The sequence below is a fragment of the Rattus norvegicus genome, chromosome 5 (assembly GCF_021556685.1).
Source record: "Rattus norvegicus strain SHRSP/BbbUtx chromosome 5, alternate assembly SHRSP_T2T, whole genome shotgun sequence".
Lineage (NCBI taxonomy): Eukaryota > Metazoa > Chordata > Mammalia > Rodentia > Muridae > Rattus > Rattus norvegicus.
This window is the reverse complement of record NC_141538.1, coordinates 48,905,876-48,977,964: the sequence shown is the minus strand read 5'-3', so window position 1 is coordinate 48,977,964 and position 72,089 is coordinate 48,905,876. Positions and strand designations below refer to the sequence as shown.

The following is a 72,089-nucleotide window of genomic DNA, read 5'->3' as shown; positions in this document are numbered from 1 at the left end:
TGTTCTGTCTAACTCTTTGAAGAATTGGATTGGTATTTTGATGGGGATTGCATTGAATCTGTAGATCGCTTTTGGTAGAATGGCCATTTTTACTATATTAATCCTGCCAATCCATGAGCATGGGAGATCTTTCCATCTTCTGAGGTCTTCTTCAATTTCTTTCTTCAGAGTCTTGAAGTTCTTATTGTACAGATCTTTTACTTGCTGAGTTAAAGTCACACTGAGGTACTTTATATTATTTGGTTCTATTATGAAGGGTGTTGTTTCCCTAATTTCTTTCTCGGCTTGTTTCTCTTTTGTGTAGAGGAAGGCTACTGATTTATTTGAGTTAATTTTATACCCAGCCACTTTGCTGAAGTTGTTTATCAGCTTTAGTAGTTCTCTGCTGGAACTTTTGGGATCACTTAAATATACTATCATATCGTCTGCAAATAGTGATATTTTGACTTCTTCTTTTCTGATCTGGGCTTCTACTTGTTTATTTATGCTTTCCTGGAATTCTTTTAGGGATTTTTGTGATTCCTCTCTGTCGGCTTCTTCTTGTTCTTGTTCTCTAAGGGAGTTCTTCACGTCTTTCTTGAAGTCCTCCAGCATCATGATCAAATATGATTTTGAAACTAGATCTTGCTTTTCTAGTATGTTTGGATATCCGTGTTTGCTTTGGTGGGAGAATTGGCCTCCGATAATGCCATGTTGTCTTGGTTTCTGTTGCTTGGGTTCCTGTGCTTGCCTCTCCCCATCAGATTATCTCTAGTGTTACTTTGTTCTGCTATTTCTGACAGTGTTTAGACTGTCCTATAAGTCTGTGTTTCAGGAGTGCTGTAGACCTGTTTTCCTGTTTTCTTTCAGCCAGTTATGGGGACAGAGTGTTCTACTTTCGGGCGTGTAGTTTTTCCTATCTACAGGTCATCAGCTGTTCCTATGAGCCTGTGTCTTGAGTTCACCAGGCAGGTCGCTTGCAGCAGAAAAGTTGGTCTTACCCGAGGTTCAAGTTTGCTCGTGGGGTGTTGCTTATGAGCTCTCTGCGGTGGCAGCAACCAGGAAGATCTGTGCCGCCCTCTCCGGGAGCTTCTGTGCACCAGCGTTCCAGATGGTGTTTGGTGTTTTCCTCTGGCGTCTGAGATGTGTGCAGAGTGCAGTCTCTTCTGGTTTCCCAGGCGTGTCTGCCTCTCTGAAGGTTTAGCTCTCCCTCCCATGGGATTTGGGCGCAGAGAACTGTTTATCTGGTTGGTCCCTTCAGGTTCTGGTGGTGTTACAGAGGCAGCGGACCTGTTGCTCCTGGGCCCTCCTCTACGGGAACCCAGAGGCCGTATATAGTTTCCTCTTGGGCCAGGAATGTGGGCGGGGTGGGTAGTGTTGGTGGTCTCTTCCGCTCTGCAGCCTCAGGAGTGCCCACCTCACCAGGCGGTGAGGTCTCTCTCCCACGGGGTTTGGGAGCAGAGAGCTGCTTCGGGCAGGGATCCGCAGGTTTGGGACTCTGGCTAACCACCGGAAGTGCCCGGTCCTAGAGGAATTTTACCTCTGTGTGTCCTGAGTTCACCAGGCAGGTCGCTTGCAGCAGAAAAGGTGGTCTTACCTGTGGTCCCGAGGCTCAAGTTTGCTCGTGGGGTGTTGCTTATGAGCTCTCTGCTGAGGCCGCAACCAGGAAGATCTGTGCCGCCCTTTCTGGGAGCTTCCATGCACTAGGGTTCCAGGTGGCGTTTGGTGTTTTCCTCTGGCGTCCGAGATGTGTGCAGAGTGCAGTCTCTTCTGGTTTCCCAGGCGTGTCTGCCTCTCTGAAGGTTTAGCTCTCCCACCCCCAGGATTTGTGTGCAGAGAACTGTTTATCCGGTTGGTCCCTTCAGGTTCCAGCTGTGTCTCAGACGCAGTGGACCTGCTGCTCCTGGGCCCTCCAATGATGAAGACTTTATACCTGAAAATTATTTTACTCAGCTTCTCTCTCTCTCTCTCTCTCTCTCTCTCTCTCTCTCTCTCTCTCTCTCTCTCTCTCCTCTCCCCTCTCCTCTCCTCTCCTCTCCCCTTTCCTCTCCTCTCCTCTCCTCTCCTCTCCTCTCTCTCTCCAACCTGACATTTGATAAAATACAATAAACATGAATTCATTATTACACAGAGCTCCACAGAATCATTCAGAAGCCAGGAAGAGATGGGGTCAAAGAATAATCAGAGTGAAGAAGACTTGAGATGGTCTACATTCATGTTAACTGCTAGCGGGAATATAGGAAGAGTGCACACATGATCAGAGAGGCGAACCACCAAAGGCTGTATGTCTAAAAAGCAGATAATTTAGGGCTAGCACACAGAAGACAGAATTTTTAAAAAAATTTCAGAAAACAACTTCTCTCCATTTATCTTTTAATGATTGGAAAATATGCTGATGACAGTAATATGCATCAATGACACAAATTACAGTTATTTCTTACATAAATTCATCTTCCTTCTCGGTGCTAGTTTTAGTATAATGTAATAAGACACTCAATGTATGTAAACTTGACTGGAGACAAGGTGGTCAGTAATTTCGTTGCATTTCAATTTCCTCTCACATTCTAAATTTTGACTGGAAGGCATCCCTTTATGTATGTTTACTATCTGTAAATTCTGAGGAAAGATGATTCTTAATAATGTAAGTGGGCATCATTTAATCAGTTTTTCTAAAAAAAAACCCAAAACAAACAAACAAACAAAAAAACCAACAAATAAAGCAGAGATACACCAACACTCCTGAGGGAAAAAACTGTCAACACAGCAATACAGAAATTTTACCTAACTTTATGGCCTGTTACCTTGAACAGGATATGAGTACATCCTTCTGTATTAAGATTGCAGAATACCATGTAAGGATAACTCCTCTTAGCTTGGCACAAAGTAGAGGACTCCCTTTACCAGCAGGGTATCCCCTATTCTGACCTTGTCTGGGAAGCCTGAGCCCCCACAGTCTGTAATTGAGGAAAGCCTTGTAGCACCTGGAAAACCTACAATTCAACTTCCTTCCTCCATATAAGAAACTGCCAGCTGTGAGTCCTAGAATGTCTCACCGTACAAATGAGGCATCCCAAGTTCTTCAAACTCTAGCCAATGAAATTTCACACTAAGAAGAACCCCTTCCCACTCTGAAAGTTTCATATATAGCCCTGGTTCCTGAATGGAGTGTATGTGTACAAGCCCACCCACCCCGAATAAAGGTATGCATACAGCTTTTAAGGGAGCTGTTCTATTAAAATTGTCAAAGAAATCACACACCTCCATTCCAGCGAACCCTCACCCACCCCCACACTCACTCCCAGCTAGACCAGAGTCCTGTAGGTCCCACCAGTTCCAGACTCAGCCCATCCTTCCAGCCTGGTGTGCAGTGGTGTCTGGACACCTTGAGAGGGAGGAACTTGAAATGTGAAACTACACAAGTGACATAGGGTTTTCACCTGCCAACCAACCAACCAGATTGCAGAATGGCCGGATACTAGAATCTTGAAAAAAGTTTTTTAAAACTCTATAGATGAATAATAAAAAGGTAGATATGTAGATAGGTAGGTGGATTAGATAGATGGTAGATGATGATGATGATATATATATATATATATATATATATATATATATATATATATATATATATATATGCAAGATAGCCACCCCTCCTTCATTCAGCACTTTCAGCAAGGTTTAAGCCAATCAGAAACCTTCATTATATTCATTCTGATGGTTGACCACATCTGGAGAACTGTAGTACACTACCATGTTTCATTCCCAAATGCTTTCCATTACTAGAATGCCTTGATTTCTGTTCCAGAGGACTACTGATTAAAGGTTACAGAGTCATATTGTTCCTATGTATAATAATATTAGTAATAATAAGAACCATGTTTCCCAATCAATAAAAGCAGTACAGATTAGTTCCCAACAGCAATAAATTATTGTAAAGATAAATGAAAAACATTAGGAACTTGTTCTGAAGTCTCTGGGGAGAAGTAATTCTATATAAATAGAAAGTATTACCACATTATTCAAATGCATATGAATGATTTAACACTTCATATCAAATAAAAATCAAGTACTTCCATAATACTAGTACAATAGAAATTGTAATAACAGGAAAAGAGAGCCCAGAGACTCAACACCTTAGAATTTTCATTTGCAGTATTTGGATGGCTTCAATAAAATAAAATCACTTAGGATCATTCTCTATTCTCTGTGCATTAGCAGGAATATCAAAAGGAAATAAGAAATAGAAAGAAAATGATGGTAGAAATTCTGTGTAAGGTAATTCACTATAGAGAAAAGTTACTTACTTAATAATAGTTAACAGTCATTGTGCACAATATAGTGATGGGGTGTGGAATAAAACTTTTCCCTCCTGATTACCTCACATCATATTAATGCATATTTTTACAAAAATGAGTAAATGACACTAAATAATTAAAAAATTTCATCACATATTGTCGTATCCATTTGTGTAGCTGTATTGTATATATTGAGCACGATCAGTGGAAATGACTTAAACTGAACTTCATAATGGCAGACCACAGCACCACCCATACACATGTTCCTATACAAACTTTAAGAACAGATATGAAGATTTGCTTATGTGATACAATAATTTCATATATATACATGCATATATATGTATGTATGTATGTATGTATGTGTATATGTGTGTGTGTGTGTGTGTGTGTGTGTGTGTGTGTGTGTGTGTGTGTGTGGTATTCTTATGTCTTCTCTCTACTGAGGGCAAAGAGAATGTCATTCCAAGCTCCTACCTTACTGGACTAGAGACAAGAAACACTATAATATATGCTGGATAAACACTTCCATGCCTTGGTCAGAGTAAAAAAAAAGAGTAGAAAATCTAATAAAAATAGTTACATAAATATCGATGTTAATAAGAATGGCTTGAGGGCTTCTTCCCAAAGTGAACGATGTTTGCAAATTCATTCTATTACTTATAAAGTATACAGTAGGGAGTGCAAGTGACAGTACAATGGTGGCCACCATACATCACTTGCTGAGTACATAGTAGAAATATAGATCAGAACAGTAGTGGGTACTACACTCTCACTTGTAGAGTACACAGTGCGGATCATAATAGACAGATCTGTTGTAGGTACCAAATTATCATTTGTAGAGTACACATGATTATAGATTACAGGTCAGTGGTGGATACTATAGGAAATTAGCAATCACTTTAGGCAGAGATTCCTAAAATGTGTTTTCGTTGGAAATAAGATTAATATAAGAATGAACAACATGACTGAAATGAAAATATCATGCAGAACATGTAGTTAATATTCCTTGCTAATATTATACTCGTCTCTAAGTATAACCCAACCCTTGGCTGGAAATGTTTTTTCTATCACTGGAATGAGTTACTTGAGGGCTGGACCAAGGAAAAGCAAAGGAATTTCTAAGGGGAATAACATTTATACCACACTGTCTTTGATGATGTTGATATAGATGCAAATACTGAATAAAAGTAACGGCTATGTTTTTCCAGAGAAAGCTCAGAAAGAAAATCTATAAATTCATTAAAACCTGTGGCTTCTCCAAAAGGTATGCAAATAAAGTTTTTTCGGTCTTTTACAAAAAGCAGGGTGGGTGCATGGAAAGTAACAGAGTAGGTTTGATTTTGGAACAGAGTACACAAAAAACATTTAGTTCCAAGCTCCACAGGGTAAAAACAACTCTTATAACACAAGTTAGTCAAATAGCAAGTTTTATAAAGCACAAGACAATATTTCCATTACATATTAATTCATATATATTCATATGTATATATATTTACAAATTGAATTTTTTTGAGACAAGGTATCTCTGTAAAACCCTCTCTGTCCTGAAACTCCCTGTGAAACCAGGGTAATCTCAAAGTCACAGAAATATACCTATTTCTGCCTTCCAAGCACTGAGTTTAAAGGCTTGTAACACCACTGCCCTTCTTCAATTATTTTTATGCTACTTACACATATTAATTTGATTTATTTTTATAATGTTGAATTCATCATGGACTCTGCAATGTTGCTAGCTATTAATAATACTTTGTCATATACTATCACATCTAGTTCAATCTAAAATAACAATACTTTTAAAATGTCTTAGGGTACATGACCTGATTTATACATTTACAACATACACTATTAATGTGCAAATATAAGTAAGTGTTTCACATAGGATTAGTTCTATATTTCCAAAAATGTTTTAGCCCTTTTTGCTATTGATATACTCAAAAAACTTACATCACTGTATTTTTAATATATTTTACAAAAATTACTGGAATGCCTAACTTTTAAATGTCAAAGAAATAGGCAACTTTTAGGCCCATATTTATAAAGAAACTAATTCTTGCACATATTTACTCAATTTATCATGGATATTATGTATAACAAAAATTAGGTGATAAACTCATGGAGTTTCAGCACCACATAATGAATTTCTCAGACTGTGTTAACTTAAATACCAAGTCATGCTTGTTTCACTTTTTAAAAAAGTGTTTGGGGGAAAATAAAGATTACAAGGGGCTGTCTTAACTACTTCTTTAATTTTTTGAGATTTTTAATATAACTACACAATCTGCTCTATCTATTTACTCCTTCCAAAGCCTACTCAATTGAATCCTTGCTATCTGTCAAATTTATGGCCTTTTTTCTCAGTAATTGATGTTACATACATGTTACATACATATATGAGTGTCCATATATATATGCATATGCAAACTTAGCAAAAATACATATAATATAATAATATATCTAATGTATTATTATATATAACATGTATACATTTGTATATGTATATATTCCTGCTCATTACTTTTATATATGTTTTCTTGTCTGACTACTTAATATTGTATCAATAATTGGTGTAAGCTTTCCATTGGAAGACTTTTTCCTGCTCTCAGCATTCCCCATTACCTACAGTTTTATTGTTGTTATTCTTTTGTGTTTTTTGTTATTTTTATTTCTATTTTTATTGGTTATTGTCTTTGTTTACATTTCAAAAGTTATCCCCCTTCTCAGTGTCCTCTCCACAAACTCCCTATGCCATCCCCCTCCCCCTACTTCTATGAGGGTTTTCTTTCACCCACCCTCCCACTCCTACCTCACCACCCTACCATTTCCCTACCCTGAGACATGGAATCTCCACAGGACCAGAGGCATCTACTCCCACTGATGCCAGACAAGGCCATTCTGCTACATAGGAGTTGGAGCCATGGGTCCCTCCATGTGTACTCTTTGGTTGGTGGTTTAGAACCTGTGAACTCTGGGATGAGTGTGGGGGTCTGGTTAGTTGATATTGTTGTTTTTCTTATGGGGTTGCAAATCCCTTCAGCTTCTTCAATCCCTCTCCTAACTCTTCCATTGTTGTTCCCATGGTTGGTCTGATAGTTGGCTACAAGCATCCACATCTATATTGGTCAGGTTCTAGCAGAGCCTCCTGGTGGACAGCCATACCAGGCTCCTGTCAGCAGGCAATCCTTGGCATCAAAAATAGTGTATGAGTTTGGTGTCTGCAGACGGAGTGGGTCCCCAGGTGGGACAGTCTCTGGATGGCCTTTCTTTTAGTCTCTGCTCCACTCTTTGTCCCAGTATTTCCTTTAAACAGGAACAATCCTGTGTTATTATTTTTGAAATGTGTGGGTGGCCCTATGCCTCAACCAGGGGATGTGCCTAGCCTCTGGACATGGTTTGCACAGGTTCTCTCTTTCTCCCTCTCCCTCTTCCTGTCCCTCTCCCTCTCCCTCTCCTTCTCCTTCTCCTTCTCTCTCCTCCCTCTCTCTTCTCCCTTTCCCTCTCTTTCTTTTTTCTCTCTCTCTTCTCTCTCCCTCCCTCCTTCCCTCCCTCCTTCCCTCCCTCCCTTTCTCCCTCTCCTTTGTTGGGAATTTCAGCTAATGTCTTCCCCATTGGGTCCTGGGAGCCTCTTGCTTTCCTGGCATCTGGGGCTTTCTAGTGGCTATCCCAAGTTCCCCATACCCCACTGCTATATACCTCCCTTCAATTTCCTGACCCTCTATACTTCTGTCTCCTCCCTCACCTGATCCTTCCTCCTCATTTTTCTCCCCCTTCCTTTCCCACCTAAGTCCCTCCCTCCCTCTTCCTCCCCTGATTATTTTGTTTCTCTTTCTAAGTAGGACTAAAACATCTACACTTTGGTCTTCCTTCTTCTTGAGCTTCATATAGTCTGTGAGTTATACTGTGGGTATTCTAAGGACTTACAAGCTACTATTGCCTTGCATCCATGTACAGTGTCTCTCATTGTTGTTCTTCATTGTTGTAACCCATGCTTACACAGTCAAGTTGGAGAACCCTTATGGGTGTATTTTCTGAGATTTATGAGAGATGAGAGACACAATCTCACAGTAAACTCCCTTTTTGTCTTCCTCTTATAATATGGCCCCTACCTATCCCACAATGATCCTGGACTCATAGCTGTAGGAGTGGTGTTATAGATCCTGCAGTTGGGACTAGGCTCTACGCAACTCTGCATTTTGATTGATTGTGGTTTGGGGTAGTGATATCTGTCGATTAATACTTACAAGCCTTTTTGTTATTATTTTTCAAATGAAATATGAAGATTACCTTTATCTCTAAGTATAAGGACACATATTTAAAAGGCAGTTAGGAATTACACTGTTAGTAAAAGGACACTTGTTGACTCTATCCTAAGATCCATAACTTTCCTATCTCTGGGTAGTTCACTGAGTTGCTGTTCCAGGCATTGTTCCTTTATTGTAACCTGTGTTTTAAAATCTAATCAGAGAGCTGTTCGATATCACAGGTATGTATGCTACTACACCACCATTAGGGTTGTTGTGCCATGCTGATTATTGTTAGAGTTCATAGGTGTCATATCTGGGTAGGACATTTGTCTACTACTTCCTTGCTCTGGACCTCGTATGGAGCTTCCACTACTATGAAAGATAATCCTCTGGGGTGGAATGGGGGCATTCTAAAGTCAGGTCCAGTCCAATCTCTTGTGTCTGAAATGTATCTTTTCTTCAGCAATAGGAACTTATCTTCCATCTCTGAGAGGCAAACAAGAGCAACAGCCTGGATTAATTTAGGAGTCTTTTGAGCAATCCTGACCAACAATTCAAGAGAAGAATTCTTTTTAAGTAATGAAATCCGCTTCACTTTCTAAAGGAATATATGTATTGACTAGCTATGGGGCAAGCTCTAAAGACTTTATTATCCATCGATAAGATGTGTTCATTGTAATAATCATGTTTTATCAAGGCCATTGTCAGTACAGCGATTCATACAACAAAGGAAGTATCAACATGCTTATTACATGCTGTGTGTTTACCATCCTTATGCCCAATGCTGCCTGAAAATGATCACATAAACATTTGCTAATTCCTTCAAAAACACATAGAATATTTTATAGTATATATATATTTTTCAGCATTAATGTAGGACCAGTTATATAGCTCCAATGAGTAAAGGTGCTTCTTGAATAGCCTGATTACATGAATTTAATCATGTAGACACCTGTGCATGCATACATACATGCATAATATATATATATATATATATGTGTGTGTGTGTGTGTGTGTGTGTGTGTGTGTAAAATTACTAATGTTGAACTGAATGAAATGAAAAGCAAATTTCTTAACTACTTTGCCCTCATAAATCACAATCAGTGTTTCCAAAATTTTGTTTTAATTTACTTAAACATGTACAACACTCACTACGTATATTCACTTATTTGCCCACTGAATCCTGTTGCCAATATCTCAAATAAGTTAGAAGCTAAGAAGAGTCATACAAATTTACCTAAAGCACACTCCTGGGAAATCTGCAATCCAGAATGTGAAGATCTTTCTTACCTTTGGACACACTGAGCTTTTTTCCTAAGATGGGGAATAAAATTTTTCAATCATTCATATCAACATAAATGCACTTAAAGTATTTTCATATTTCATTTCAAGATAATTATTTTTTATTTTAGTTTCTTATATGAGAAATCAGAATGTAACTTGATTAACTAAGACTTACAGGAATAAGTGAGTACATAGACATTCATTAAATGCATGCACCCTTCAGGTATTGTTGGATTAATTTGCCCATTTTCACTTCTTTCTTTTTTAAAATTGGTTTTTTATGACATTTACTTTCTCTCTGTAGAGCTGATCCAGATTGTATTTAATCATATTTAATGTATAGATCATTATTACCTCTTCTAAAGCATTGACCAAGAGGACTTGAAATTTAATATTTCTATTTCTTCCTAAATTCCTTAAAAGCATATATACACAGAAATGTTCATCACTGGATACTTTTCATGATCATTAATATAGAATGAATTAAAGACAAAATGCTTAAAATCATTTCTTGTAATCATTTTCACACAGGTAAATTACATAGCATTGGGGATGGCAGCTTATGCCTGCAGAAGGCTGAGGCAGAGGGATTGTTATAAATTAATGGACTAAAACTGAGTCCAGTCCCAGTCTAAAATCTTTCTAGAAAGTAATTAAAGGCTGCTGATTTTTAAAAGTTGATTTTGTGTCCTTTCACTTTGCTGAACTAAATCATTTATAAAAGTTCATCATCAAATCTGTGGCATATGTTATATCTAATACCACATAATCTGCAAATGGAGATGATTTGGATTACTTTTTACCAATTCGGTATTCTTTGATTATTTTTCATCAATCTTACTTTTCAATCTAGTGCATCAATTTCTTTATTGAAGAGAAGTAGAAATTGTAGCGTACTCTGTCTCATTCTTGATTTTGGGGGGTTGCTGTTGGGGTAAATATTAAAAAGAGGTAACCTTTTATCCCATGCTAGTGCAGGCACCATAGGACCACATAACACTGTGGGGAATCTTTATCTCATTAGCAGCCAGTTCCAGCACACCATCTCTCTTGGCTGGCCCCCTGGCACACTCTGAATCTGGAGGTGGCTCCCTGGCATTAGTTTCAGCACAATAGGGCCATATAGAAATAATAATGTCATCTCAGGGGCTCTACACTGACCCCAAGTACTCTCTGACCCGGGCAGTTTCCAAGCTGTTCCAGGGTAGCACCTTGCCATGCTGCTCCCTAGAGTTAGTTCCAGCCCTGGAGAACCATACAGAACTAACCCAAAATCAGGGCTCTAAAGTCCAGCAGGGGCTAGCCTATCAACAGCTCCCTGTCACGGTCTCTGCCCACACTCCCAGCAAATGCCCCCTGGTAGTTAAGGTAAAACTCCCAACTACTCAGTGAAATCAAGACTCAATAAGCTGTAATTTAACAATCAGATTTATATGTTAAATTCTCAATCCCCAATACATTAATAAATTCACAACCAATTGATAAAGATATAAACCACCCACCTAGATAAGGTAAGTTGACCTATAGAAATTCATCCCTTAAGAAATATTTATAACAGACTTTATCTATGTAAAGATGCACAGCAAGGATCGTTTATGTCTGCCTTTATGTTGCCTCTGTTCCTTTCTCCTTCTCCCTCTCTTTCTAAAACTTTCTACCACCTTTCTTCTACCCACCTACCTTTCTTCTCATCCAATGACAGGCCTCGTTTTTTTCTTGTGTCCTCCTTCACCTGCTTAAGGATATATGTTATATATCAACCTACACATTGCTTTGAGTTATTCTTCCTTAAGAATAACATTGGCTCTGGATTTTTCACATAGCTCTGATTATGTTGAGGTATGTTCCCTCTAGTGCAACTTCTCTGGGGCTTTTAACATGAAACCATATTATGTTTTCAAATAAACTTTATCTTGCATTTATTTAGATGAGCACGTTATTTTTACCTTTAAGTCCATGTGTATGATTTATTCTATTTCCTCATCTAATTGTGTTGAAACATCACTCACTCTCCATGGGAAGGACAACAGATTATGTTGGATGATATTTGATTATATGCCTGTATCAATGCTGCGGATCTTTTACTGAAGATGTCTGCATCTGTATTCATCAGGTATATTGACTTATAGTCTTTATTTTTGGTGTCCTTGTCTGATTTTAGCATTGGAAAGTACTTGCTTCAAGAAAGGAGTTTCAGACTGTTTAGTGTGCTTTATTTTTTAAAAAGCAATTGTAAATACTGGGGGTAGATCTTCTTCGAAGCTCTAGAAGTATTCTGTTAGAAATCTATTTGGGCTTGAGCCTTTTCCTTACATGATTTTTGTTATTCTTTTCCATTTCTTATTTGCTATGACATTGTTTAGGTTTTCGTTCTTTTCTTTGTTTAATTTTGTGGTTCGAATGAATCTAAAAGTGCATCTACTTCTTTTAGGTTTTCTAACTTAATGAAATACAGATTTTTACAGCATTGCTTTAATGTGAGTCTCTTTGATGCCTGTTTAAATGTTACCCTGTTCTTTCCTGATACTCTTTAGCTGTTAAAATCTCTCTCTTACCTAGGTTAATTGTGTCAAAAGGCTATTGATCTTGTTTATCTTCTCAAATAACCATCATAAATGTCTTGGTTTTGTGTGTGTGTGTGTGTGTGTGTGTGTGTGTGTGTGTGTGTGTGTGTTTGTGTGTCATTTCATTCATTTCATCTTTGATTTGTATTATTCCCTTCTGTCAAGTCCCACTCCCCACTAACCATTGTGCATTGATGGTCTTAAGAGATGATACAGAGTGGTTCTGGTTATCTGAGCTTGTTATAGCCTGCCCTGAGAGACAACGCAGATTGCCAGACTCCAGTTCTCAGCCTTCTGGATGGAAATACGGGTTATATGTCCTTTCCTTCAAAAGGGCAATCTTGCATCCTTAACATTCAAAATCCTTAATACTCTCAACAGGAAGAGTATGTAACAACAATATTCTCTGGCATCTGAGACGCTTTACAATGTCAAAAGAAGGAAAAACACCACCTCTGAACTGGGGACTGTGCCTGTGGATAGTTGAATAAAATACATAGGTCCCTAAATTATCTAGGTAAAAATATTTACCAAATAATAGTAATAATAAGAGAAAATATCAAAATAAAACAATCTAGATTTTTAATAAAAGTTCTAGATAATCTATAGGAAAGTCAGGGAAAATAAATATAAACTTCAAAATGATTTCGGATCTGAGTTAATATTTTTCTAAACCTAAGTGTTTAATTTCTAATAAAGGCTATAAATTTATAAGAAAGCTAGGTCCTTGAAGACTGTGAAGAGAGGAAACATTTGACAAAATATGCTCAAATAAAACTGTCTTTAATATACAACGAGCTTCTGTGTGAGTCTTTTAAGAAAGTACTTTCTTTGGGATCTTGCTTCGATTTTCATTGAAGCAAGTAATTACACCTCAAGAGCCATAATGCTTAACTAATGTAAAAGTGGTAGGGCAAAGTGCAAGGAAATTTCTCATATTTTTTTCCAGATTCAGAATTTAATGAATGCGTTTTGAAAATTAGGCATAACAAGGGAATTTGCTCTTCAAAATGTGAACCTCGTACATTAAAAATCATGGTGGTTGTTTCTGTAGCTCAGTTAAGTGGAGTTTTTGCCCTGCAGATACAAAGTTCTTGGTTTTATCACCAGCACACCAGGAACCAGGCATAATAGTGTATCCCTCAATTCACAACACTTAAGAGAGTAAGAGAAGGGGAATCAAAATTCAGGGTTATTGATGGCTATATAGCTTGTCTAAAGGAATTATGGATTACAAGATACTCTGTCTCAAAAATATATATAAAATAAAATAACATAACTATTTAAATATATTACCTTCTTTTATTGAATATTTTCTTTATTTACATTTCAAATGTTATCCCCTTTCCAATTTTCCCTCCAGAAACCCCCATCCCATCCTCCCTTCCCCTGCTTCTATGAGGGTGCTCCCCCACCCACCCACCCACTCACCCGCTGCCTCTTCCTCACCATGGCGTTCCCCTCAGTGGGGCATCGAGCTTTCATAGGACCAAGGACCTCTTCTCAGATTAATGTCCCACAAGGACGTCCTCTATTACATATGAGGCTGGAGCCATGGGTTGCTCCATGTGTACTCTGGGTGATTTAGTCCCAGGGAGATCTGAGGGTCTGATTGGTTGATATTGTTCTTCCCATGGAGTTGAAAACCCCTTCAGTTCCTTCAGTACTTTTTCTAACTCCTCCATTAGAGACCCAATTCTCAGTCCAATAGTTGGACTGTATTTGTCAGACTCTGGAAGAGTCTCTCAGGAGACAGCTATATCAGGTTCCTGTCAACAAGCACTTCTTGGCATCCCCAATGGTTTCTGGGTTTAGTGGCTTCAAATGAGATGGATCCCCAGGTGGGGCAGTCTCTGAATGGCCTTTACTTCAGTCCCTGATCCACACTGTCTCCATATTTCCTCCCATTTTGCTCTTCCTACTAAGAAGGACTGAAGAATCCACACTTTGGTCTTCCTTATTCTTGAGTGTCATGTGCTCTATGAATTGTATTTTGGATATTCTGAGCTTTTGGACTAGTATCTACTTATCAGTGAGTGCATACTAAGTGTGTTTTTATGTGATTGGGTTACCTCACTCAGGATATTTTCTACTTCCATCCATTTGTCTAAAAATGAAATCATTGTTTTAAATAACTGAGTAGTACACCATCATGTAAATGTACCCCATTTTCTATATTCATTCCTCTGTTGAGGGGCATCTGTGTTCTTTGCAGCTTCTGGTTATTATAAATAAGGCTACTATGAACATAGTAGAGCATGTTTCCTTGCTTTATGTTGGATATCTTTTGGGTATATTCCCAGGAGTGGTATAGGGAGTACTATGTCCAATTTTCTGAGGAACCTCTAGACTGATTTCCAGAGTGGTTGTACCAGGTTGCAAATCCACCAACAATGGAGGAGGGTTCCTTTTTCTCCATATTCTTGCCAGCATTTGTTGTCACCTGAGTTTTAGATGTTAGCCATTCTGACTGGTATGAGGTAGAATCTCAGGGTTGTTTTGATTTGCATTTCCCTGATGACTCAGCAGCCTGAACATTTCCTTAGTTGCTTCAGTATTACTCAGTTGAGAATTCTTTGTTTAGCTTTGTACCCCATTTATCAATAAGGTTATTTGATTCTCTTGGATCTAACTTCTTGAGTTCTTTGAATATATATATATTGGATATTAGCCCTCTGTGTGATATAGGATTGGTAAAGATATTTTCCCATTCTTTTGGTTGCTATTTTGTTGTGTAGACAGTGTCCTTTGCCTTACAGAAGTTTTGTAGTTTTCTGAGTTGCCATTTGTTAATTCTTGATAGGATGCATGGTATTATTTCTATCTTCTTGATTGTGACCCTTTTTTGTGACTAATTATATGGTCAGTTTTGGAGAAGGTACCCTGAGGTGCTGAGAAGAGGAATACTCTTTTGTTTTAGGATGAAATATTCTATAGATACCTGTTAAATCCTTTTGGTTCATAACTTCTGTTAGTTTATCTGTTTCTCTGTATAATTTCTGTTTCCATGATCTGTCCATTGCTGAGAGTGTGGCGTTGAAGTCTCCCACTACTATTGTGTGAGGTACAATGTGTGCTTTCAGCTTTAGTAAGGTTTCTTTTATGAATATAGGTACCGTTACCTTGTCAGTGTTTTCAATGGTATCTTCCTTCCCTGAGATTCTCTCTTCTATCTCTTGTGTTCTGTTGGTTATGCTTGTGTCTAAATCTCCTGATCTCTTTCCTAGGTTTTCTATCTCAAGTGTTGTCTTCCTTTGTGAGTTTTTTATTGTTTCCTTTTCCATTTTTAGGTCTTGGATGGGTTTGTTCAATTCCTTTACCTGTTTAATTGTGTTTTCCTGTAATTCTTTAAGGAGATTTTTGGTTTCTTCTTTAAGGGCTTCTACTTGTTTACCAGTTGTTGTCCTGCATTTCTTTAAGGGAGTTATTTATATCCTTCTTAAAGTCCTCTATCATCTGTATGATATGTGATTTTTAAATACAAATCTTGCTTTTCCAGTTTGGATAGCCAGTATTTGCTTTGGTGTGAGAACTTGGCTCTGATGATACCAAGTAGACTTGGTTTCTGTTACTTAAGTTCCTGTGTTTGCCTCTTGCCATCTGGTTGTCTTCGGTGTTAGCTGGACTTGCTGTCACTGACAGTGGCCTGAACCTCCTGTAACCCTGTGTGTCAGCACTCCTGGAGACCAGTTTTGTCCCAGCAGGATCTGGGTACAAAAAGCTCTGTCACAGTGTCAGCTTGGGGCACAGGTAGAAACCAGAAGGATCCTATCCCAGACTGCTCCTCAGCTCCTGTGTCCAGAGGGCTCTAGGCATGTTCCTCTTAGGCCATGAATGTAAACAGAATTGTTGATCTCCCCTATGCCCTCAGGATTGCCCACAGTTTTGAGAGTCCAGCTCTCTCCCCAGGGAATCTGGGTAAAGAGATCTGTGGTACTGGGTCAGCTCAGGGTTGCAGGCAGAAACCAGAAGGGTCTTGTCCCAGACTGCTCCTACATTCCTGCGTCCTGATGGCTCCAGGCAGGTCCCTCAGAACAGAAGTGGTGGTCTTTTCTTTGCTCTCCAGTGTGTCAGTGCTCCTGGCAGCTGACTTTCAGCTCTGGGTACAGGCAGAGACCAGAAGGATCCTGTCCCTGACTCCTCCTTGGTTCCTGTGTCCAGAGAGCTCCAGGCAGGTTACTCTTGGGCCAGGAATGTGAGCAGAAGTGGTCTCCCTTGAACTCTCAGGATTGTCTACACTTCTAAGACTCCAGCTCTATCCCCTATGGAATTTGAATACAGAGAACGTTCACCTCTTCTTATATAGTATTCCCTGAGCCCTGAAAGAAATATCCTATTTAGGGCAAGGTCTCTCGCACTTTGTACTGTTGGTCTGGCTGTAGGGGGCTGTATTTGATTCTCTGTACTGCTGGAGAATGCTTCTCTGATGATGGCTGAGCAAGGTATAGCAGAGCGCCCTTAGGAGTTAGTTAATGCTAAATTTCTTTTTTTTTTTTTTTTTTTTTGAGCTGGGGACCGAACCCAGGGCCTTGCGGTTGCTAGGCAAGCGCTCTACCACTGAGCTAAATCCCCAACCCCCTTTGCTAAATTTCTTAAGGGGAACCATACTGTTTGGTTTTTCCCCAAGGTTCCTGGCCTATCTAGACTCATTATCTTGGCCACCCAAGCATGAATGGATTTCATTTCATAAAGTAGGCTATAAACCAAAATTGATCTTCTTTAATTACTTTCACAAGTTTTGTGCCACTACTGTACCAGGCTATCTTTCGGGCAGGTTAGTATCATAGACTGAAGGTTTTATACCTGGATTGGGATTTACCTTTCTTGTTTGGTAGCATATGGAATAATTTTTAGTAACATGAAAGTTCTACTAACATAAAGGTTCTAGGTATGTAACCACTCTACTTCTCCATGCTCAGTGAATTGTATAGGTATTGTATTGTATTTCAGCAATATTGTCTTATTGTTAGTTTACAGAGAAAAAGCATTGGGCTTGACAAGAGCCTGGGTTATGTTGAGGCTTCTGTTGGATTGCTTACACCAAGAACTCAATTACAAGTAACACAATACATATCCAGGAAACTTCATTTTGTGCTAACAATTGGCCAGATGGAGCTGTGTTTCTCTGGCTACTTATAATTACATTTACATAAGGTCATATATGTATATATTTTAGGAAGTTTCTAGTGGATTAGGTTTCCACACAATCCCTCGTATGGCTTTTAGTTTTAGCTACCCTTCCTATATTCACACCCTCATCTCCTCCTCATTTGTTTTTCCTATTCCTGGCTCTCTGACCCATTTATAACTATCTATTTTTCCAGCCTAGTTTCAGTTACTATATACCTAATGATATTTTCATATAAGGTTGTAACTTGCTTATCAATTACCTAAAAGCTAAAATCCACAAATTAATAGGATATCACATTTTTCATGCCTCTATTACCTACCTCTGACTGACTTTTGTCTAGATTCATCAATTTACTTATAAATTTTCTGATTTTACTTTTTTAACATCTGAGGAATATGCCAATGTGTAAATACACTACATTTTACCTAGTCATCCATTGATGGACATCTAGGTTGTTTCAATTTTCTGGCTTTATGAATAGAGCAACAATGAACATGGGTGAGCAAGTGTCTTTGTAGTAGGATAAAACATCCTTTGGGTGTGTATAATATACCCAGGATTAGTGTAGCTGGATCTTTAGGTAGATGGATTACTCACTTCCTGGGGAACTACCACACTGATTCGTGTAGTGACTATACAAATTTGTACCCTATTAGCAAAGGAAGAGTCTTCTCCTTACTCCACAGTTATGTCAGCATGAGTTATGATTTGTTCTACTAGTCTTAGCTATTCTGATGTTTGAAGGTTGAAATAGCGAGTAGTTTTGATTTCATTTCTGAGGTGACTAAGAATATAAAACACTTCTTTATGTGTATCTCAGCCATTTGAGTTTCTTCATTTTAGAATTTTCTGTTTAGATCTGTACTCCATTTTTAATTCGTTTAATTTGTTTCCTTGATGTCTGATTTTCTCAGTCCTTTATATACTTTGAAACGTAGCCCTCCATAGGATATATAGTTGGTAAAATCAGTTCCCACTTTGTAGGCTGCCACTTTGTCCAAATGACAATATTCTTTGCTATAAAGGGATATTTCTGCTTTACTAGGTTCTATTTGCTAATTGTTATTTTTAGTGCCTGTGCTAATGATGTTCCATTGAGGAAGACTTTCCCTGTTCTAATGAGTTCTGAACTATGCCAAGTGGGGTTATTTAAACTAGAACATATCACGAGTTGTAAGTGTATTTAGATAAACACATGAGTGAAATAAACATGATGTTGCCACTCCTTATATTTGAAATACTCAATTAAAGAAATTTTAAATGCTGAATTCCTTAGAGTGATAGTATTTTTTAAACCTCAATGGAATATTTCAGACACATCATCTCGTGAGAAATAATAATATATTTTTCTTATTTGTTTAAAGAGTAACTATTTTTTCATTTTATTTGCTTCTAGTAAAATTTAAGAACTATGAGATGGAGGCATATTACCTAAGTTCTACTTTGCACACTAATGCTTTTTGCTAGCTGCAAATTTTCAATAGCATAAGTGAATATTCTGTTCCTCTGATAACATTTTTATTGTTAGAATAAGTTGTTAAATTAATATCATATTCAGCATATAAAACTTACTTGAAAAATGAACTAGAGCATGACACATCTGGGGAATTATAGAAAGATAGAATTTTCTCCTTTAGTGTGAAAACAGAAGTCTCACTTTAGCAATTGATGCTCAATTCCTTAAAAAAAAGTCCTCACTTCCAAAGGCATCAGCAGAACTATTAAGGTAAATAACCCATTTTGGAGAATGCTGCTTGACTACTTCTCCATGATCTGATTTATAGAAATGAATTGGATGAAAGTGAAATGTGAATTAGCATGGCATCCACTCCAACTAGCTTCTCCTGTCTGCTTCTGATATACACAGTTAATGGGAATTCATTTCACTTTTCACAGGAACTCAGCATTAAGATGACAAACAGTGCAAATAGAATCAGAAGCCATGATAGGCAGACATAAAGGCATGGGCAGTGGTTGACAGGGTTCTAATATTTCATATAAGAAGTACTAAGAGGGCCAAACAGAAAAACACTGGGGCCTTTCCAACCTTAATTTCCTGTTCCTTTAAATTGCAGAGTGGGAGTGGTAGTCAGCTTCTTTCTTACAAAAGCATTAAATGCAATGAATATAAGCAGTTTACCTGTTGAAAAACCGGAAGAAAAGCATGAATCATAATAGAGGAGACCGAAGCCCTTGATTTGGAACCCATCCATTGGGTATGTCAAGACAGGGCTAGCGTGAGTGTGAACTGTTGAAAGTTCATTATGAAAATAGCTCCTTAAAAGGACTTACAACACCATAAGATCAACAATACCAACCAACCAGTGCTCCCAGGGACTAAACCACCATCCAAAGAGTACACATAGACAGATCCATGGCTCCAGCTGCAGATGTTAGCATAGGATGGCATTGTTGGGCACCAATGGGAGGAGAAGCCCTTTGTCCTGCCAAGGCTGGACCCCCCAGTGTAGGGGAATGTCAGGGCAGGGAGGAGGGAAGGGGGTTGGTTGAGGAGGTGGACCACCCTTATAGAAGAAGGGGGAAGAAGATGGGATAGGAGACTTATAAATGGGAAACTAGAAAAGGTAATAACATTTGAAATGTAAATTAAAACTATTCAATAAAAAATAAAAGTCAAAATTTAAAAAAAAAAAAGAATGCTATCCACATCTGGTAAGATGGAGGTCTCAGATTGGCCTGGGATACAATTAGTCTAGGTGGCCAGGAAGACCTCTTGTCCCTGCTTTTCCAGGGACTTCACTGGGGTTGCACTGAGAATATAAACTCATAGTACCTCAGTTGGCATTTTACGGATTCTGCAGATTAACTCATGTCTTCAGACTGCAAACCAAGTACTATATGAACTGAACTGTCTCCTTATTTCTCATTTTCTTTTACCATCAATGAGATTTAGTATTGGATTTAGTTTTTAATTCAAATTTAATCCATTGAGTGGAAAATCATAATTATAGTAAGGCTTGGTGACTTGGAAATCTACTGCAAAGAAGCACACAAGAGAACATGTTGGGTCAGATCAACATTTTGCATATGAAATCTACTTGTGAGCGTGTCTTTAGTCAAAAGTGTATTTGTTTTTCATATTAAATTACAAACAAAAAATTGTATGTATTTGTATTTAATTAATCCTATATTATATTTTATCATTTTTAAATGTTTGTTTTCAATAAATCATTTAGACATTCTCCTTCTCAAGTCAGTATTGATAGATTTTGTAAGTCAAGAGTTAAATTTAGAATTTGTAAATTTATACTAAGCCCCAAATTCAGGAAAAGACAATAGATATGCCATTTGAAGTGTGGCTCACTGGAGAGCATACAGTGATCAGGAATTTTAACATGATGTATAATATATGGATGCTCCTGAAAGTCTAGTGTTTTCCAGTTTCTGAACAGATAGCAATTCAAATTGGAATTTAGTCTGGAACAAGTATATTGTCCATCAAAAGTACTTCAGGATTCTTCTGACTCTTAGGCAATTCACATTACTGCATCTGTTTGATACACAGAGCACAAAGAAGCTTAACATTGTTGCTATTAGTGCTTAAACCACACTGAAAACACTTCATTAAACAGCCTACTGCAGTGTAATTGTTTAATAATATTTTGATTAGGTTGTTTAGTAGACAATCCATGCTGTAAAACACTCTCTTGCTGTCAAATGAATCACTGGTAGAGCAGCTATGGAGAAAGAGTAGGTCTCTGAGAGGAAAAAGGAAAAAAGAAAAAGCAAACACATACTGACCAAACCTTAAATTATTGTGCTGTGTTCTCATATTTTACCTGTTTAGTGTTCCTACTGTAACAAATTCCTCAAACTTACAGTATCTAAAGTAAAATTACTTTTTTATCTTATAGTTTGGAGGTCAGAAATTGAATGAGCATTTATCATTTCTAAAATGACTGTCATTGAGACTTCACTTTTGTCAGGGGTGTCCAAAAATTAATCCATTTATTTAATTAGCAGCTTCTTTTCTTCCTACTTCCTGAGTTCCTCTCTGTCACCCTGAGATCTGACAGTGACCAAGGTAGTCTTTCTTATATGGATTCACTGTCTATGCTGATGCATTCCTCTATACTAAGAGAAAAACTGAACCAGGATGCCTGAGAAAACAAAGATAATCTCTGAAGTCATCGCATTGGCACACTAATTCTGCAATGCCATGAATACTCATACTCACAAATTGCTAATATTGAGAGTTGCATATTTGGCAGTAAAGTAATTCTTTCAATCATGTCTACCATGAACCATTTTAAAATTAAATAGCTAATTTTCCACACAGAAATATACCTCTCTTTGCGAACAGTACAGATCTATAAAATCATATTATACTACTTCTAGATGTGCAAAGTTGTCATTTCTCTGCTAGTACAAACTCTCATTGTGGGTAAACTCAATACTACCACTGTTCTGACCCATTTGTTAAAAATCTCTGCTCTTGACAACCATGATACACAATCTATAAGCCATATCTTCAATAGTCTGAAGTACTTCTTGTGTTCAAGAAAATGAGGAGTTGGTTTCACTCCTCACACAGGATACAATAAGCTGTGGCCATGAAAAATGAGGATGTAGCCCACAATCATTTTTTCAAATCAATTCTGCTTTCAAGGCATGATAACATCTGAACATTGGAGTTAAGAATGTTACTTAATCTTATTGTCTCCTTCAAATGGTAATAAGATTTATTGTTAGACAAAATTGTTAGTTTCTCCAAATTTTCTACCAACGTTTCTCCATTTGCTGTATAAATATTTCTCCAAGTGTTGCTATAGGGTTTGTGCAAAGTATTGTAGTGCTTTTCTTGAGGATCATGATGACATCATTTTTTCAGTAAGCAAGTAAAATTTTCCAAATTCTTTGAGATGGTAGGCAAAAGTAGAAAAATTGGGAAATAAAATAAGTTTATAGAAACATTGGATTTCAGAATAGCAAGGTATGTTGAATATCACACATAGTGACTGCTCTCACCATTCAAATATTTCTAAGATGGACAAAAACCAATGTTTCTAAAAGCTTTTTCTAAGTTAATTGTTCTTAACATGAGAAATCTCTTCTTTGTAGGAACAGTAATTTTTTAATTTTTTTAATTAATTTAATACGTAATAATAATTCTTTGGTTTCCCGGTAAACATCCCCCTCCCCCCTCCCCTTCCTTATGGGTGTTCCCCTCCCAACCATCCCCCCATTGCCGCCCTCCCCCCAACAGTCTACTTCACTGGGGGTTCAGTCTTAGCAGGACCAAGGGCTTCCCCTTCCACTGGTGCTCTTACTAGGATATTCCTTGCTACCTATGAGGTCAGAGTCCAGGATCAGTCCATGCATAGTCTTTAGGTAGTGGCTTAGTCCCTGGAAGCTCTGGTTGCTTGGCATTGTTGTACATATGGGGTCTCGAGCCCCTTCAAGCTCTTCCAGTTCTTTCTCTGATTCCTTCAACGGGGGTCCTATTCTCAGTTTAGTGGTTTGCTGCTGGCATTCGCCTCTGTATTTGCTGTATTCTGGCTGTGTCTCTCAGGAGAGATCTACATCCGGCTCCTGTCGGTCTGCACTTCTTTGCTTCATCCATCTTGTCTAATTGGGTGGCTGTATATGTATGGGCCACATGTGGGGCAGGCTCTGAATGGGAGTTCCTTCAGTCTCTGTTTTAATCTTTGCCTCTCTCTTCCCTGCCAAGGGTATTCTTGTTCCCCTTTTAGAGAAGGAGTGAAGCATTCACATTTTGATCATCCGTCTCGAGTTTCATTTGTTCTAGGCATCTAGGGTAATTCAAGCATTTGGGCTAATAGCCACTTATCAGTGAGTGCATACCATGTATGTCTTTCTGTGTTTGGGTTAGCTCACTCAGCATGATATTTTCCAGTTCCAACCATTTGCCTACGAATTTCATAAAGCCGTTGTTTTTGATAGCTGAGTAATATTCCATTGTGTAGATGTACCATATTTTCTGTATCCATTCCTCTGTTGAAGGGCATCTGGGTTCTTTCCAGCTTCTGGCTATTATAAATAAGGCTGCGATGAACATAGTGGAGCACGTGCCTTTTGTATATGTTGGGGCATCTTTTGGGTATATGCCCAAGAGAGGTATAGCTGGATCCTCAGGCAGTTCAATGTCCAATTTTCTGAGGAACCTCCAGACTGATTTCCAGAATGGTTGTACCAGTCTGCAATCCCACCAACAATGGAGGAGTGTTCCTCTTTCTCCACATCCTCGCCAGCATCTGCTGTCACCTGAGTTTTTGATCTTAGCCATTCTCACTGGTGTGAGGTGAAATCTCAGGGTTGTTTTGATTTGCATTTCCCTTATGACTAAAGATGTTGAACATTTCTTTAGGTGTTTCTCAGCCATTCGGCATTCCTCAGCTGTGAATTCTTTGTTTAGCTCTGAACCCCATTTTTTACTAGGGTTATTTGTCTCCCTGCGGTCTAACTTCTTGAGTTCTTTGTATATTTTGGATATAAGGCCTCTATCTGTTGTAGGATTGGTAAAGATCTTTTCCCAATCTGTTGGTTGCCGATTTGTCCTAACCACAGTGTCCTTTGCCTTACAGAAGCTTTGCAGTTTTATGAGATCCCATTTGTTGATTCTTGATCTTAGAGCATAAGCCATTGGTGTTTTGTTCAGGAAATTTTTTCCAGTGCCCATGTGTTCCAGATGCTTCCCTAGTTTTTCTTCTATAAGTTTGAGTGTATCAGGTTTGATGTGGAGGTCCTTGATCCACTTGGACTTAAGCTTTGTACAGGGTGATAAGCATGGATCGATCTGCATTCTTCTACATGTTGCCCTCCAGTTGAACCAGCACCATTTGCTGAAAATGCTATCTTTTTTCCATTGGATGGTTTTGGCTCCTTTGTCAAAAATCAAGTGACCATAGGTGTGTGGGTTCATTTCTGGGTCTTCAATTCTATTCCATTGGTCTATCTGTCTGTCTCTGTACCAATACCATGCAGTTTTTATCACTATTGCTCTGTAATACTGCTTGAGTTCAGGGATAGTGATTCCCCCTGAAGTCCTTTTATTGTTGAGGATAATTTTAGCTATCCTGGGTTTTTTGTTATTCCAGATGAATTTGCAAATTGTTCTGTCTAACTCTTTGAAGAATTGGATTGGTATTTTGATGGGGATTGCATTGAATCTGTAGATCGCTTTTGGTAAAATGGCCATTTTTACTATATTAATCCTGCCAATCCATGAGCATGGGAGATCTTTCCATCTTCTGAGGTCTTCTTCAATTTCTTTCTTCAGTGTCTTGAAGTTCTTATTGTACAGATCTTTTACTTGCTTGGTTAAAGTCACACCGAGGTACTTTATATTATTTGGGTCTATTATGAAAGGTGTCGTTTCCCTAATTTCCTTCTCGGCTTGTTTCTCTTTTGTGTAGAGGAAGGCTACTGATTTATTTGAGTTAATTTTATACCCAGCCACTTTGCTGAAGTTGTTTATCAGCTTTAGTAGTTCTCTGGTGGAACTTTTGGGATCACTTAAATAAACTATCATATCATCTGCAAATAGTGATATTTTGACTTCTTTTCCGATCTGTATCCCCTTGACCTCCTTTTGTTGTCTGATTGCTCTGGCTAGAACTTCAAGAACTATATTGAATAGGTAGGGAGCGAGTGGGCAGCCTTGTCTAGTCCCTGATTTTAGTGGGATTGCTTCAAGTTTCTCTCCATTTAGTTTAATGTTAGCAACTGGTTTGCTGTATATGGCTTTTACTATGTTTAGGTATGGGCCTTGAATTCCTATTCTTTCCAGGACTTTTATCATGAAGGGGACAACAGTAATTTTGATCAAAGTTTTTGGGTTGTCTCTTTGATAGCTACATACAATTCTGAGGTCCATCTTTAGGTTATTCATAAATGGTTAAAAAAAATCAAGGTCTATTTTGTGTTCTAGGTTAGAAAAGCACATCCCAAACTCTATCACGCCTTAGCATATATTCATTTCATTACCCTGAAAATGCCAGTTAAACAGAAACCAGCATCTATCAATATCTTTTTTTAGTCGTATTTGTGGACAGACTGGGTTCTAGAAGTGGTCCAGGTAGATGCTCACACCTTGTATTTCCACTGCTGTAAACAAGTGACCACTACAGTAGAGACAAGGTGCGTTCTCCACGAATAATGCTAAGTTTTTACTTTTTATACATATCAATATAAGTGCTACTATTAATTCCTCTGTATCTTCAAATGATACTAGGAAATTTTATCGTTTTTACTGTAAATCTTGTTTTTTTAATATAAAAACCCAAAACTTTATAAGTGGCTTTGTTCACTATCTCCCTATTAAATAAATATTCTCCAGGATGGCTAAGTGTTCTCAGGACACTGACTCTCCATCATAAACCTTTCAATTACCTTTCTCTTGCCATGTTAACTGCTCAGTGATTAGATATGAAAGCCTCAGTATGGTAAAGAATGCTGGCAAGAGAGTACGCCCATATATGAAGAAACACTACTTCCACATAGGCTTCCCACTCTTCCTTCTTTTTTGTGGATATTTTATGCATTTACATTTATCCCCTTTCCAGGTTCCCCCCTCTCCCATCCTCCTCCCCAGACTTCTTGAGGATGTTCTCCCTGCCACCAACCAATTCCCACTTCACTGCCCTGGCATTCCCAGTCTTCCTTGAAGCACTAGATCCTAGAATAGTTTTAAACAGTGTAATATTTTAATGTAGGGTCCCTGTCACTTTTCACATACAACTCAGTGCAAACTGAGTGAGGAATGTAAACCACTTAAGTGTTCCTCTTGCACAATCAATGCTGGACTATTAAACTGTAGTAGTATTATTGCATTTCAAGCAAAAGTAAAAAGTAAAATAAACCCTGTGGTTTTAAGTCCACTTAAGCATTACAATCATAGAGATAACGACAACTTTGAAATCAAAGAACTATTTTGCCCAAAAGAGATGTAAGAAATTGTTGTGAATGATTCTGATTTTATAAAAAGGGAAACTATGGCCGCAGGGTTCTGGAAATTCTGTTAATAACACGCAACTAAACATAAACAGGACAGATAGATTTCTAATTTGGTGATCTTTTTCACGTGTTCTAGTGTTTGTCTGATACTGCTTCACCTCAAATTCATGTTCATTAGACATGAGAAGACACTACAGCCTACACTTGAAAGCCAGTTGTACTTCATGAGGCCTTAGAAATTGAGTGCTGGAGTAGATCATTCCATGTATTTTCAAATGTTAAAATAAATACCACAAAAATCTGTGACTATTAAACTAATACTGTGCTATTCCTACATAGTTTAGAAAATGTTTCTGATGAAATAAAGGCCTAGAGAGGAAAGACTTGCTGTAAGTTTGTAAGGAAATTTGCAAGTCTCTGGGGATCTTGCAAGATTTTTACCTGCCATGGAGCTATGCCATGAGCAGAATATTTTTTAATGATCTGAACTACAGAATCACTTACTGACTTTCATATAATGCCATTCATTTACATACTCATGCATATATTTGCATGCTTCTTAATGTGATTAAGGAGACAAAAAGACATTTAAGGCATTGTTCACTTAATAATTTTGGTGATGTGCCTTCGTGCCAATACTAGATTTCTTAAGAGTGCCTGTTTGAATATATAACCATCAGCTGTTAAAATTAAAAAGACATTTTTCTCTGTAAGTATAGTACCTTCAATGTTGAACAATACTTAATGACAAAATTAACATTTCTTTTTTTTCCTCTAATGACTTTCTTTTGTTTAAAGTGTTGGACTCTACTATATGAAGCACATCAAGACAAAAGAATTCGGATGGAGTTCATCTTCAGTACATGTTAAATGCTCTTGAAACTGCAAGAAAGTTATGGGCACAAATCTGAAAAGTCTTGCTATTGCTAGGAAGGCTGATATTTGCTATTTTAAGAGTTGGAAAGTTTAATTTTACCATGCTTTAAAGATTAAAGCAAACGTTTTCTAAAAATGTAGAAAGCAGAATAGATGCAAGCAATCTCCTTAACCTGGGAATCACCTTAATTTGCCTCCTGCCCACTACAGTGTAATTACTCAGGTCCTAATCTATTTAGAAACCATCTGATGCTGCAAGTGATAATATTAAAAGGTTGCATATGCACATTTCTGCAGCCTTAACTGGTTACCAAAGTGGGTTTTATAGTTAGAAATTGTTATTTGGCTTTTCCCTCTGACCTGAGAAATTTCCTCCTAATGACTGAAAAAACAAAAGAAACTTATAAGGCTCAGGAAGTTCATAAGTTTGCAAGACTCTTGTAGGTCCTCACTAAAGAAGTAAAAGGAATATAAAACTCCCAGAAGCTGGAAACTTTAGTGAAAATGGTTAGAAGCCCTGGGCAGAACTGCAGGGATGCAGAATTCAGGCTTTTTTAGTTATAGGATGGGCATTTTGTTGAGGTAGCTACCATCGAGTCACCTGCTGTAAATAATACCTTACTTGTTCTGTAAGTAATGTCAGTAAACTCACTGCCTCGCCAAGGGAGACCTCACTGCATTCATTTCTTGTCTCTGATTTTACTGATGTGTGCATTGAAAAGTTACTCAATGTGCATGCAATATGCAGTCCTATCAACGCTTAATTCACATATCCCTAGTAATATTAATTCAGTTTTTCTAAAATGGTTATCATTCAATGTTATCTTCTACAATCAAATATATTTCAACATAGATATCTGTATTCCTGGTTAAATATCTTGCATAAGAAGTTTAATGAACTGGGCAGAGTACTAAGTCATTGCCTGATGTAAATAAGAAAAAGGAAGAGAAAGAAAGACAGAGAGAGAGAGAGAATAAACAAATGTGATGAACTATTTAGAGTGATTATTAAAATGTCATAGCTCTCCAGGAAACATAGGGGACTAGGTCAAGTCATCTTTCCACATCCTCATAACCTAAGTGGTAATAACTTCCAAATGGAATTCTTTAAATGACTATGGATCCAATTTTAAAAAAATCAAGATGATAAAATGTTATGTTAAAATAACATGACATGATATTGTTGGGTACTTTATCATATCCAAAAACTATTTTAACACTTTCCTGATTCACTACAACTTTTATAATATTTTTTCATAATGTTTCAGTCAAAACCTCAATCAAATTACAATAGTTCATCTGTCTGGACTAGAGCAAGGAAAGAGTCACTCATTTAATACGACTCTTTTCAATGGTAAACACATGCATGCATGCCTGGTGCATATTTCAATTAGCAACAATGAGCATATTTAACAAATACATAAAATAAAATGTAACACTGAAATTGGATAACATTCATTACACTTTGAAAACTTAGATTGGCTCTTGAAGCAATGTGACATTTCATGAATGGGACTATCTATTTTTCAAATTAATGTAAATTTGAATTCTATCTAATACACTTAAAATGAATTTGAATGTAATGCTACCATAGTTTTATTATTGCTTTGTTTATGATCACACTTCTTTTAATTCCTATTTTTAACATATTTTAGAAAAAGCGAAACTTTTAGCAATCTAAAACATCAATTTGGCACTTTAACACATTAGGGACAAACTTAAAATCCTACTAATATGAATCAAAAAATCTGAAATATTTTCCAAACCAAATAATTGATATTGTAGCGACTGGGTAACTTTTAAACACTATCATAATTATTTGCATTTTTTCAGCTTGGTAAAATATAAAATTCTTTCTAACTTCAAGAGTTCCTTATCTTTTTACATGTTACTGGTAGGTGGTAACAATCCATGCTTCAGAATGATACTTAAGACTTAATACTTGAGAATGGCTATTCCCTCTAATTCAAGTTCACACCCTTTATGATTTCTGCCTGTAAATGAAGCTACGTCTCCTAAAAGACCTGCTCCCTAGTCTTCCTTATAACTGTCTTTTCCCAAGAAGATGTGACAATAGTAAACAAAGTTGCATCTTCTGGAGCTCATTATAAATTCAAATCATTAAACATAGCATTTAATCATTTGTCTGTAAATGTCAAACAAAGGTGAAAAAATAAGTTGAGTATTCAAATTTCCAAATACTAAGCCTGTCAACTGTGTTTTCAGTGAAGGCTCTTGTTGATTGGATAACTGTGAACACAAAAAGCAAAGGCAGCTTCACGTTAAATATCACACTGAATGCATAATTCGATCTTGTAAATGTGGAAAGAAAAATTAAAGTGAAGGCAGCGAGTACAGTACAGATACGCTTCCATTTCCTTCAGCCCTCAATGAAAGACTTTCCCACTTAATCTACAATGTGTCAATTCCTCTCCTCAAGCCAGGAATCGATTTACTCGCTTATTTTAGCTGTTGTTGCTGTTGTCTCATTTTCTTTCTGTTTTCAGTTGTTTTGTGTATCTTAAAAGTCAAATTTGCTATTCGATTCTGTATAGTATACGTACTAAGAACCAGAACAAATTTTGAGTATGTAAAGATGTTTGCCCTGAAATCTTGTCAGCCCAATTTTGGTTTTTAGATTCCTTGGTAGAAGGAGAAAACTGACTCCCTGGAGTGGTCCTCTGAACTCCACAAAGGTATATGATGCACTTGTACCCTGTACACATGCGTCCTGATGCACATGTGCCCTTACTGTGACTCAGATATTATACCCCCACGTACAATGAATAAATAAAATTATATTTACTCGGTCTAAGAAAAACAACCCAAATTGACTTTCCTATGAACTTGAGAATAGATAAACTTTCCACATTATAAGGATCCATAAGGAAATTAAGCCACAAAACTTTCAGCCTAAAATTTGTCCTGAATACAAGATGAGTCAGGGTAATGGTGGTGCAGAAATAGTAGTAGGAGTGGCCAGCCAATGACTAGTCCAATTTGAGTTCCATACCAGGAAAGGGGAGCCCACACCTGACATTGCCTGGATAGCCAGGATCAAGAAACTGAATAGCCCAAAGACCTAGGATAGAACCTAATATGACTGGAATAAAAAGCCAATGAATTGATTCCTAATGATATTCTGTTATAGTCATAGGTTAGTGCCTAGCCCACTCATCATCATCTAGCATCTGACTGAAGCAGATGCAGAGACACAGAAAATTGATAACCAGATTTTTATTTTATTGGAGATATGTAGTTTTTATTTTATTTGTACTTTTGAAGCTTTATGCAATTGTATCCCTAGTTGAGTTTATGTGTTCCAAGTTTATGAGGATGCCCACTGGTGGCAAAATAGGGCATAATAGCCCCTCAAACTGCAGGTACTTGAGGTTGTGAGTTGACAAGTGGGTGCTTAGAATTGAACCCTGATCTTCCACAACAGAAGTGAGCGGACTCATCCACGGAGCCATATCTCTTGCAACTAAAGTATATAGTCTGACCTGCCACAGAATCTATCACTACAACTATAAATAGATCACTGATTATCGTTAATGAAATATCCACAATCTTGCTCCAGACGCCTTAGCACATTAAGTCAACAGTACCTGTGGCAATGCTGGTCTCTGTATCACAGTGAAAAGTATTTATACAATAATTTTATTGATTCTTTAGGACAATGAAGTTCTTGAAAATGTTTCTTCTTGTGATCTACCTAGCATCTTTCCTCAAAAATATTATGTTTTATCTGAACACTGTAAATAGTCAATTAGCAGAAAGCTTTTGCCCACAGGGAACACATTGAAATATGGCAAATGACGTTCTTCCATGGTGTTCTAGAACTCCATTTTAAAAAAGAACAGGGTGTAGCTAGTCTTTTACAATTATATTCAAAAGGTACAAAACATTCTTAATCTTTCTATTGCTGTTTCCTGTCATGTTCAGGAAATCAAATGTTTAGTAAAAATAACAGTTTTACAGATTAGAGTGATACATGAAAAAGCCACGGTTTCTTCTCTCAAATTTACTGTGTTGATGCAAAGTTTTGTAAAATGCTTCTGTGCCATTTTCTTTAAAGTTTAGTCTGTAAAGAAAGAATGACTTTTTAAACAAAAGTTGTACTATCTCTTGATGATAACTGGATGCAGTGCTGGCAAGGAACAAGCAGCAGTGAAATCAGCATCAGGAGATTTCCTGGGAAACCTGCCTTTCTTCTTCAGATCTAACTGAAAGAACACACTGCATTTAGAAAACCTAATAACTAAAGGAAAGAAGAAATAGGAAGTCTCTGGTTTGATTCATGCTGTTTGTTTGCTTGCTTTTGGTAATTTGATACAAGATAGTATCATTGAGAAGAGAAAATTTCAACTGAGAAAATATTCCCATCGGATGGTTTATAGGCAAGCCTGAAACATTTCTTGATTGGTGATTGCTATGTAAGTGCCAAGCTTGCTGGGTAGTTGCTACCCTGGTAAGGTGGCCCTGGCATGTATAAGAAAGCAGATTGAAGAAGCTGTGAAGCAACACAGTATCATTTATCCATGGTCTCAGCTTCAATTCCTGCCTCCAGCTCCCAGTCTTGGTTGTCCTGGTGATAGACTATAACCCATAAGCTAAGCGAACCCTTCTCACATGTTTGTTTTGTTCGTGTTGTAGATCACAGCAATAGAAACCTATCATAGACTTGGACAAAGAGGATATGCCAAGAGATGATACATTTAAAATATTTACAAAAGTAGCTAATGCTAAGTAAAGGAATTAATAACCAAAAACCCTTTGCTAAAAATCAAAGGCATCCAATTTTCCAGATAGTAGTACTCATCATGTGATGAGGACAATGTGTGAATATACATGATCTGTATGCGAGCATATTCCCTTTCCTCTCTCTCCCTCTTCTATCCCCGTCTCTCTCTGGAACAAACTGGCTAAAGCTCATAGTTATAACATTTTAACCATTAATATCTAAAACTAAAGAATTAATATAGCACTCTCTAAATGGTAGGTTTGAATACCAGAAAGCCATATTATTGGGATAACTTTAAACTCCAAAGTAGTTATTTATTTTTCAACATGAAATTTTTCAGAAAGCATACAATAAAATCTGAATATACCACTGTATTTTCCTGTCTCTATCATCCTTTCTATTTAACCACTATTCTATTTGACGAACCAACCTGCATCCTTTATCAATTTTTCTGCTATTCCAGAGGAAACATAATACTCTGAACATAGTGGGAAACTCTGTGCACCGATGCCATGATCTAGAATTGTTCACAAATGCTTTCCTATATATTTCAATCTCCCTCCCTTCTCCGCCATATTTTTGGTGCATTTAGCCCATTGATGTTCGATTTCATGCAAAAATTATACAACATACATCCAGTGAAATAAAATTTAGACTCTTTTTTCTTATACTAAGTGCATTATTCTCACTCAGCTTCTCAGTTTCTGTACCATAACCACTTCCTCAAGAAAATGATTATTCCAGGAGACCCACTAATAGCAAACTGTCTAATTTAAGATATACCGCAGATGCAGGAATCCTATTTCAATATTCCATTTTGTATAACTAATCAGCTAAAAGTTCTTGTGTGTATACTATAGTTCCATGAATGGAGGCCTCTTTAGTACATAACAATGCCTACATTTTATAAAGCCTTCATTTCTTATTTCAAACAAAATGATATTGATAGCAGTTGAGGAACAGAGGGATGGATGAATGTTACCTTCTCAAAGAGCAACGTTGTGTATTCGAGTGTACACTTAATTCCTTTCAGTTTCTTAGCTGAAATTTCTAAATTCCCTAAAATATACATGAAATATTTCATGATTGGTTCAAGATGTCATATTTTTGACATTTTGTTGCTATAGTGAATAAGAATATCCCACCATAACTTCTTAGTAATTATCTTGGTATAGAATCAAATCAGCAACAAGGAAAAATTGAACTTCTTACTCACCTTGGTAAAGTTTTACCAGAATACTGCCATATTTGTTAATTTATTAACCATGCTGTAATGAATTATTGCTGAAGAGACCAAAATTGTCACATCTAAGTTCAAAGTATTCACTAGATACCTTTAAGAACATCTGCGTACAATGCCCTGGGCCAGAAGATAAAGATGATTGTATTTGTAATAGAGGTAGTCACTATTTCACTATTGGGTTTCATCATGGAATTCTAGAATCTCTTGACTGAGTCAAATCCCTTTATAATAAATTCACTATAGTTAGGTACATCAATTGTATTCCATAATATCTACCAATACCCACACTATGAACTCACTGGTCATGTCCAGCAGTCTATCCTTAATCCTGGCTTCCTTATCCTAAACTCTTTTTCAGGTCACACAAAATCACTGTCAATTTGCATATCATATTTTACCTTAAGTTTTCATACATAACAGGGAATGTAGGGTAGCTACATTTCTGTATCTGGTTTAATTATGTTAATTATATTACATTTTCATATATGTGGTTGTAAATTTTGGGATTTTATGTTGGAAAACAGTCATGTGGGGAATGCCTCTGAGTAAGTCCACTCTTGCTTGTAGGAGTAGTACATCCCATACTTTTAGTGCAGGTGATCCTTTGTTCCATGGCTCATTGCTTCTCCTGGGTTATCATCACTGTGAAGGATCCCTTTGGTGAGGATTCCCAGCTCTGTTACTCATCATCATTATGACTGGTAACCACAGTAACTTTCTCAACAACCAAATATGCAAAGTGGAAAAAAAATAATGGCTCATCAAAGAGGTTTCATCACTAGCCTGCAGAGTACCTTTGGTCCCAAACTTGTCAGCAGTACCAAGGTTATCAGCCAAGTCAGCCTTGATCATTCTAACTCTAGTATTCACAATTTTGATGGCTGAAACTTGTTTGCTGGAAGTAGGATTCTAGTTCCTTCCTAGAGTATAGACTAATGGAGTATACAAAGCTCTCATCTCTGACTTAATCCAGAGCATCTGATGATTTTGAAATGAGCTCCCTCAGGTAGATATCTTCATTCAAAGGATACTGATAATCAGTGGCATTAACTGGGTAATGCCTTTCTGAAGGGCAACAGTCTCAACCTCTTTTTTCTTTCTTCATTGGCAAGTATGTGACACGGATGCCTGACAAGGATGCTGACAGAACTTAATATCTTTACTATTTATTTATTTTATTTTTGAGTGCTTTCCTATACATGTATGTATACCACCCGCATGTCTAATACCCGAAGAGTTCAAAGGAGGGCAAAGATCCCCCAGTCCTGGAATTATGGATAATTGGAAACTATCAAGGGGGAGATGGAAATTAAACGTGGTTTGTCATCAAAAACAGAAAGTACTCTGAACCATTGAATCAGCCCTCCAGCCCTTCTTTATATCTTGAAACATTTAGTCCAAGTTTGTTCTGGTCCTCATGATATAGCCAAGGCTGCCAATGTGCTTCTGGTAATCCACATGGTTCAGCATCCTGACTGCTGCAATTATATGGATGAGGCATTGACCCACCTTGTTTTGTAAACAGATGAAAAGGTTCTGTGTGCACTTTTGTACAGAGTAAATTGAATCAAGCAACCATTATAAATGGTAATAATATAATAATTTTATAATTACATAAAATCATTTTTAGAGGTTTTGTGGTACGATTTTGGCTATAATTAATGTTTAAATACATTATACCATGTATGGAAAACAAAGTGAAGAGTCAATCATTTATATGGAAATATTTAGTTGTAGTTTTGATGCACAGTCTAATGGCATTATTAAAATAATATTGTTTGTGTGAGTGGCATGGGTTTCTAAAATGCGTTAAATATTCTGGTCTCAGTGTTCCCCTTTCTTTGTGTAACTACAGACTCACTAGAGTGTCTAACTCTGAAGAATTACTTCAACTATAGCTATGGAATAATTTATGAAGTTACCAGTCCTTCTGGGCCTGGTGTATAAGCAGGAAAATGATCTTCCCAGTCTTCCTTTCCTTGGGGCTGCATCCTAAGGTGGCAGAATGGCTCTATTATTGTTTTATTGTAGCTATTTAAAAAAATTTAGGCCCTCAGGATCTCATTGAAACTTTTGTTCCTAAGTACTACAGATGGAATCAAATATCATGAAATATTTACAAATCATACTCAAGCTATGAAAGAACACTTTGGGAGGGGAATAGGGACATAAAGACTTAAAAGTAAGGGAGCACAGAACTGTAGACAATGCTATGAAAAGTTTAGGCTGCTTGGAAAATGTCTTTTGCATACCTTAGAAACATGTATTTGGCGATTCTGTTTAATGTCTTCTTGTTCAGGACCTGATTGCTGGAGGCTGCCAGGAAAGATGGTGACCACTTAGATTTTTTCAGGTAGATGAAAATGTTGGAAGGAACATAATAATGAGTCTATTTCATAAAAGTCCAGTTTGAGAGAGAGTTATGGAAGTAAAGCATGAGGGAGGCCAATTGGTGAGGGATAGAGATAATAATAAAATAAATTGACATATGTATGACTGAGCCATGTTGAAACCCATTACATTGTGTAAAAACTTTCAAATATAAAAGTGTAAGCACATACTTAGACATAATTTTACCTATTAATATTATAAAGTGTCAGAGGCCATGACTTCACCATCCAATTATTGCAACCATATAATTAATATATGCCTAAAGAAAACTTAAGCTACAATTTTTTGATGATATCTCTTAATAATCATTATTTGTATTAATAATCAACCTACATTTCTATACAATTTTCAAACAAAGTTTCTGTGAAATGCTTACTTTGGCTCATAAAAAACATTACATAATAGAAATACAAGGACATGAAAATCCCTTGTAATCTTTAAGCATTTAGTAGCTATGTTAAAGAATGCTAAAAGAGGCTGAGAGATAGATGGCTCAAGAGTTAAGAGTCTGGTCTCTCAGAAGAAGATCAGAGTTAAATTCCCAGCGTCCATATCAACTGGCTCACATCTGTGTATAACTCCAGTTCCAAGGGATCTGATACATTCTGGCTTCCAAGGATACCAGCACACATGTGGTACATACAATCTCATGCACAGACACATAACAAAAATAAAAGTGTGTAAATTTTCAAAAGAAGGTTAAAGAAATTGTTGAAAAAATTAATAATGTATTTTTAATCCAACAAATCTCAAGCACTATTATATTTTTACATGTAATGAATAATGTCAGTTTTAAGGGGAAATTTTATAATTCTTTTTTAACTCCTTATTAAAAGTGTTTATTTGACATTGGCAACATACCTTTGTTCTGACTAGCTACATTTCAGATGATTGGTAAACCCCAGGAACTATTGGCTGGCATATAACATAGAAGTGTGAAGAATTTGGGGTTTAAAAGAGGATCAAAAACCTTCAGGTATTTTGAAGCCCTATTTCTCCATCAGGAGCATCATTGGGAAATAGTCTGACCATTTTCTTAATAACTTTTTAATGTATTATAAGGAAGTATATTAGATTTCATCCACTGTTTTTAAGTTTTTTCATCATAATATTTTCTGGAATGGTCAAGGATCTCACAGACCTGCATAACTATCTGAAAATGAACATATTGCTTGAGGCATAGCAGAACTTCTAAACCATAGCCTCTGATAAGCTGAACGTTTTAATTAGAAAGCTTGTCATGTAAGATATGCATGGTGACAAAAATAACATTGATCATGATCTAATGAAAGAAATATGTAAAGCTCTCTACTGAAAAGAAGACTTTAGGGATTATTTTTCATTCCATTTGCCATTGAACAAGAAGAGAAGGTGGAAGTGAAGGGTTAGAAAGTGAGAAGAAAAAAATAGAAGTGCCATTGATATCTTCAAAGCAATTTCAAGAAAGTAAAGGGAAAGCAAGAAGGATCCAGTTGTGGGGAAAAATTGGAGAGAAAAATCAGAAGAGAGATGAGGCCACTAAACCTATTGTAAGAAGGAAGACAGAGGAAGTAATTAAATCTATAAGCACCAAGTTTAAAATAGTGTCGGAAGTCACTCCCATCTTTTCCTTTTTTATTATTAAATTTTTATTAAACATTCCATTCGTTTACACCTCAAATGATATTTCCCTTCACAGTTACCCATTCGAAACAACCTCCCCACCCCATGTGCCATCTCCTCACTTCCCTTTGCTTCTATGAAGGTGCTAACCAACCCACGCACTCATTCCCACCCCACTGCTCCAGCATCCGCCTAAGCTGGAGCATCAAACCTCCACAGGACTAAAGGCCTCCCCTTCTATTGATATCAGACAAGGCCATCCTCTGTTACATATGTATCTGGAGCCATGGATTCCTCCCTGTACACTCTTTGGTTGGTGGTCTAGTCCCTGGAGCACTGGGTGGTCTGTCAGCTGACATTATTCTTCCTTTGGGATTGCAAGTCCCCCTTTGCTCCCCCAGTCCTTCTCTGAGCTCCCCCATTGGTGGCCCTGAGCTCAGTCTGAGGGTTGACTATGAGCTTCCTCATTTGTATTCATCAAGTGTTGGCAGAACCTCCCAGAGAACAGCCACACCAGGTTCCTTTAAGTAAGCATCTCTTGGCAACAGCAACATGGTGAGGCTTGGTGTCTGCAGACAGCAACTTAGCCTGAAAAAGTACTACCTTAAAGAAGATCCACCTCCTCTGAGAGCAAAGTGAGGCAAACACAACAGATAACTCAGAGCTGAAATACAGAAACAGGTAATCCCTGTGCTGTATTCTGACAGGTGTTATTGGCTTATATGGGTCTAATAAACAAGACTTGACTAACTCCAAGGCAATACATTCTCTTGGAGACCATATGTTCATGCAAAATTTCCATGTGATCCACAGCAGACCACGCATTCACTCTCTGTACATTATTCCACAGACAACCTAAGTTTATCTACTCTGTAAGAAAATCCATATAATATCTGAAAGTATCTTTCTAGTTTCTCCTTTTCATTTAGTATATTTTTACTCTCTTATCATCCCAGTTTTTATATTTGTAAGTTAAATAAGCACTTGGTGAATTCTAAACAGTTTGCTTGCAGTTAAGTGCTCTATCACTGTGGACTAAGAATGTGTTTATCACTTTACCAATCATATCATACATTTCACTCAGCTATTATGCATACTTATTGAAAAATTACCATGACCTGAAACTGTTGTGTTTACAATTACAAATATGGTATATTTCTCTAGTGTAAGAAGTAGAACATACAACAGAGCCATGTACATGTGTCTTGAAACCACAAGCAGGCCAAGCATAGCTCAGACTGGAATAAAACATACTATAAATTCATTTAAGAAAAACAAAGTATTCATTTTCTATTGTAGTAGTACTGAGCTTGATTATTTCCTAATTACTATTCATATATGTGGTTCCTGAAGCTGCCTCAAGATGTTTGCTCTTACTTGGGCTACGATTCTTCTTTTACACTTACTTTCCAACATACATTGGAAATTAACTTTGTTTGATATTTACTTTTAATTCTTTGAAATCTTCAAATGGACACCAGGACAAATCCGCAACCTACAGATTGAGAAAAATATCTTCACTACCTCCACATCTGATACAGGACTAATACCCAAAATATGAAACAAAACAAAACAAAACAAATTTATCCTCCAGAAACTAACCTCCAAAAACCAAATAACCAAATTTAAAATGGGGTACAGAGCTAAACAGAGAATTCAGAACAGAAGAATCTCGAAGTGCCCAACAGTGGGGAGGGGGACCTTTTAGAATCCACCTCCCACTAGATAGACAGGGTCTCAAATGAGGGATAGGGTTTCCAACCAACAGTCAAAATTTCTGATACAGAATTATTCCTGTCTAAAAGAACTGCAGGGACAAAATGGAGAAGAGACTGAGGGAAAGGCATTCCAGTGACTGGTCCAGCTTGGGATTCATCCTATGTGGAGGCACCAAGACTTGCCACTATTACTGATTCTAAGGTGTGTTTACAGACAGGAGTCTAGCATGGCAGTCCACTGAGAGGCTCAACCAACAGTTGACTGAGACAAAGGCAGATCCTTACGCCCAACTACTGGACGGAAGTCAGGGGCTGTTAGGCTTGAATTAGTGGAAGATTGGAAGAAGCTGAAGAGAAACGTAACCCCACAGGAAGACGAGCAGTCTGAACTAACCCAGACCTCTGGAAGGTGCCAGACACTGAGCCACCAGCCAGGCAGTATACAGGCTACAGCATACAGGGTCTGAGGCACCAGACACATATATAGCAGAAGACTGCCCTGTCTGATCTCAGTGGGAGAAAAGGCACCTAATCCTTGAGAAACTTGAGGCCCCAGGGAGTAGAGCAGCCTGGTGTGTGTGGGGAGGGGCGGGGGGGGAGTATCCTCTTGTACAAAGGGGAGGATGAATGGGATGAGGTACTGTGGGAGAGGGAACTGGGAGGGGGTAATGATTGGACTGTAAAACAATAAAATAATAGTTAAAATAAGAGGAAATAGCCTAGTATTCTTACTTAAATTTCAGGCAGAATGCAAACCACTAATTAAGTCCCATTAAACTAGGATATTCATGCTTAAGTAAATGACTATTATGGGGTTCTCATGTAAATTCATTTTTCCCATCTTATCCATAAGGATGGAATAAAGTGCCCAAGTAAAATATGTCTTAAATATTATATTGTACAAGCCATTCCTCTTATTCTCCAGGCAGACACAGGTGGGAAATTCTTGAGTTTGGCTTGATGTGAGTACTTTTAGTGAATTTATTCTGGAATCTTAGGAATGACTGGCAGATAATGTGGGATGCTGATGAAACAAAACCCATGGAGGTACTTCCTTTAGTTAGTTTTCTTCACAAATGCAAGTACAGTAACATTAGCATGTCAACATAATATAGAATTAACAATTTATATACATAGTATATAATATAAACTGAATCTACCACATATAGTTTAATGCAGTATTATATGATACAGTGGTGGTTCCCAGTCCCTCCCTAAATAATTAGGACCAGCTATCATGGTTCTAAATCAGAGAACCAAGAAGGATGAAAATGGTTAGATTGTGTGTGTGTGTGTGTGTGTGTGTGTGTGTGTGTGTGTGTGTGTGTGTGGTGTGTGTGTTTGTATGAGACAGAGACAGAGAGAGAGAGAGAGAGAGAGAGAAAGCATATGTTTGTAAATATATGATATATTCAGAATGGCTCAACTACAATTTTATACAAATATTATATGGAAAAGAGGTTTTCAAGCTGATCTGAGAGCTTCACCACAATTTATGGCCTTCTTACAAAAAAAAAATGATAGGTACTACAAACTTAATAATGGATTTTCCAAAATAACTTTATAAAGCATTTCAATTACAGATTTAAATTGTCCAAGTACAGTTTCAGTTTTTCAATATTCAAATGTAGGTGTAGGCGGATATTATGTATTCTTGTTTGCTTTATATGAACTTGTACGAATCGCAGCAATGATTGAAGCTTTCAGTGTACATTAATGCTGATAAAATAATATACTTAGAAAAGAAACGATATTTTAGCTAAAATTACAAAATTTCATTTTATTTTCAACATTGTCCAAAATGTAAACCCAATCTTGATTTAAAAAAAAGAACAATTTATCACAGGCAACAAATAAGATGTGGTTTTTCATTATATACTAGTATATAAGCATTATTTTAAACTTTTTAAATTCATAACATTGTTGCATATTCATGTCTTACAGAATAAGCATGTAGAACTGAATTCAAGCTCTAGAAACCACCCAACACACATACGCAAAACACCATAGTATGCAATCCCAGCATTGAGGAAATGGGAACGGAGCAGGTGGAATCTTAGAGAGTGGCACTGATTTCCTGATTTCCGATTGTAATGGTAGATCTTGTCTGCACAGACAAGATAAGATAAGCAAGCCATGCACGCTGGTACATTGCATGCTGGTACATGGTTTTGTTCCAACATCCTAGAGGATGGGCTGGTGGATCTCTGTGATTCACATAACAAGTTCTGAGCCGTCCAAACCAACAAAGTTAGACTTTGTCTCAAAAGCAGTGAGATTGCATCTGTTTAGTTTTTCTGCTTAAAACAATAGCCCTGCTTCTGGAAATAAAGCAATAATAACAACAAGACAATGAGAAGATGAGTAATAAGAAAAATACCAGATGTTGACCTCTGACCAACACATGCAATGTGTGTATGGACACACATGTAGATTCCTATGCAAACATGTTCACATATACAGATTTAATAGTAATTCCATACTCCAACCATTTTAAGATGCACTTAAAATGGAAATAAATAAGCACCTTCTACAGCTATCTGTAACTATACACCTCTACTAACTCCAGGCAAGTTAAGCTTGTCACTTAGTGTGTTACTCTCAACCTTTGGGGAAGTCTTCAAATGTAGCATTAAAATATGGTAATTTTCCTTTAATCATGATGCAGTATTGGGGAATTCTTATATGTCACTTGATGTGATGCTGAATATATCTTTACTGTCATGGACATAAGAAAAGAACATGTTGGTATCATCCTTACTATTTCTGCAGATGAAGTATGTCTAAAAGAAATAAACAGTATTTCCTCACCAGAAAAAAAATGAAAATTTTCATTTTTCAGCCTGTAACTATAGAATATGTTGCTTTTGAACAAGAGCAGTTAAGAGAGGATGGTGATGCTGGAAATTATTCAATCATTTTATGATATAGAGTCACAGTGTTAGAGAGAAGATGCTTGCAGCTTGTGAAGTCCTGGGTACACACAATTTGATTGTTAGGGTTAAAAGATATTTATGACATGAAGGGCTTAGTCACTAAATTATCAATTCGATCGAGGACAATTGTTTCAAACACTTTCCCTTAACCCACTGGTGATCTTCCTTTGCCCATTGATTTCTGTATTTCTGTCCGTTGTAATAGTCATTTGCCCATCACTAACTCCCACTGCAGGCATTAGCAGCTTTGCAGTTCTTCAAGACGTTTCAAGTCTCCTGGATTCTATGCATGACATATGGTTTCAGTGGGGGAACTACTGATTGCATGGTGAAGCCTGTTATTTCTTCCACTTCTCGCTGCTCTGCTCACAGCGTGCTGGCAGCTGAGCTGAGAATAGGATTTTAAGGTTCAGCATGAGATCCAGGAGCCCTGAAACAACAACAATAATAAAAGTGGGCTCTGGTTTTGTGCTGGAGGCAAGCTCTGCTTTCTGTACTCAGAACTTTTTGAAGGGGAGCACTGGAAGTCAAAAAGACAGGAAATGAAAATGCTACTCAGACCCCTGCTTTCCACAAGGAAAAACTCTTGCTTCTTTGAAATTGGATTTTTTTTAAGGTACTGATGTAAGCAAACGACAGCACAGCTCTATTTCCTTTTCTGTGATGTGAAATGCCACAATTCCAGCCAAAGTTTTAAGAAATGCCACGACACACATAAAAACAGTCAATTATGCGGCTGAAAGAGTCCAGACGCAGTTTTCTCTTTAAAAAAATACTCTGCTATGTTTTACATGAAATATTACTACAAATACACTTGTCAAAAGTCCTCCCCAGTGTGAACCTGGGGTCTTATGACATCGTTGGATTAACACTTGTAAGCTTCAGTTCTAATTGAAATAAAATCAAATGCCTCTTTTTGTGTGAAAAAAATTGAAAGGAAATCGATGTGATTTTAACAACAAAGGCAGAATTATTTATTGTTACATGAACATGAAAAGGTTTATTCAGGTCTGTGTTTATGTTGGCTACATGGAATGATCTCACCCATTTGTTTAAGATAAAACACTGACATTTAGAAGAAAGTTCAAAACATTCAAAGGCAGTAAATTCTTGACGATTGATCTTGTAGTTGGAGGAGAAGCAATTTCTAACTTCTAAATATGTGTAGTAGAACTGGGGAGGCAGTGGGGCCAAGTGACTAGTGACCTCGTTAGCTGTATGACCTAAGGATGGAAGGCCTTACATACATAGCCTAGTGAGAGATCCAAAGTCGAGGACATGGGGTCACAATATGCCTTTGAAATTTAGAAGATTTCTTTTATAGGCGGCATGGTTCTTAAATTCCCTGAAATGTGGTTTTCTCATTCATAAAGTAGAACTCCACATTATCTCATCCTGGGAGATAACTCTCCCTGGGTCTCTTCGATTTCTGATATCTCTCTTTTTTTTTTTGGAAATAATACAATTTTAATTGCACATGATTTCATGCAAATAATCATACAAACTAGAAAAAAAGCCTTCCCAAACCACTCCAAAAAAAACCAAACAAATAAAGCTGCAGGACAGAAAATTTTACACATTAATTACAATTAATGACAATAAGAATTAATTATAATTCTTAAAATAATGATTATGGCAAAATGTTGATTCTCTAAGAAGTAAAGTATAAGCTATACCAAAATGCCAGAAATAGTTCTACACATCTTTTAAGAAAGACATTGGAAGATCTCTTAGATTATTTTTTCAGAAAGATTTGGGTGGCAACTGTATTGGAAGGGGAAAGATAATACCTCTCTCTGGGACATAGGGAAGACTTGCTGTGCCACCAACAACAAAGATGATCTCTCTCTCAGGGGCAGTTTCACAAGTTGCCTAGCAACTTCCTCATAAAAGCTCATTTTTTACGAACATTCTGGTGTTTCTATTATACAATACACTGAATGTACATATGTCAACTGGTCCCCATTACATTGCTTTATGAGAAGGGTTCAAGAAAGTGCTACAAATGATGTCACCGTAGCAGTTGTAGATACTGTGACTAACAGTCTTTTATCTTGGAGTCAAGAATCACTTGTTTATGGCTAGTATCCATGACACTGTGAAAGGCTATCCTACTTCCTTTAAGTAAAGAAAAATATCAACTGGTGAGCAGTGCTTGTCTTTTTTTTTCATTAATATGCTTTATGTAAAAATTCATAACAGTACTGTCAGCAAAGATATTATGATGGGTGCTGTAAAAACAAAGTAGTTCTGCATTCATCTTGTGTGTCCAGTTATTCCATACATGCAAACACAACCGTTTGAAAAGATTTGGGGAAGTACAATCACTCCATCTCTAGCAAGACTTCCCTGGGAATCCGCAGGCCACTCAAGCTAGGAAATTATGTAGACTAACTGTAGATCATCACCTCTCCTTCTCTCCTTCTAAGCTCAATCCCCAAGTCTCATCCCTACCTCTGTAGAACACCTACAGTAGCTGAGATTTTGAGCCCCAACCTCTCTGACCTCCATCTCTGATGAATTACATAGACTTTCTACAATGTTTCTCCCCTCAATTCACCACTTTATCCCAGCTTTCAATATCAGCAGGCATTACCTGGTTCTGTGTGACAATATTTTACTATCTAGATAAAACACACAAGTCTGTCTGCTCACTCCAAATAGGGAGTCCAATGCATATAGATACACCAAAGTACAGATACCACCAAAGTCCAACGATATAAACCAAGGACTTGTATTGGATATCTACGGGAGCTAAAATGACTCAAAGAAAGCTGCATCAAGATACCCCTTGTGAGCATGGGTGACAGCTTATGAAACAGAATAGTGGAACATAATACACAGCCTACAGGCAGCCCAGCAGATAGAAGAATATCATTTCCAAGTGCCTTAGCAGGTCTGAGCCTCTTCTACGCAGGTGATCTGGTCTCAGAGTCATCTTTGCAACCTTTCTTTTCTGAGAGTCTTTGAATCTCAGCTTTCTTCTGTCTGAGTGGAGCTCTCAGCTTTTATTGCTTATTCTCCCATGGAGGGGCTTATTGTATCTTGTTTGTTTCAGGAACTTCCTGAAGCTATTATGAATGGTTTACCTTCCTGCTGCAGGATGGAATATTTTAATGCTGAACATGAAGACCTTGCAGGGTGCAGAAGCAAATTAAAATTTATTTTCCTCCAAGGGAATCTCACTAGAGAAATATGGTAGTTTAAATAAGAGTGGTCCCCACAGGATTATATTTTGAGTACCTAATCATCAGGGAGGAAGTGTGTCATTGAAAGTAGGTTTTGAGATTTCGGAAGCCCAAGCCAAGCCCAGTGGAGATCTCTTTCCCTCTCCCTCTCCTCCTCCCCCTTCTCCTCCTCTCCCCTTCCCTCACTTCTCTCTCTCTCTCTCTCTCTCTCTCTCTCTCTCTCTCTCTCCTCTACTGTTTCTTTGTCAGCTACTTCTTCAGCACCATACCTGCCTGCATGCTAAAATTCTCTCTGCCATGATGACAGTGAACTAAATCTCAGAAACTGTCAGCAAAACCAAGTTAATATTTCCCTGTGTAAGAGTTTCCATGGTCATGTCCTCTCTTCACAGCAATAGCACACTTACTAAGGAATCAAACTGCTCATAAGTACAGGTTGCATGCAAGCAGTAAATGACCAACAGAAAACAAACTTCTTTGGAGGTTCCTTGTTTCATAGTGTCCTGGCAGGTCTTCTTTTTTTAATACTATCTTAGTATTTTTTTATTTTTATTTTCTTTTATTTATACTTTTTTTCTTTTCTTATTTTATCCTGTACTTTCAAATTAGGCTTTTAGTGGGATTCCTGAATGTATGAGTGAGTGGATCTCTGTTCATTTTGCCTTCTTTTGGGCTGTTTTCCTTCTGTTGGTTTTACCCAATTTCAGTATGCAAATTTTTTTGGTTATCTCATCTTAGCTCATTTTATTAGTATCCTGCAGAAGCCTGTTTGTTTTGTAATGAGAGAACAGAAAGAGAGTAGATCAAAGTTGGAAGCTAGGTGGTAAGGAATTGGGAAAAGTAGAAGGAGAGAATTTTTAATCAGCATACATGTTATATGAGAAAATGATCTATTTTTAACAAAAAAGAAAATATTTGGGAAATGATATCTATTTTGCATATGCACAGTTTTCTTGTCAGTATTTACTTAAAACTATAGTATACAACTACTTACATTTCATTTACATTATATTGATATTCTGTGTCATTTGGAGGCCCTTTGAAACCAGAGAAGAATGTATATTAATCATATGCTAATAGTCTATAAATTTTAACAGTTATTCATTTGGTTGCTTAAGGAGAATGTTCTAGAACTGATGCCTAAAACTACTAAAGGATAATTTCAATCCATTGATCTTGTAGATTTTGTGATTATGAGTCACAATTCCTGTTTGAGGAACTGTGACAATAAACACATACCTGTGCAGATACAAGCAAGGCTAAATCCCAGAATGTCAAGGCAAGCACCATGATTTGCCTGTGTTTGTGGAGCTACAAGAGGAAGAATTGGATTTCTCTAGGCCCCTAATAAGTAAAACATACCCCAGTGGGAGGACTCACATTAAAGAGTATTTGGAAGTCACAAAATTGACTATATGAGGTCCAGTGGTACAAAAGCACACAAATTTGAAAGGAAAGAGAAGGGGGATTAATACAAATTATGCAAGGGAAGCTAAACGTGACCAAAGTTATTGTATGGAATTTTCAAATTAAAATATAATATGGATACCAATGGGAGGAGAAGCCCTTGGTCCTGCTATAGCTGGGATTCCCCTTACCCCCAATGTAGGGAAATGTCAGGGCAGGGAGGCAGGAAGGGGTGGGTGGTTGGGTTCGGGAATGCCCTCATAGAAGAAGGAGAAGAGGGGATAGGATAGGGGGTTTATGGATAGAAAACTGGTAAAGGGGATAACATGTGAAATGTAAATAAAAATATACAATAAAAAATACAATAAACATTACGGCACAGTAGAGTGCACATGTACTCTCAGCTACACCAGATTGAGGGGGAAGAATTGAAAGTTTGAGATAAATCTGGGCAAGACTGTGTATTGAAATATCATAAAATTTGGTTTTCAAAATGGGACTGAGAGAGGAAAAGGTTCTTTCAAGGGAAGGAGATCAGTAACTAAACCTATGAGATAAGAATATGGGGAGATTAATGAGGTTAGAGAGCATAAGAATAAAGTAAGGGAATAAGAAGAGAAGGGAGGAGACTCCACCAGAACAAAGTATTATAAAACTGTCAAAATAAAACTCACTACTTTATATGATTATCTGTGGTCCACCTGTGGTTCTAAGTTCTGGGCTTCCTTCCTTTCAGGGTATCCAGAAGTCATAGCACACCAGGTTGAAAGGATGAAGCAGAGTCCAGAACAGGTGGGTATCTACAGGATCCTGGTCTGGCTGGGAGCGAGTGCTGGACAGGGGGATAAGGGGGTGGGTGGTTGATGGTGAGGAGTCGAGGGTAGGGGAAAGTTGGGTGGGGGTTAGGAAGCAGATGGAGAGGTGGGGTTCCTTCTCTGAGGATCGTACTGTTACAGCTTTTTTAGACTAAGGACTTCTCCAATGGTCTTCAATGAAACAGCTCATGTAGATGATCTTAGCTGTGCCCATACACTTAATTTGGGATGAGCTTGAACACACATACTTTATTGGGGCAAGTGGGTGTGGCACATAAAACTTTGTCAGGAAGTTAAGTAAGGTAAAACAGGTTGAGACCCAGACACTCAGTGGGCACACACCTGAGGTTTAAGTGGTTTCCCCATCCACTACTAGATTCCTGGCCTAGAAACACATGCTGCATTTTCACATAAAGAAACGTGCACTATGGCCATGTAGGACCAAAACAGAGTTCTCCATGCTAATGAGGTACTTAATGGCCTGGAGGGCTTAGGTAATAAGCTTTCCTTCCCAGTCATTCCTCTCTGCAAACAGTATTTAATTTCAGGTCTACCATGAGAAGTCGGCATGGTACATCATGCATCCACTTAAGGCCATGAATAACTAATGTTTATAACTGTGGACTGTCACTTTCATCTGAACTGTCATGGTGCATCATGAAGAAGGCATTCGCCTACAGAGCTGAAGCTGAATTCTCTGGTAGAATACCTTTCTGTCCTCCCAGATACAACCTCCACCAAGTCTGCCTTTGTCAAGCTAAGGGCAAGCATCCATGGGATAATCCACAGCTCCTCTTTCCCCCAGGCCCAGGCTAGATGCTATCCCCAGCCTTCAGGTCCTCAACTCTGCTCTTAGTGACTCCCAATGGCACCTGGATGTATAAGAGTCTGAGAAGCCCATGCCTGGCCTTTTTGCAGGCCTGGGGACCCCAGAACCAACTCCTGCTTGCCCACATCTCAGACCATACTTTTCCACCCTTGAAACTGCATCTCAGAGTTTCCCTACAGTCCAATACCCATCCCAGCAGTGGGGTGGTAAGCACAGTTAAACTCCCTGTGTCCTGTCTTTCTTAGAGGCTGTGTGCAGCAGTAGAGTGGACATGGACCCACAAAAGTGGGTGCTGTATATGGACATTGGAGAATGGGAAGGAGTTTTTGAAGTAAATGAAAATTATTGGCTAAAGTTTAAAGTTCTATGAGTACCTCACTAATATGGAGAAGCATTTCAGGAATCTCAGGTACTTGCTTGTTGGGTTCTTATGGGCTGAAGGGCCAAGGGTTGGTGTTGGTTGTAAGTTTACCAAGTACTGCTTAGCCTTCCACAGGTAGAGTAGAGGGTATGGTGTTCAGGCTACCCAGACAAGGTCAGTGAAGGAGATTCCCTGCTGGTAAAAAGAACCTCAATTTTGCACTGAAATCTGAAGAGATATCCAGTCACAGTAGACTGCGACCTCAATTTGTAGGGTTTCCTCACAGTTATCTAGAAGAATAAAATAACGTGGGTATAAAGGTGGAGTGGAGCATTTGTCCATCATTAAGAACATGTTTGTCTCCAGTATGGAAAAAAAGGAATACAAAAATAGGTAGTTAAAGTGTGTTTAAATCAACAAATGTCTACTAAGCATAATAAATATGAAAACAATACCATGAGTTCAAATGACAGTTTTAAAATTACTTGCATTCAGCAACATCATATCCTACATGAGAGATAAAGCTCAAACCTATAAAAAAAATAAAGATATAAAAGTAGCACGATTAATCCTGTCAAGTAGCTATGCCTTTTTTTTTAATCTTTATTAACTTGGGTATTTCTTATTTACATTTCGATTGTTATTCCCTTTCCCGGTTTCCCGGCCAACATCCCCCTAACCCCTCCCCCTCCCCTTCTTTATGAGTGTTCCCCTCCCCATCCTCCCCCAATTACCGCCCTCCCCCCAATAATCACATTCACTAGCTATGCTTTTTAAAAGGAAACTAGCATTTGCCAAATAAGTGATTAAAAGTATGTATTTCAGAATTTACATAAGAGACAGATATCTGATTGTTTGCCACTCCCAAAAGCCTTATCACAAGGTATGCCCTGTTAGGCATCTTAATTATTGTACTAATTATTATCTTAGCCATGAAAGTTGACATTGGTGCTTGCTCTAGATATTTTTTTGGGCCCACAATGGTATCTAAGCTATCTGTCTTCTTGGTGGTGATTTATGGGTACAGTCAAATCTTCTGTTCTACAAAGTTTTGTTAGAATATTTAAAAATAGTATATATATATATTTATATATATACACTATTCATATATATACTATTCATATATATATATATATATATATGAATGATAGAAAACAGTAAAAAGATATGTAAAAATATAAATAAGCACATACAGGGATTCAAAAAAGCCAGTCTACGATGGGGAATTTAAAGGTTAAAATGTAGACGGAACAACATTGATCAACCAATGAGAGTCTGGTCCCACATAACAGTGTAGCTCCTGCTTTACATGGCAGATCCTTCGATGCTTCACTCTGAAAGCCATAGTCCCGGTGACTTTGACTTTGCTATCATTGGCCTTATTTCCCTTACTTTCCAATGAGCTCCTAGAGTGCCAAATCAAGTCAAATAATCTGAATTACCCTAATTATTGCAATCTAAAGAGTCTAGTCAAAGGTGAGAGTAGCAAAAGCCTAGGAAAGATTTCCCGGATAAGACATTAATGTAAGTCATGGACAAGTGGTCAACAAGGAGACATGTTTGCCAAGGCCAGAGATGTAGAGGGCTATAATGCTTTCCTCTCTCCACCTTGTCTTCTGTCTTACATTTATGGGTGTCTTTCTCCTCCATGTACTTTCTCGCATTCCTCTCCACCACTCCACCATAACTGCATTGAATTTTGTGTGGGTTTTACTTTGAACGTTTAGTATTAAGTTCTTGCTTTGTTTATCCTCTTCCCTTACAGCTGTGGCTTAAAAATTTTCCCTGATTTACCTGAGCTCTCTAATTTCCAAAAAAAAAAAAAAAAGACCAACATGCTCTCATTATTACTTTGCTTTAATAATGATTTCTCCATCTGTCTCCCTCACTAAGCTACAAACTGCTTTAGATTAGAACAGTTTCATTTTAATCATCGATATATTCTCCAAGCCTGGAACACTATCTACCATATAATAAGTACTAAATAACTTTGGATGAGTAGATTAAACCTTTCACCTCTAGTTTAGCATAAAATTTAAGACATTCGTGTATCATTCTCCATAAGATACTATGCGATTTGCAAGAATCAATAATCACTGTCAGTTTTGTTTCTCTTACATTAAAAAGAAATGCACTGGCTATTATTATTCCTTTTTGATTTACATCTTCTTGAGTGTCACAATTTCTCAGCACTGGAGGAGTAGAAGAGATTTATGTCTTCTCTAAAGGCATAAATGTTAATTTGATTTTTAATTATTTTTTTCTACTAGCAGACATGCTTCAGTTTAGTTCCCACTTAGGATCAATATTGATTCAAGTTACTTTAGTACTCTCACCTTAAAAAAAAAGCATGTCAAAGCTAGACTCTGAAAATTATGATCCACTGCTCACTATTATTAACCACAACCATTAAATTTTTATTTTTCTTTCTGAGGTTTGGAGAAGTATAGGCATAGGAAAGAAAGACAAATCCTTGTCCTTGGAATTGTGATCATTTCACAGAGCTCATGACATTCCACTGTCGATTGCAATGGCCTTTGCATTCTTTGCCTAGTAATCTCTGCCACTACTGTTGTGTGTAATAGGATGCATCATTTAAATGATTGGGAAAACAGTAGTGTCTTACACAAAATCAGAGACCATTTACAAGGATTCATACAGAAAAATGGAGCATGGCACTGATTGCTGGACCGCAAGTGGGAGAAGTAGATGCAGTAGATAAGAGTCTGAGATCAGTTTCCAGGGCCACAGATAGAAGCATATGGAATCAAGCTTCTCCCCATTGTTGTCATTTATAATTACCGGGTTTTCTACACCTGAGCATGAACCCACAACACAAGCCCAGACAAATAGCTCCAGGCACTGGGAATGGTCACCACAATTGGAGGGAGCATAACAGCTTTTAAAAATACTTGTTCTCCAATCTTTCACGTGGAAACCTCAGTCATCAGGTTAAATACATCCCTTGTTACTCCAAAGTGCTATGCCATTCTAACACTGAAGGTGTATCTCCAATGTATCCATACACATACAGATTAAATCCATCATAATATTCCCTCAATTACAAAACACATATTACACATTTCCGAAATTGAGATAGTTCTTGTACAAGTACATAATGTATTTGTATTTTAAATCTCCTGGTATGCTGTCTTTTGCCTCTATTTTGGTTTATTGAGTATTACAGTTGACATTAATAAAGTTATAGATATTTTAAGAATAAAACAATAATGGATCAACAATATAAAATGATGGTTTTTCTCAGAAGGATTATTTTATACAGCACCTTTCTTTGTCTAATTTGTTGCTACACAGAAGAGAGTATAAATTTACCTCTCATGATTTAGGATGCTGTGAAGTCCATGAGCTGAGGGCCTTGTTACATTATCTTATGAAGGAAGGCGTTAGATGATGTGAGAGGACTAGAGACCGAGCTCCCATCTCAAATCCTCCTATAACAGGCATTAATTCATTTGTTAGGTTACCGTTTTCATAGCCTGACCATTTATCAGGCTTCATTTCCCAGATCTCCAGCATGAGAGATTATGCTTCAAACACATACTTTACCAGTGACATATGCAAACATAGTCACACCTGGTAATTAATTATAATAAGATAAATTTAAATTCTAATTAAACACTCAGACTTCAGGAGAACCATGAGGATTTCTAAGTTTGTTTGCCTAAAGCAGATATTAAAGTCTTATTCAGTCAGTAAATCTGTGTCAAGGTTGATAAAATACAGCTCTATCAAGATAAGTTATAAGCAATTATGTGTACTACAGTTTAATTTATAAAAAATACTAGTATACCATGGCATGATCTAACAATAACAAGATGTAAGAAGGTGACATAGCATGAAATATAGGGTTTATAAAACGACAATTGTTAGCAGCCTAAAAGAACTTCAGTACCTCATCTCTGTGTTTCATTAGTGAAGTATCTTTCTCTACTTTTATCAATACATGTAGAAAATTATACGTGTGTGTGTGTTTGTGTGTGTGTGTGTGTGTGTGTGTAGAGTAATCTACTGAACAAAATATAATTTATGGTATTCTAAAAGACAGAAGTTCAGAGGGTCATGAAATCAAACAAAAGTGTATAGCAATGTGGCATGGAAAACTTGGGGTAGCCACCAGAAAGTCCCAGACACCAGGAAAGCAGGAGGTTCCCAGGACCCAATGGAGATAACCTTAGCTAAAATATCCAACAAAGGGGAGAGAGTCTGTAGAGACTATATCCAGTGGTTAGGATGGCCCCTGGTTGAAGGATGGGGCCACTCATCCACCTTAAAAATATAATCCAGAACTGCTCCTGTCTAACTGCTCCTGTCTACAGAGGCAACGATTGGAATAGAAACTGAAGGAAAGGCCATCTAGAGACAGCCCCACCTGGGAATCCATCCTCTATGCAGTCACTAAACCAAGACACTGTTGCTGATGCCAAGAAGTGCTGGCTGAAAGGAGCCTGAATATGGCTGTCTCCTGAGAGGCTCTGTCAGAGCCTGACCAATACATATGCAGATGGATGCTTGCAGCCAATCATGGGACTCAACACTAGGACCCTAATGGAGGAATTAGGGGAAGGACTGAAGGAGCTGAAGGGGTTTGCAACCCCATAGGAAGGGCAACAATATCCACCAACCAGACACCCCAGAGTTTCCAGGAACTAAACTAACCAAAGAGTATACATGAAAGGACCGATGGCTCCAGCTACATATGTAGCAGAGGATGGCCTTTACTTTTTGATATTATAATTACACATTTCCCTTTTGCTTTCCTCCTTATGTGCTATTTTGCTCCTTTACAAGTCTGTATTTTATTTTCGCTAATTGTTGTGACGTACATACATATGTCTATGTATATGTATGCATACATAGACACACATATAAATGCATATTCCTAAATACCTAAATAAGGGCTGATCAGGCTACATAAATGTCCCTTGTTTTTCAGGGCTGACCATAATTGGTAAGCTCTTCTGTCATGGAGCAGTACACCTCAAGCATGCAGTAGTGGCACGCAAATCTTCATTGAAACTAACAGATCTCTAGTAGGACTTAAGATATAGTAAGCAAGAGAGAAATTATGTCAGGTAAGGATAACATACCTAACTCCCCAGTGCTAATGAAGGTCATGATCTTAGAGGAGAACTTATAACCACCACTTATTTTAAAACAGCATAATCTATACTACATTCTTAATATTCTCTCCTTATGTCCATAGATTGATGTAGTTTTCACCCTTCATCGTGGAACTTATTTTCTTACATATTTATACCAATGAAGAAAATTATAATAAATCAAAATGCAAATTTTGGAGCCCAGTATTAATGGATATATCTACAAAACAAACGCTTCTCCAATGATTCATGGAATATTGCACAAAAGGGTGGGAAGTGTTGTAAGAGACAGAGCATCAGGGAGATTTCTGTAAGACTATGTTAGATTAATTTTGACATAAATTCTCACTATCATGTCTGCCTAAATATGAGCTGAACAAGAAGCAGTACTAGCCACCAAAAGTTAGATATGAGAAAGCCCATAAGGACTTAACATTATATAAAGAACTATAAGCAACTGTTGAATGATGAGAGTGGGGGTAAATAATTCTTTTTCTTATTTGGAGAAATACAAACATGTAATGAAATCAGACTACAGTATTGCAGAAACAAGAGATCCAAGTAAATATAATGTATTTTATAGAAATAGATAATGATTTATAATATAAATTATCATTTATGTAGGGAAATGAGCTAGCCCTCCTATATATACTTTGAACAACAAAGGACCTGAAAATTATGTCAGTATCACACACTATTCCTAATATATGAGCACCTACAAAAATGAAACAAAAGGTATATAATAAATGAAATATAACTATAACAATAGAATAATAAGTAGATTATGAAGGCATGGTGATGAGTTGTCTGTGATGATAATTGAAATTTAAGCTTGGAGGTGTATGGTTTCTTGGAATTAGGAGAGAAGCCTCTGGTGCCCATGACTGGGGAGTCGCATACTTCTTCAGAGTTCTAGAATCATTTATTACTGCTAAAACTTGATTGTATCCACTCTTCACTAAAAATCATGTTAGTAACATAATACAAAAATGTTGGAAGATAGGGCACAATGATTTGTAGGAAGACCATCCTGGCAAAGTAAAGAGAATAATGCCATCCTAGGGAATTTTGTTTGCATAAGAGATAGCTTATTACAAAATGAAAAGCTCTGCCCACTGCTATTATCTTTGAACCCCTTTTCCATCTACCCACAGTCATGGTAAGATACAAGTAAATCCCAAGTAGGTGTCAGTGCCCTGATATAATACAAACTCAAACACTGCCATTAAAATAATGCCAGTAATTGATAAATTATTTAGTATTATATATTCTTATATAAGGGCATGGAACAGGATAATGACAACTCACATAAATATTACACTTCAAGTCTGGTCACAGATACAGAGGATTAAATTAAATTAAGCTGACCCTTCATTGTTAGAATATTTGGGTATTTGGTAGGAAACAAAACACTCAAATTCTTCCACGTGCAAACATGAACTGGCAACTCCACAATACAAGCTATTGAAGGAAACTCATCCTCAGAAGAAAAAATATTTACAAAAGCATTGTGGGGACAAGTAATGGAACCCACTTGCAGTCTTTCTTGTCTGGCATGCACAAAACACTGGGTTGAATGCAAGCACTGAATGTACTACTGAAACTGTTACCTCAGCAGTGGGAAAGTAGAAGCAGGAGCATTAGAAGTTCAAGGTCTCCCAGTATTATTGTGTATGGTGCAATGTATGCTTGGAGTTTGAGTAAAGTTTCTTTTATGAATGTGGGTGCCCTTATATTTGGAGCATAGATGCTCAGAACTAAGAGTTCATCTTCACAGATTTTTTTCCTTTGATGAGTATGAAGTGTCCTTCCTTAACTTTTTTGATAAATTTTTGTTGAAAGTCAATTTTATTTGATTTAAGAATGGCTGCTCCAGCTTATTTCTTCAGACCATTTGCATGAAAAATTGTTTTGCAGCTTTTTGTTCTGAGGTAGTGTCTGTCTTTGTCTCTGAGGTGTGTTTCCTCTAGGCAGCAAAATGATGGGTCCTCTTTCTGTATCCATTCTGTTAGTCTATATCTCTTAATTGGGCAATTGAGTCCATTGGTGTTAAGAGATATTGAGGAATAGTGATTGTTGTTTCCTGTTATTTTTTGTTTTTAGAGGTGAAATTACGTTTTTGTGGCTATCTTCTTCTGGGGTTATTGCAAGAAGATTAATTTTTGCTTTTTCTAGGGGTAATTTTCCTCCTTGTGTTGGAGTTTTCCATCTATTACTCTTTGTAGGGCTGGATTTGTAGAAAGATATTGTGTAAATTTGTGTTTATCATAGGGTATCTTGACTCTCCATTTATGATAATTGAAAATATTTTGCATATAGTATCCTAGGGTAGCATTTATATTCTCTTAGGGTCTTACAACATCTGCCCAGTATCTGTTACTTTATGAGTTTCTGGTGAGAAGTCTAGTGTAATTTTGATAGGTCTGCATTTTCCCTTAGTGCTTTTAATATTGTTTCATTGTTTTGTACATTTGGGGTTTTGACTATTGTTACACTGGAAGAATTTCTTTTCTGGTTCAATCTGTTTGGAGTTCTGTAGGCTTCTTGTATGTTCATGGGCATCTCTTAATTTAGATTAGGGAAGTTTTCTTCTATAATTTTATTGACGATATTTAAAGACCCTTTCAGTTGGGAATCTTCCCTCTCTTCTGTGCTTATTATCCTTAGCTTTGGTCTTCTCATTGTGTCATGAATTTCCTGGATGGTTTGGGTTAGGAGCTATTTGCATTTTGCATTTTCTTTGTGTATTATGTCAATGTTTTCTATGGTATCATCTGCCCCTGAGATTCTCTCTTTAATCTCTTGTATTTTGTTGGTGATGCTTGAATCTATGACTCCTAATCTCTTTCCTAGGTTTTTTTGTCTCCAGGATTTTCTCACTTTGTGATTTTTTTATTGTTTCTATTTCCATTTTTAGATCCTGGATGGTTTTGTTCAATTTGTTCACCTGTTTGGTTGTTCTTTCCTATAACTCTTTAAGGGATTTTTGTGTTTCCTCTTTAAGGGCTTCTACTTGTTTACCTGTGTTCTCCTGTATTTCTATAAGAGAGTTACTTATGTACTTCTTAATATTCTCTGTCATCATCATGAGATATAATTTTAAATCCATATCCTGCAGTTCTTGTGTGTTGGGGCATCTGGTGCTTGCTATGGTAGAAGAAGTAGGTTCTGTTGAAGACAAGTAGTCTTGGTTTCTGTTGCTTACCTTCTTGGTCTTGCCTCTGGCCATCTGGTTATCTCTGATGTTAATTAACCTTGCTGTCTCTAACTGGACTTTGTCCTTCCTGTGGGCCTGTAAGCCTGTGATCTTAGTAGTGAGAACACTCTTGGGAGACCAGCTCTCTCCAGGCATGCTTTGGGTCCAGAGGGCTGTGGGACAGCCTTATCTCTGGGCAAGTGGGAGACTTAAACACCCCACTCTCATCAATGGACAGATCACTGAAAAAGAAGCTAAACAGAGGCACAGTGAAACTAACAGAAGTTATGAAACAAATGGTTTTAACAGATATCTATAAAACATTTCATCCTAAAACAAAAGAAAACAACATCTTCTCATTACTTCGTGGTACCTTCTCCAAAATTGACCAAATTATTGGTCACAAAACAGGTCTCAATATATACAAGAAGATGGAACTAATCCCATGCATTCTATTAGATGAGCACGGACTAAGACGGTTCTTCAAGAAGAACAGAAAGTACACATACACATGGGAGCTGAACAATGCCCTACACAATGATAACTTGGTCAGAGAAGACATAAAGAAAGAAATTAAAGACTTTTTAGAATTTAATGAAAATGAAGGCACAACATACCCAAACTTATGTGACACAATGAAAGCAGCGGTAAGAGGAAAATTCATAGCTCTGAGTGCCTTAAATGAATGGTGAAAGGGACTGGATACAGATCTCTCCTGAGAGACACATCCAAAGTATGTCCAATACAGAGGTCAATGCTAGCAGCAAACCACCGAACTAAGAATAGGATCCCCTTAAGGGGAATTAGGGGAAGTATTGAAAGAGTTGGAGGAGCTTGCAACCCCATAAAAACAATGGCAACCACCCAGAGCTTCCAGGGATTAAACCACCAGCGAAAGACTATGCATGGACTGACCCAGGACTCCAACAGCATATGTAGCAGAGAACAGCCTTGTTGGGGCATCAAGGGAAGGGGAAGCCCTTGGTCCTGCCAAGGTTGTACACCAAGTGCAGGGAAATATGGGGGGGGGGCAATAAGAGGGATGTACAGGGGGAATAACTGTATGGGGAAGGGAAGGGAAGGGAATGGGGGCTTATGAACAGGAAACCGGGAGGAGGAATAAACTTTGAAATGTATATTAATAAAAATTTTTTTAAAAAGAAAAGAAACAGGAGAGAGCATACATTAGCAGCTTAACAGCACTCCTAAAAGCTCTAGAACAAAAGGAAGTAAATACACCCAAGAGGAGAAGAAGGCAGGAAACAATCAAACTCTTGGCTAAAATCAACCAAGTAGAAACCAAAAAGAATATAGAAAGAATCAACAAAACCAGGAGTTGGTTCTTTGAGAAAATCAACAAGATAGATAAAGCATTAGCCAAACTAACCAGAAGGCATAGAAATAATATCCAAATTAACAAAATCAGAAAGGAAAAAGTGAGGTATAACAACAAAAAATGACAATATTTTAAAAAGTATCAGATCCTACTACAAAAGAATACACTCATCAAAACTGGAATATCTGTAGAGAATGGACAACTTTCTGGACAGATACTAAGTACCAAAGTTAAATCTATATTAGATAAACCATTTAAACAGTGCTATAACCTGTAAAGAAATAGAAAAAAATCATTCAAAGTCTCTCAACCAAAAAAAGCCCAGGACCAGACTGGTTGAGTGCAAAATTCTATCAAACCTTCAAAGAAGACCTAATAACAATACTCTTCAAACTATTCCTCAAAATAGAAACAGAAGGAATACTACCCAATTTGTCCTAGAAAGCCACAATCATGCTTATACCAAAACCACATTAAGATGCTACAACAAAAGATAACTTCAGACCAATTTCCCTTATGAATATCAATGCAAAAATACTCAGAATTCTCACAAATCAAGTCTAAGAATACATCAAAATGATCATTCACCATGATCAACTAAGCTTCAGACCAGAGATACGGGGATGGTTCAATAAAGCAAAATCATTCAACAAAATCCGCTATATAAACAAAGTCAAAGAAAAAAAAAACACATGATCATCTCATTAGATGCTTAGAAAGTATTTGACAAAATTCAACACCTCTTCATGATAAATGTCCTGGAAAGATCAGGAATACAAGGACCATACCTAAATAGAGTAACAGCAATATACAGCAAAATAATAGCCAACATCAAATTAAATGGAGAGAAACTTGAAGCAATCCCACTAAAGTTGACTAGACAAGGCTGCCCACTCTCTTCCTATCTAATAAATATAGTACTTAAGGTCCATGGCAGAGCAGATAGAAAACAAAACGAAGTCAATGGGATACAAATAGGAAAGCAAGAAGTCAAAATACGACTATTTGCAGAAGATATGATACTTAAGTGATTCCAAAAGTTCCACCAGAGAACTACTAAGCCCAATAATCAACTTCAACATAGTGGCTGGATATAAAATTAACTCAAACAAATCAGTAGCCTTCTTCTACACAACAGATAAACAGGCAGTGTAAAAAATTAGGGAATCGACACCCTTCACAATAGTCACAAATAATATAAAATACCTCAGTGTGACTCTAACTAAGGAGGTAAAAGATCTATATGACAAGAACTTCAAGTACCTCAAGAAAGAAATTGAAGAAGATCTCAGAAAATGGAAAGATCTCCTATGCTCATGGATTGGCAAGATTAATATTATAAAAATGGCCATCTTACTGTAAGCAATCTACAAATTCAATGCAATACCCATTAAAATTCCAACTCAATTCTTCATTGAGTTAGAAAGAGCAATTTGCAAATTCATTTGAAATATCAAAATACCCAGGATAGGAAAAACTATTCTCAACAATAAAAGAACTTCTGGGGGAATCACAATCCCTGACTTCAAGCTGTATTTTAGAGCTATCATGATAAAAACTGCATGGTATTGCTACACAAATAGGCAGATAGATCAATGGACTGCAATTGAAGACTGATAAATAAAGCCACACACCTATGGTCACTTGATCTTTAAAAAAAGAACTAATATCATCCAATGGGAAAAAAATAGCATTTTCAAGAAATGGTGCTGTTTCAACTGGAGGTCAGCATGCAGAAGAATGTAAATTGACAAATTCCCATCTTTTTGTACAAAACTCAATTCCATATAGATCAAGTCCATCTACATAAAACCAGATACACTCAAATTAAGAGAAGAAAAAGTAGGGAAGAGCCTGGAACACATGGGCACAGGAGAAAATTTCCAGAACAGAACACCAATGGCTTATGCTCTAAAATCAAGAGTCAACAAATGGGACCTCACAAAATTGAAAATCTTCTGTAAGGCAAAGAACACTGTCAATAGGACAAAATGGCAACCAAGAGATTGGGAAAAGATTTTTACCAATCATACATCTGATAGAGGGCTAATAGCTAATATATGCAAAGAACTTAAAGTTAGACTACAAAAAAACAAATAATTCTATTAAAAATTGGGTACACAGGTAAAAAGACGTCCCAACATATAACAAAGACACATGGTCCACTATGTTCATCGCAGCCTTATTTATAATAGCCAGAAGCTGGAAAGAACCCAGATGCCCTTCAACAGAGGAATGGATACAGAAAATGTGGTACATCTACACAATGGAATATTATTCAGCTATCAAAAACAATGACTTCATGAAATTCATAGGCAAATGGATGGAACTGGAAAATATCATCCTGAGTGAGGCAACCCAATCACAGAAAAACACACATGGCATGTACTCATTGATAAGTGGATATTAGCCCACATGTTTGAATTACCCTAGATGCACAGAACACATGAAACTCGAGAACGATGACCAAAATGTGAATGCTTCACTCCTTCTTTAAAAGAGGAACAAGAATACCCTTCGGAGAGAATAGGGAGGCAAAGTTTAGAACAGAGGCAGAAGGAACACCCATTCAGATCCTGCCCCACATGTGGCCCATAGTGTCATTCTGATTTTCACATGTATGCATGCATATGTACAAATGTGTAATTATACTTGTTCAAACATATGCAGCCATGTTCGTGCATAAAACAAAAAAACAAACAAATAAACAAAACAAACAAAAAATTTATTCTCGGTTGAAGAATATTAAATGGCGGAGAAGCACCTAAAGAAGTATTCGACAATCTTTGTCATCTGGAAAATGCAAATCAAACAGCCCCGAGATTCTACCTCATACCAATCAGAATTGCTGAGATCAAAAACTCAGGTGACAACAGATGCTGGCAAAGATGTGGTGAAAGAGGAGCACTCCTCCATTGTTGGTGGGATTTCAAGCTTTTAGTCTGGCAGTTCCTCAGAAAATTGGACAGAGTACTACCTGAGGACCCAGCTATATCACTCCGGGGCATATACCCAAAAGATGCAGCAAAATAGAACAAGGACACATGCCCCACTATGTTCATAGCAGCCTTATTTATAATAGCCAGAAGCTGGAAAAACCCAGATGTCCTTTAACAGAGGTGTGGATACAGAAAATGTGGTACATCTACACAACAGAGTACTACTCAGCTATCAAAAATAATGACTTCCTGAAATTCGTAGGTAAATGGATGGAACTAGAAAATATCCTGAGTGAGGTAACCCAATCATAGAAAAACACACATGGTATGTACTCACTGATAAGTGGATATTAGCCGAAAGCTTGTAATACCCAAAAACCAATTCACAGACCATATGAAGCTCAAGAAGAAGGAAGACCAAAGTGTGGATACATTACTCCTTCTTGGCAGGGACAACATAGTAGATACAGGAGGAAATACAGGAACAAAGAGTGGAACAGGGATTGAAGGAAAGGTCATCCAGAGACTGCCACACCTGGGAATCCATCCCATATGCAGCCACCAAACCCAGTCACTATTGCTGATGCCAAGAAGTTCTTGCTGACAGAAGCCTGAGAGGGATGTCTCCTGAGAGACTCTGCCAGAGACTTAATGATATGGATAAAGATGCTTACCCATTAGACTGAGCACATGGAGAACTTAGAGAAATGACTGAAGGAACTGAAGGGGTTTGCTGCCCCATAGAAAGAACAAGAATATCAACTGACTATACCTTCTAGAACTTCCAGGGACTAAACCACCAACCAAAGAGTACACATGGTGAGACCCTTATCTCCAGCCACATATGTGCCGAGAATGGCTTCTTCTGGCATCAGTAGGAAAAGAAGCCCTTGGTCCTGTGAAGACTCATTTTCCCAGTGTAAGAGAATGCCAGGGTAATGAGGTGTGTGTGGGTGGGTGAAAGCATCTTCATAGAAGCAGGGGGTGGGGAGGTGGATGAGTGTGGAAAGGGGAAAACATTTGAAATGTAAATATATAAAATATTCAATAAGAAAATAAATTTTAAAAAGACAAAAAAGTTCAAGGTCATTTTTGGATATATGCAGGAAGTTTGAGGACAGACTAAGCTACATGAGAGTTTGTCAGAAAAACAAATATTATAAATACATAGAAAAGTATTTTTACTCTTCCTGGTTGAAATGTTAGAATTACTACCTCTTGAATTCAAAATTGTATTCTTAATAATATTCAATAAATGTATTTTTCACTAGCTAAAATAGAAAGCCATTTTAAAACAAGAGCAGGATAAAATAAAAAATAACAAACCAATTCGCCCTCCCCCCCCAAAAAAAACACCATAATATAAAATAACCAGCAAAACTCAGTAGGTCTAGAAAACAGCTACTCAAACAAAAGCTAAGAGAGTTGTGATGGAGAGACAGATAGTTCATGTTTTGCCCATATGTGAATTTAAACTGAATAAAATAATATGTATTAGGATTAGGAGGTGAAAACTGAAGGTGGAAAGAGGGGACCAAGGGAGATTAGAAGAACAAAAAAAGGGGTGATCAATAATGAACATAGTCAAACACAAGCGTGCACAGAAATGACAATGGTATCTGCTGTGGCTTGAAGAAGGACAGTCCTCACAGGCTCCTAGATTTGAAAGCTTGGTCACTAGCGAGTGGTGCTACTTGACAAGAATTAGAAGGAGTGGCTTTGTTGGAGGACGTATGTCACTGTGGGTGGGCTTTAGGATTCAGTATGCTCAAGCCAAGCACAATATCTCAATCTCTTCCTGCTTTTGCCTGTGGATCCTTATGTAGAACTCTCAGCTTCCTGTCCAGCACCATGGTGTTCAATCAGCCCCAATATGAAATATTTTCCTTTATAACAATTGCTGTGGTACTCCTATCTCTTCAACTTCACAGCAACAGAAACCCTAAGACACTGCGATTAAAGTCCATTATTTTTCACATGAAATTAAAATTTTATTTTAAATCGTATTATAACCATGTAGGTTGATGAGTAGAATTTCGCACACCAGCCCCCTTTTCACCTCTTTTGTCCTTTGGATTCCCTGGCTACACAGTATTTCCTAGGGGCTCTTCCCTTAAATTCTACCAGCATCACAAGCTCAAAGCAAAGGGTAAGTTAGCATGGACTACAACTGTCAAAATGTGGGCCATGTAAACCTTTTCTCCTTGTAGGTTAATTACATCAGTTATTTGAGAGAGTAAAAGGTGATCAGGCCACTGTGATGGCTGTCAACTTTACAGACCTAGACCTCGGCCCTGAGAAAAACCTCTGAGCACAACTTGGAGGGATTAACTTTATCAAGGAAGGTCTCAGAATTCTCTGAGGGTATATCTTGATTATATTCAATGATGTGGCTGACCCATCCAAATTCTGGACACGGCTATTCTTGGAACTTCATAAAGTGGGAATCCAGATAAACATTGTCATAGATTCATTTGCTGATCTCTGCTGCTTAAGGGCGGATACAGTAGTACTGGCTGCCCCAGCTCCTGCTTCTGTGACTTCCCATTGTGATGGCCTGAAACATAGAGCAATCAGGCAGAATACTTCTCCCTGTACTGCTTTTGTCAGAGTATTTTACAAAAGCAACGAACTAAAAAAACCAGACCTGATACTTCATTCTCCTGTAAAGAAGAAATACCAGAACCTCAACCTGAGTTGAACATTCAAATTATATCAGGAGATCTATATTTAATTATATATACTGATTATCAAATTAATTAGAGCAGTTTTCTAATACTTCAGCATTATTAAATGAAAGTACTATAGATAAATTACCAGCTGGGATCCTCTTAGTCAGCTGAGTACACAGTAAGAGGATTTCTCATCCAATTCTTCACATGGTTAACTTCAGAAGTCCTCTGTGAGGCTTAGAGAACTGTCTCCAATGCAGTTTCACCTCCAGGAGCAGTCCTGCCCTGCCACACGAAATGGTCTAGAAAAGTAGTGCTCAGTGAGAGAAGGCACAAATTAGTGAGTCAGAGTGTTTCCATAATTAATATTCTATGATTACAAATTATTTTTTCAGTATCAAAGAGGTTATTGGAGTCTAGAGAGGGAATGTAAGATGTTTCTGGAGAGATAGCATGTGACATTTTTCTTCCTCGGGAAATTCTCAGGTCCCTTTCCTCCATATACAAAATTGTCAAGTTAATACATTTTATTTTTAATATAGTTTTTAAGCGAGGAAGATATCCATGGCAGAGTTTTTCAGTGGCTTTTCAATTCCTGCCAAGATTGGCCAAGAATCTTAATCAAAAGCAAAAGAAACTCAACAGAAATAACCCTAAATTAATGTGTGGATTAGAGTATTTTAAGCCAAGTATCTGGCTTCCCTGTTTAGCCTGAATTCCAGTCCCCTTATTCCCTCCTCTTGGGTGTTTCTATGCCATTTTCACCATTCTCTCCTATCCTGGTGATAATCATACTATCAAGAAGAGAGCTTTATTATGCTTCAATAACGTGTCCATGGCAAAACTGTCTCAAAGAGAAAAATGCCTGAAATAACTAACTCATTCCAAAATATGAGGTTAATTTGTACAAAAGAAAATGTCTCTTATAACCATATTGAAAGAAAGCTTATATTTGCCTGAGAACTTGGAAGGCAAAACAGCAGATATGCACAGCTACTGACTCTCATGAATTCCTTACTGGTTTTCTAGAATTGATACAAAAAAAAAATACATGAGTCTTATAAAATTTGCATAAACTTCTTCCACTGAAAAGGACACAACTATGGACATGTCCTCTGTGACACCCAGGTGTTACTGATGGCCACAGTCTCTGACTGTTGTAAATTTCTTCTCCATTTGGAGATGCAGAATCATATTTGTATTTTATTCATTTCTATAAAATCTTTTCATCTAGGACTGATATAATAAAGTTCAGCTTTTAGTACTAGCCTTGATTTTTCAAAATCAACTGTACAAATCTCCATGGAGTTAGAGAAAAGATGAGCTACATCAGTATCACAGAGTTTTCTCTTACTTAAAAAGCAAACAAACAAACAAAAAAACAAAAAACAGCCAATCATTGAACTTGGGTCCCCAATGGAAGAGTTAGAGAAAGGACTAAAGGAGCTAAAAGGGTTTACAACCCCATTAGAAGAACAGAAATATCAACCAACCAGACGCCCCCCCTCCCCAGAACTCCTAGGGACTAAACCACCAAGAGTACACAACAATGGACCTATGGGTCCAGCCACATCTGTAGCAGAAGATGGCCTTGTCAGGATCAAGGGGAGGAGAGGCCCTTGGTCCTGTGAAGGCTCAATACCACAGTGTAAAGGAATGTCAGGGTAGGGAGGTGGGAGGGAGTAGGTGGATGGATGAGGGAGCACCTTCAAAGAAGCCTGGGAAGGAGGAATGAGATAGTGGGTTTCTGGAGTGAAACCAGAAAAGGGGATAACATTTAAAATGTAAAAAAAAATCCAATAAAAGAAAAATAAATAAATACAACAACAACAAAAAAACCAACAAACAAAAAAAATCTAAAACAATTGAGCGATGACCTTATGTTCCACGTCACCCTCAAATCCAATATGTGGCTAAAATGACCTTGCATTTGAACTCCTTATTTTCCTGCCCCTACTTCCCTGCTTCTGAAAATTAGAGGCATGCATCATCACACTCTGTTTATTCTGCGCTGGGGCAATGACCCAAGTCCTCATGCATGCTAGACAAGCATGTTACCAACTGACCCATATCCATAGCTTGCTTTTCTTTAGAAAATTATAAAATCAACAAAATACATCAAGGTCATAAAGATACTGGGGACATTCTACAAAATGCTCTAAAACTCTAGGGTATAGAAAGCAATCTGCCTTGTCTGGATGATTTTCTCCTGTGATGATGAAGTGACATGTGTATTCACTCAGGGTGTATCATATGGGTGCAGTATGTCATCAACACCTAATGAAGGTTGTCTTTCACAATTAGTGTGTGAAAGAATGTTTGCATCAGAGAGACACATCCTTTGTGACCTGGTGATATTTATTCAGTTTGAAAAATAAATCTACTACCGCAAGAAATAGGTCCCATATTACTCAACAAACAAAAGAATCATCTTCACTAAATATTTTAATCAATACAGACCCTTTGCTGATTCCTTATTATAATGCTGTCGATATTCAGAGGGAGAATTTCAACAGAAAACACGCTTCAGGGCCGGCAATTGAAGGGGGAATTTTCTATTTGGAGACTGAATTGCTCATAGTAGATTGGTATGTTTCCCTCTAGTGGTTAAATGGCATTTAACTCTACGAAGTCACCTTTAAAAAAACAAAGGAAGGAATTAGTACAGGGCAGCATTTAGGGAGGGGAAAATAGGACAGGGTGTAAAGGATGTGCAAGTCGAATCAAGTCTATTTGTTAGGTAGAATAGAATTCATAGTTTCAAATACCTGATCCATTTCTATGGGTTGAGCAAGGAGAGAGAATATTTTAAATGCTTGCTGATGAGAGATGCTGATGACGAGTGAGGAAATGAAAATCAGAAGGGGAAACAATTAAAATACTTAGGGAAACCAATTCATTTTAATGTGACACAGGAATGGTAATGAAGCTAGATTAGCCATTTTTAATTCCAAGTTACATTACTTATTTAAAAATCTCTTATTAATTTCATTTTTACCGAGCCTAAGTTCATCTACTGGCTTCGTTCTGATGAAGACCAGCTGCATTTCTCTTCTGACCCTGTAGCTTCAAGGTGGGCAGTGTTCTACACAAGGAGAAAAAGTAGTAGCACTCCAGGCACAACAATCGTTTCCCCAGATACATCGTTCTGTTTTAAAACATTCTTCTAAATAAATGGTGGCAGTTTATTTCTAACAATGCACCTTTTAAACATGCAGGCCGATTACAAAAGAGATTCCATTTTCTTTTTTTTTTCTAAAAACTACAAGCAGGTTTAGATATTGACAATCAACTGAACAGCAAAATTCCACACCGGCTCCAAATATGCACGCTGGGGTTCCTGGAGCAATCATACTTGTTGAAATTAAGGGTCAAAAGGCAGCACTGTGACTTCAGACAACCGAGGGACAGACAACAATCTCCCACCTCTGTTGTGTTCTGTGAACTGACCATGGTCACAGAATAAGAAAAATTGCTGCCAGATCACAGAATCTTTTCTGTGCCAGAAGCACCTGCAGTTATTATGTACAAAAGATACTCAGAATGCCAAGCGTTCAGAAGCACATAAAGCTAGCTGTCCTTCCCATTTCTCCTAGGGAAATATATGGGTGCTTCTTAGCCAGGAAAATGAGCATGATACGCATAGGCCCACATAAAAACACATGCACGCACATGTGTGTGCACGGGCACACACACCCTTCTCAACTCTACTCTGCAGTTTGCTCTATACTATGAATTATTAAAAGAGGAGAAGGAGGAGAGCTAAAAGCAGAAGCTTGAAATTATCAGCTCATCACCCACAAAGAGGTTGTAGATCTTCAAGGAGGAAGGCGAAACAGAAAGAAGCAATTATTCCACAAGTCCTCTTTGCGTTGAACAGATTATAAACAATGTGGCCAATACATTTATCTTGCCTCTGTAAGGAAAATAAACACATGTAAATGGAACTACATGCGAGAATCGATCATTTTCTTCGCATGCTTCTACATTGTCCACAGTCAGCTGGGGAGAAAAGATGTTAAAAATGATTAAGCCTTGCTGGAAAATAGAATCAAAGGGACAAATATGAAAAACTCTGCTATTTTATTTATATTTAGCAGCCACTACCCAAAGCTGCAGGGGGATTAAGCAGAAGGTCTGTGGATTTTTAACAACCTTGAGGAAGGTTATTTCTTCTGAAACCTGATATATGAAGATTCCAGACACATGTCGTCTTACATATTGAGGTCAACTGACATAGATTAGAAAAAAATGTGTTAATTGCCTGGCACTGTTAAAACAAATCAAAGACTTATGTTAGATCTCACTTGATGAGTATGCAATGTATAACACACCAAAGGCTTGAATCAACAATAGAACACTTTGATAATCTGAAGTTATTTTGATTTTTTTCTTATTTCCACTAAATTTCCACAGAAGTTGTAAATCCTGATTCACAAAACAAAATTGATTTTTTATCTGTCTGTTTTCTGTGCATCAGGTAAAACCAGGTAAGTTTGTTGTTGTGTGCTTTAGTCTCTCTTACATAGGTCATTTCATCTATCTGAAATATGATTTGCCTTTTCTTGTTGACATAGCATAAAATCAAACCTGTATTTTTTTCTACATATAATGTTTAATTTAGTCACTGTAACATATAGAATTAGGCAATAGTGTATACTTCATAGGGCACACTGGGAAGGAATTTTACAGTGTGTCCTTTTTAGTATGACACTGAACCAAGCCATTTTGGAGTGTGTTTGTAAAACACTCCTGTTAAAATGAAGAGAAGAATGTAAATGTTGGTAAAGTATAGTTCATTAGAAGACAGGAGACAAATAAGCAAGGATTCGTAGTACATGGAGAATGGATGCAAGAAGTAACATATTGAAAACTGAGCGAAAATAGCAGAAGGCTCATTGAAAACATTTCTAGAGCATCTTTCAATAGATGCTTAAGCAGAGTGGTTCTCCGCCTTCCTAATGCTGTGAACCTTTAACACACTTATTCACATTGTGATGACCTTAACCATAAAATTATTTTCATTTCTGCTTTGTAACTGCAATTTTGCTGACATTATGAATTATTATTTAGATAGCTGATATTCAGTATATCTGCTATGTGACCTCTCTGAAAATGTTGTTTGGCCCCCCAAAGGAGGTGTGGCCTACAGGGTCAGAACCAGAGAGTTAGAACTTTATCATGCTTTGTATTCTATTTTCCTCCCATAGTTGACTAATTTTATTCTCTGAAAGACATGGAGGGAACCTTTTCTTCACTTCCTAAACATTCTTTTCCAAGTCGGTCATGACATGCGTACTTACCAGAAAGTATGTAAGGTGCTCAGTAGAGGAAATGAACAGGCTGGCCATGAGCTAAGATGAGGAACTCTGGGCGCAAGTCTGTGACTAAGTTCAAAGCCAGCAGACCGACTAATAGAGACACCAACCAGCTGTTTAGCTAACAGCTTGCAGTGCCACTGTGAACAGTCAGCTTGCTTTTTCCCTTTGTGAGGTAATAATTTCTGGGGCAATTCCCTGAGTTGGGGCATTGAAATGCCACCTATCACAGAGAGGAAAGGTGGCATTTAAGATCCGAAGTGCTTCTCATGAAGCTAAAATAGAGACAGAGCAGCCACTTTACTAACAGTAACAAGGTGCTGCCCCATGCTGCTGTCACGTAAGTGCTGAGATCGGAAGATTCTAAAAGTCTAAATGGTTTTCTTCTGTCTGTCAAAAGTACCTTTTCGAGTTCCCCCACCTCAGCGCTGGTGAATTCTTAAGAAGTGCCAATAAGCAGCATGGAAACTATGAAGTAAGAAAGCATTGATGGCGATACCTTTGTGACAGCTAATGGAGACAGTTTGGCAGAATGTCTGTCTGAAAAGACCGTCAACCTTCCCATCAGCATGCCTTCCTGGAAGCAGTCTAAGAGCACTCTCTCCCTTTTCTATTTGCGTTTTAAGACCACCTCTCTCCCTTTTAATTTTTTATTCTTTCTTTCTGCCTCAGTCAGAGAAAGTTCTGTGCCCCATACACTCATGACTCAGCAATGATCCACATAAGTAAAGGAGAGTGCTTGTCATGCTTGCTATACACCAACACTGAGAGGGAGAGAGAGAGAGAGAGAGAGAGAGAGAGAGAGAGAGAGAGAGAGAGAGAGAGATCAACATTCTGGAAGTATCCTTTTGAGAATTTATAGAGAAAATGTATTTCTCGCATTTTGTACAGTTTAACAAAAGATTTACATGATATCTAATTGCAGCATCCATTTAATTGAAAACATACTCTAAAAAAGACCCTCTAAATTATAGTTTGGAGAAATCCATTCACATGCAGAATAAATCCTGCAACCTTCTCATAAATCCTTCTAATACAAGTTTTGAAAGCACTAGGGGTTTTTCTACAAACCCAGTACAATGTTCCAATATCTTACTACAAGCCTAGGCAGCAGCAGAGGGAGATGAACACAGACAGGAGAATTTATTCATAATTGAAGCAGAGAAAAAACCTTAGATGAATGGAATCGAGATGGCTATTTCTCACCACAGAACCAATGGTGCCTTCCACTTGCTTCTTCTGTTTTTTCTGAGTCTTTGTAGCTGTAGAGATGCTTAACCATTGTCTCAATCATTGGCTATCCATAGCTTGCCTACAGAGCATGTGAGGAAGCTGTACTAAAGACACACCTGGTTTTCCAGACTGAGAATAGAGCATGAGGCTAGTGCTAGTTGGAAGACATAAGTAACATTAGTACTCAGTGTGAGAACAATGGCAATTTCATTCAGGAAATTCTAGATGGCAAATTCCAGGCTTGTCTATCATTTTACATGAGATTTACCTTGTACAAAGTCAGGAAAAAAATCCATTACATGTCCTAAGAGAAATGATGCAGAGTTGCTGTGGGCCCTGCCAGTTTTCAACATCTGTAAGCAATCTACTGCATACTTTGTATAGGATTGTTTACGGTATAAATTTTCTGTGAATGAAATTTCTTACCATAGCCTTCTAGGAAAATGATATATCCTATAATTCATATGTATCCAAGCCCGGTGCTAAGTAGCAGAAGTTGAATGTGCCACCCAGTGATATTCCAAGAAGCTAATTACCTAAGAGAACTCAGGAGAGGTTGCAAAGATTACGGCACCTCAACAATAAAGTAATGAGACTCGTTTCCATGAGCATATGTGAAAATCACATCTATTCTCTGTATCGACTCAGGCAGACTTTGAGCAGATCTATGCAAATCCTACCTGGCTCACATTTCTTTCTCTCTGTGGAGATTTACCTATCAATATAGTCAATATAGATTCTTCTTTGAACATATTGTACCTATCAATCATTTAGAAGACAGTGTTTGTACTGCCATTAATAGTTACTGTAGCGTGATTTCCACACAACCCTTTCAAACAGAATTTCCACTGATGTGATAGCAGTGTTGTCTATTGCAGTTTAAAAATTATGCAAATGTTTGTCATCTCTAAGCAATATTAACTATGTAAACTCATCCCTGGGCTAGATATCCAGATGAGGCTCAGTGAGTAGCTGTCCCCTGTGCTTCTCAGGAAGTTTCATATAATCTGTCTGAAACTTATATATGATTTCACTCTTTCACCCTTGTGTTGAAATCTTCATCACCATGTGGCAATTTGAGAATTGGTAAGGTTTTAGGTTGGGGAGCCCAGTAGGAGGCCACTGGTCACTAAGCTGCTTTAATCAGAAGATCTCAAGGACGGATGATTGCATGGATTTGAGGCATCCACTGCTTGTGACTTAAATAGACGGTTTCTTATTACAAAATACCTAGATTTAAATATTTCATTATATCATCAGAAAATAAAGAACCACACTCTTTATCTGAAGAATTGACTTTGTTTGGAGGTTATACATATTTTATTCTTGGCATATCTTAGTTCCTTATTTGATATTAGCTGAAACCCTCCAGTCTACATCATGTGAGATCTAAGTACTCTTTCTTGGAATTAAGTAGTTAACTCCTAAAGAAACTGAAAAGGGATTGGCTCTCTCCCGTGGGATGGATATCAAGTTAGGGCAGACATTGGTTGGCGCCTCTCTCTCTCTCTCTCTCTCTCTCTCTCTCTCTCTCTCTCTCTCTCTCTCTCTCTCTCTCTCTCTCTCCTTGCTCCATCTGTATCCCTAAATATCTTGTAGGCAAGACAAATTTTAGGTTGAAGGGTTTGGGGGTTGATTGGAGTTGCTTTTCTTCCTCTGGAAGTCCTGTCTGGCTAGAAGAGGTGGCTATTTCAGGCTCTATATCACCCTCTCATACGAATCTCAGCTAGGATA

General features: G+C 37.6%; 1 long non-coding RNA gene across 1 annotated transcript; it reads right to left on the bottom strand.

Annotated features, from left to right (window-relative positions):
* Positions 1-33,730: 33,730 nt before the first annotated feature.
* LOC148005717 (uncharacterized) lies at positions 33,731-69,208 on the bottom strand. Its single transcript, XR_015621409.1, has 5 exons — positions 69,108-69,208; positions 66,265-66,440; positions 63,950-64,106; positions 35,547-35,610; positions 33,731-34,008 (listed from the first exon to the last, which is right to left on the bottom strand). It is a non-coding gene; the product is annotated as an uncharacterized LOC148005717 (long non-coding RNA).
* Between the last annotated feature and the right edge of the window lie 2,881 nt (positions 69,209-72,089).